The 60,948-nt window shown below is 45.1% G+C and overlaps 2 protein-coding genes across 14 annotated transcripts; both read right to left on the reverse strand.

Moving 5' to 3' along the window:
* Positions 1 to 8,735: 8,735 nt before the first annotated feature.
* CHAMP1 (chromosome alignment maintaining phosphoprotein 1) lies at positions 8,736 to 22,091 on the reverse strand. Of its 2 annotated transcripts, none has more exons than XM_055244480.2 (3): positions 21,757 to 22,091; positions 14,822 to 14,944; positions 8,736 to 12,274 (listed from the first exon to the last, which is right to left on the reverse strand). In XM_055244480.2, exon 3 carries the CDS (start codon positions 12,219 to 12,221, stop codon positions 9,783 to 9,785), a length of 2,439 nt encoding a protein of 812 aa, XP_055100455.1. In that variant the 5' UTR covers positions 12,222 to 12,274; positions 14,822 to 14,944; positions 21,757 to 22,091; the 3' UTR covers positions 8,736 to 9,782. The 2 variants fall into 2 exon arrangements, with proteins under 2 accessions (XP_055100455.1, XP_055100456.1); XM_055244481.2 differs by having other exon boundaries at positions 8,736 to 12,271; positions 21,757 to 22,086.
* An 8,821-nt stretch (positions 22,092 to 30,912) lies between these two features.
* On the reverse strand, positions 30,913 to 56,077 carry UPF3A (UPF3A regulator of nonsense mediated mRNA decay). Of its 12 annotated transcripts, none has more exons than XM_055245016.2 (10): positions 55,226 to 56,077; positions 54,729 to 54,835; positions 53,919 to 54,025; positions 50,132 to 50,230; positions 49,903 to 50,013; positions 45,022 to 45,077; positions 44,786 to 44,932; positions 37,779 to 37,939; positions 34,700 to 34,994; positions 30,913 to 31,931 (listed from the first exon to the last, which is right to left on the reverse strand). In XM_055245016.2, the coding sequence occupies exons 1-10, from the start codon at positions 55,430 to 55,432 to the stop codon at positions 31,803 to 31,805; spliced, it is 1,419 nt and encodes a 472-aa protein (XP_055100991.2). In that variant the 5' UTR covers positions 55,433 to 56,077; the 3' UTR covers positions 30,913 to 31,802. The 12 variants fall into 12 exon arrangements, with proteins under 12 accessions (XP_055100991.2, XP_055100990.2, XP_055100992.2 ...); XM_055245015.2 differs by having other exon boundaries at positions 44,774 to 44,932; XM_055245017.2 differs by lacking the exon at positions 50,132 to 50,230 and having other exon boundaries at positions 44,774 to 44,932.
* Between the last annotated feature and the right edge of the window lie 4,871 nt (positions 56,078 to 60,948).

Here is a 60,948-nt window from a genome sequence, read left to right on the forward strand (position 1 = left end):
TGAAATCTTTGCCTGTTCTTATGTCCAGGATGGTATTGCCTAGGTTGTCTTCCAGGGTTTTTATATTTTTGGGTTTTACACTTAAGTCTTTAATCCATCCTGAGTTCATTTTTGTGTATGGTGTAAGAAAGGGGCCCAGCTCCCAGCACCATTTATTGAATGGAGTCTTTTCCCCATTGCTTATCAGAAAAGCTGTTTCTAAAGCTTTGCCCAACATACCTTTAACTTTTGACCACATCTTTCCCCCGGTCAAGAGGCTCCAGGAAATGGGACAGGATTCTTGGAAATAAAGAGCTGACCCAGAGACAACACAGGTGAACACAGACTAGCTGCTGCATAATAAGTAAACCAAATGTGTGTCTTTCATTCAACATCAAACAATGATAGACTGAGTATGTAAGCATGTTACCATCACAGGTATGGAAGTGCCTAACTATGACTTAAATTGTAGAGCCTCAGATTTTAGATCTGGAAGAGCCATGGGTTTTAATCCATGCTGGGAGAGGCTCAAGGTTACTCTGGAGAAACGCGTAGTTTGGGGAGGCTGGAGACTGAGGGGTGGGCTCCCATTCCCCAGCTCCTTCAATGAATCTGATCTACTTTATAAATCAGTTATTGGAAAATGATTCAGGCCGGGCGCGGTGGCTCACGCTTGTAATCCTAGCACTTTGGGAGGCCGAGGCGGGCGGATCACGAGGTCAGGAGATCGAGACCACAGTGAAAGCCCGTCTCTACTAAAAAAAAATACAAAAAAAAATTAGCCGGGCGTGGTGGCAGGTGCCTGTAGTCCCAGCTACTCAGGAGGCTGAGGCAGGAGAATGGCATGAACCCGGGAGGTGGGGCTTGCAGTGAGCCGAGATTGCGCCACTGCACTCCAGCCTGGGCAACAGAGCGAGACTCTGTCTCAAAAAAAAAAAAAAATGATTCAAACAACTCAACCCAATTCCCTATTACATCAGCCCTCAGGCTTCTTGCCACTGCAGCTGTGGGCTCCCACTCTCCACCTGCTCTCCTGCTCAGGTTGAGGCAGCCAAAGATTTTCTCTTCCTGGGGAGAGAGGTTAGGAAGGGACCGTTTTTTGATTATTTGAGGGTGTGGTTCAGTTGTAAACAGTATAAGTTTTAGAATTTTGTGTTATTATGATGGCAATGACCAACTGCAAAATATTTCCCATTTGCCTTGTAATAACAACAGCACGTATTTTATGCAATTGAAGTTTTTGGATCCTACCTATTTACTTTACTTTAGGTGAAACCCTGTCTCTACTAAAAATACAAAAAATTAGCCGGGCGTGGTGGAGGGCGCCTGTAGTCCCAGCTACTCAAGAGAGGCTGAGGCAGGAGAATGGCGTGAACCCAGGAGGCAGAGCTTGCAGTGAGCCGAGATTGAGCCACTGCACTCCAGCCTGGGCGACACAGCAAGACTCCGTCTCAAAAAAAAAAAAAAAAAAGAATAGTGACATTTGAGCAGAGTTCTAATTTTGCATCAGAGTCAAAAGTGAAAATGAAAGGAACTGACCCATGAAGGAACAGGTGTGAGCTATTTGCTTCATTCCTGCCCGTTCTGGTTGATGTTGAGCTCTTGCCCTGCATCCCACTTTCAAATGGGGTGGATCCTCACCTAGGGAAGGCCCTCGCCACGCTGGCTTGCTCTGCTCACCCAACTGTACTTACTTCTCTTAATCCCCTATGAACACTGTTTTCTAGGTTGGGTGTGTTTTCTGTAATAAAAAGGTATTGTTGCACCACTTACTGAGCACTTTTTGGATGCCATGCTAAGCATTTCATAGTCACGAGCTCATTGTATAAACTACCTTTTATAACACTCCTATGAATTTATATTCCCATATGAATTGGCCTGAGGAAGTGGCGTGCTGGAGAGATTAAGTAATTGAATGACAGCATACAGTTAATTACTGAGGGGATTTGGGTTTGGACCTGGATCTGTGATTCAAATACTCACGTCTATAATCACAAGTGTTGCCACACCATTTGCATCAGGATTTAGAATCCCTGCTGGCAGGCCTAGGAAGATGCACTGTAACCAGATAAGAGGTAATTACCACATTTACTGAGTTGTGAGAACCATTGTACTGCCTCTCAGAGAATGCCAGGCGCCCCTGTGTTTGTCTCAGTGTCTCCAGCTTGAATTGCTTCACCCCTGGCTATCAGCAATGCTGCTCCTCTCTCCTGCGTGGATCACCTGTTGCTGGAATTCATTCTCCCATTTCTTAGGTTGCCACTTTACTGTAGCTTCCTGATCTAAGGTAAAGCTTTGATGCTGGTCATGTCCCAAAATGCCTGAGCACTATTCTCACACTGGGTTGGCGGTTTAGTTGGGTTTAAAATATGTATATTTCTCTCAGAATGTGAAGGCCAAATTTCATTTTATTTTATCTAAAATTTCAATGAAAAACTTCAGTGCCATTTTGGTTCTTGATTCTTTGCAGGTGATCTTTTTCTTTCACTTCTCTGGAAGCTTTTCAGATCTTTTTCTCTGATGTTATCAAATTTCACAATAATGCTTTACTGTAGAAGAACTTTGAAATTCATTTTGAAGGGAACTCAATAGATCTTTTAAATCTGAAAATTCTTAAACTTTATTTCTGGAAAATGTTCTTGATTTTTAAGTTGAGATATAATTCACATACTACATTTTATTCATTTGAAGTGTATAATTTAGCACTTTCTGGAAGTAGCACAGACTACACCACTATTTAATTCTAACATATTTTCAGCACCCAAGAAAGAAATACTGTATTTTCCATTTTTTCCTCCTCCAACCTCTTGCAACCATTCCTTTTTGTGGCTGAATAATATTCCATTGTGTGGATATACTTCATATTATTTATCTGCTCATCAGTTGGTGGACATTTTGGTTGTTTCTACCTTTTGGCTATTATGGATAATATTGCTATGGACATCTGTGTCCCAGTTTTTGTGTGGACATGTTTTCAATTCTCTTCAGTATGAAGACTTCAGTAGAACTGATGGGTCAAAGAGTAATTCTATGTCTTAATTTTTGAGGAACGGCCAGACTCTTTTCCAAAGCAGCTGTACCATTTAAATCCCATTGATTCTTTTCTGACATTTTATTCCTTCAGTCTTTTATTTTTTTCTTTTTGTGAAATTCTATTTTAAACTCTGAAGATGAATCAGGAAAATCAATGCAGCTTCTTCAACAAATAAATTACAAGAAAATGATATATAGGAGATATGGGGAAACGTATAAATTATATAGACTAAAAAACACATCAGCTAATCACAATGTATGAATTTTATTTGGGAATATAGACAGAACAGAATTGGCCATGTGTTTCTGGTTGTTCTGAAGGGTTATAGACATATAGGGATTTGTTAAATTCATTGTTTATTTACATGTATGTTTAAAATTAGCCATATAAGGGTTTTAAAAATTCCATTGGAAGCCTTATGTTTTAAAACGTACTCAGAATTTTTTTTTTTTTTTTTTTGAGATGGAGTCTTGCTGTGTCGCCCAGGCTGGAGTGCGGTGGCACAATCTCGGCTCTCTGCAAGCTCCGCCTCCTGGGTTCACGCCATTCTCCTGCCTCTACAGGCACCTGCCACCACGCCCAGCAAATTTTTTGTATTTTTCAGTAGAGACAGGATTTCACCATGTTAGCCAGGATGGTCTCGATCTCTCAACCTTGTGATCCGCCCACCTCGGTCTCCCAAAGTGCTGGGATTACAGGCGTGAGCCACCACACCTGGCCGAGCACAGTGCTTTAAAGACGTATGTGATGCTACATGGAGATAATGCAATGAGTGTAAGATCTGCAGGAGCACATTTACCTCACCCACCAGAGGGTACAAATCAGAGGCTACTTATCATGCAGGTTTGGGCAACCCCAAGTCAGAACAGATCTAGGCCTCTGTCTTCACCACTTTTCTTAGATTATCACTGATAATGGGCCTCATGTTATTATTTTTCAGAGGAAAGAGTGCAAAGGTTTACTCATGAGTAAATTTCAGTCAGGCATTCTCCTGTGAAATCATTTTCCAAGTAAAGAATGTGCACCCCATATGTAAGTGAAAAGATTTTGAAGCTAGATTAGAAGACAACATTCAGGAACCTGTGTTGTCTGTAGGGAGCTTCCTGAATTTAGAGTTAGGCCTAAAGACCTGCCGGTGAGACCTTGTATACTATGTTGGTGGGGCCCATGACATAGACCATGGGGAGATATGCCATCCCTTCTGCAGACCCCTGGGAGCAGCCTCTGCAGTTAGAAGGTTCCAGATGCAGGCTCTGGGGCCTCAGGCTCAAAAGGAGCCATGGGCTGCTTCTTGTTGCCTTGCCTTCTACTGGGTCTGGTGCCAGGAAAGGTGAGACTGAAAGGAAGATGCCATCTCAAGAATAACAGCTGGGCCGGGCGCAGTGGCTCACGCCTGTAATCCCAGCACTTTGGGCGGCCGAGGCAGGCAGATCACGAAATCAAGAGATCGAGACCATCCTGGCTAACACGGTGAAACCCCGTCTCTATTAAAAAAATACAAAAAAATTAGCTGGGCGTGGTGGCGGGCACCTGTAGTCCCACCTACTGGGGAGGCTGAGGCAGGAGAAAGGCGTGAACCTGGGAGGCGGAGCTTGCAGTGAGCTGAGATCATGCCACTGCACTTCAGCCTGGGCGACAGAGAAAGACTTCATCTCAAGAAAAAAAAAAAAGAGACAGCTATAGGGATCAAAGGTTGGCACCTGCAAACACAATGATGCTGGGGCACCCTGTGCTTTAAGAATGGCTGTGTTTTTCTGGGTGACCAGCCATCCCAAGTTGCTGGGACAGTCATGGACAAACAGAACAGGTGGTTGCTCTGTTATTTACAACCATCTACCAACAGAAATTTAACCAAATCAGAATGCCCATCGGGTCCATTATACCCAGTACTATACTTGTATTTGTGAATATCAGTGCCTCAGCCCCACGCAAGTCAAATGGAGACCTTATTGCCTGTATCCAACTCGGTAAAGTAGCAAATATAGAAAAAGTGCTGAGGGTCCCTGAAATCCCACTCCCATACAGACCCTGTTTGTATACAGTCGGTTATCTCCATGGAAGTGGGAGGCACTAACCCCACAGTCTTGGCTGGAGAACAGATTAAGGAATAATGAATAATGGGGTCACTTGGAACTCCTTGATGTCTTCAGGCCACTTTATTCCCTGGTTTTCAACCTTCACACGTCCTCCTCCAGGAAGTCATAGTCCTCTGGATGACCACTGCCAATTGTGTTTATTGCTTATTTTACCTGCTTTTATTTATTTTTTGAGGGAGTCTTGCTCTGTCACCCAGGCTGAAATAACGTGGCACGATCTCGGCTCACTGCAACATCCACCTCCTGGGTTGAAGCGATACTTCTGTCTCAGCCTCCTGAGTAGCTGGGACTACACAGGTGTGTGCCACCACACCCGGCTAGTTTTTGTATTTTCAGTACAGATGGGGTTTTGCCATATTGGCCAGGCTGGTCTTGAACTCCAGACCTCGTGATCCACCCGCCTCAGCCTCCCAAAGTGCTGGGATTACAGGCTTGAGCCACCGCGCCCGGCCATCTGCCTCTTATTAATTACTTGTATCTAGTCTAGGCTTGTCACAGGCCTGTTCAAAGTGGGTGATTTGCAACAGCCTAAGCGTGGCTTTCCTGATTAAACAAATAATTTTCTAATGCTAATAGAGCATGCAAAAAGCTAGAGTTATAGAAAATCCCTGGCACTGGGACCAGGAGTGCTAACAGCATGGGAAGAGAACGTTGAGTGGAGAGATAGAGCTTATTTTCCCTAATGCGGTGATTTCACTTAGGGGAGTGGTGGTTTTTACGGCCTTTCACAGAGTGTAATGAAGAGCCATCTCATTTCTGGGTGTTTGTCCACAGAAAAATGAAATCAGGATCCCAAAGAAATAGCTGCATTCCCATTTCGTTGCAGCATTACTCACAATAACCAAGATATGGAATCTACCCGTGTCCATCAATGAATGAACTGATAAAGACAATGTAGTATGTGTGTGTATACATATACGAAGGTAATATATATACAGATAAAGTAAGTGGTTAGGAGTATGGGTTCTGGATTGGTAGTTTAATTGCCTGGCCCTGGAAAAAGCAATCTTTTCCCAGTAAACCCCAGATGCTAGAGCATCAAGAAAACAGAAAATAAGAAAGTATAATTAATGCATTCTGTGTACACTGATGGAGTCTTCCTTTGCTTCCCCAAAGGAAGAGTGCACAGAAGCCTGGCACTCCTGGACCTGAGGAAACCCTGAAACTGTTGGTATCTGCAGATCCTCTCCAAAAAAAGAGAGTTCACCAATCTCCTAAGACTGCAAACCTGACCCCAGCATGCTGGGAGCCAAGAAGGTCTGCGGATCTCCCTGCTTAGTAAATTGTGTGTATATATACACACACACAATGAAATACTATTCAGCCTGAAAAGAAGAAAATCCTGTCACTTATGGCAACATGGATTAATTTGGAGGACATAATGTTAAGTAAAATAAACCAGACACAGAAAGACAAATACTGCATAATCCCACTTGTATGTGGAATCTAGAAAAGTCAGACTCATAAAAACAGAGTAGAATGCTGGTTACCATTCTATACCATACATCCTATTGGTTCTGACTCTCTGGAGAACCCTAAAACATATGGCAACTTGAAAATATAAACCAGTTCACAAATTACTTAAACTAGTGAATGGTATACATTGAATTGGTAGGGGGCTAATAAGGTTAGAATAATAATTACTACCATGGATTGAGTGCCTCCTTTGTGCCCAGTGCTTTTAAATACGTCTCCACCCTCCACTTTGGGAGGCCAAGGTGGGTGGATCACCTGTCAGGAGTTCAAGACCAGCATGGCCAAAGTAGTAAAACCCTGTCTCTACTAAAAATACAAAAAAATTAGCTGGGCGTGGTGGCGGGCACCTGTAATCCCAGCTACTTGGGAGGCCGAGACAGGGGAATTGCTTGAACCCGGGAGGCAGAGTTTGTGGTGAGCTGAGATCACGCCACTGCACTCTAGCCTGGGAGACAAGAGAAAACTCAGTCTCAAAAAAAAGAAAAAAAAGAGAGTGGAAGCCAGTGAGGTAAACCAACAACACAGGGGTTTAGCCAAATAGAGTTAAGGCCTTAAAGCCAAAACTACACATGCATCACTACCACTTACCCAGGCAATTAACACTTATCCTATGGCACTATTATAAAAAACCCCACATCAGATGGCAAGTCATGTGACTTAGTTGGCGCACCTAGAGCAAAGGTCTAGGATGAACTGCCAGGTTTGCACCAGACAGGGTGAAGTCTTAGAAAAGAATCTGTGTAACAGGGTTGGTCTGAGACTGCAGGGGCCAGGAGAGTTTCTAGGTAATGCAGACCCTTTCCGTTTCTCAAAAACAATTTCAGTCAGTCAGTATGGACAAGAAAAGGACAACTAGTATATCCGAGATATCTTACCTGTCCTACTTGTTGGCATCACTGCCTAGAAGGGAACTCCTGATCTGGAAGCTTGTTCTCAAGGTGCCATGTAAATTGATAGCAGCAGCTACTCAGTGCTGTGTTCACCAAAGTTAACAGATGTGAGGCTTCTAAGACCTTACTTGGTATTATCTAAATGTATTACTCTGTTCTCACACTGCTGCAAAGACCTGAAACCGGGTAATTCATAAAGAAAAGAGGTTTAATTAGTTAAAGGTTCCACACACTGCAGAGGAAACACAGCTGGGGCAGGAGGCAGGGAGGCTCTGGAAACTTACAATCACGGCAGAAGGCAAAAGGGAAGCTGGCACATCCAACATGGCTGGAGCAGGAGGAAGAGAGCGAAGGGGAAGGGCTTAACACTTTTAAATAACACACTATCACGAGAACAGCAAGGGGAGGTCCACCCCCATGATCCAATCACTTCTCACAAGGCTGGCCCCTCCTCCAACACTGGGGATTACAATTCAATATGACATTTGGGTGGGGGTCGGGTGTGGTGGCCCACAGCTGTAATCCCAGCACTTTGGGAAGCTGAGGCAAGTGGATCACTTGAGCACAGGAGTTCGAAACCAGCCTGGCCAACATGGCAAAACCCCATCTCTATCATAAACTACAAAAAATAGCTAGACGTGGTGGCACACACATGTAGTCCCAGTTACTCAGGAGGCTGAGGCACGAGACTCCCTTGAACCCGAAATGCAGAGATTGCAGTGAGCCAAGATCACACCACTGCACAGCAACCTGGGTGACAGAGCAAGGATCGGTCTCAAAATAAAAAATAAAAATAAAAAGACAGAATTTGAGTGTGGACACAGAGCCAAACCATATCACTAAATATTGTTAAGCTATCCCAACGGGCATATTAATAGGGAAGCCAGCGGGTGGGGAACTAGGACAAAACTGTTCCTTGTTAAAAAATGTCGGGGAATAGCTAAATTAAACCCAGTACAGCATCTCAATCCTGGCTACATCAGAATCCTTTGAGATTAAATGCCTCACACTGTTTAGAGGCAGGCAGGACAGGCAACCACACTGGAATTAACCTTTCATATGAAAGGATGAGATTTTTCACATGGAGCCCTCCCTATACAAGCATTCCCCTAACTTATTTGACCACAGAACTTGGAGAAAACACAGCTAAGAAAATGCTCCTCCAGATAAGAAAACTCCTATGTTGAAAACATGGAAATAATGGATTTGTATATCATACAATGAAAATTACACAAAAGAAAACACACATGAAGATGTTGCTGACATGAAAGCCTTTCTTTTTAATTTGGTTGATACACATTTGACAAAATATTTTAGAATAAAATAATCCATGAACAGGTACAAGGTATTTACAGTAACAGAACTGAAAAACATAAAATCGATATTTTTCTTTAACAGAAATGTCTATAAAATTTTCTACTATGAATCTGGAAGACTTTCAGTTCCTACTTATCAACCTGGTCTTAAGCCCCAACAGGCAACATGTAAGGCCCAGGAGTAGGATATACAAACTCTAACACATTTGGCAATTAAGAATCATCTATTAGTGTGAGCTGGCAGGCGGTGGGTGGTGGGTGGGGGGGTGGGGATCGGGAGGGAAGAACCAGATCTTAGGGTAAGATACAGAATGGAAGACTCCACTGAAAACAACTATGGACAAGAAAGACCTAAAATCACACTTATCTTTCACTTGTCTCCTGTGGGAGAAGGCTGCAAACTATTTTAAAGACTTACTCAATTTTTCCCATTAGCAGAAAATCAGCAACCCTGAGACTCCAACATTTCATGACATAAAAGCTAATAAACATCTAGAAGCTGATTAAGATTTATAAACTAATTTTACATCAGATAGAAAATAACCCTTATGATTTAAAAATACATGTAAAGAAACAAAATTTCTCAAATTTATTTTTCATGCCTAATTCTTAAACATTTCAACTAATATTTTCTATTGTCTGAAATTAGTTCCACACACAGATACACTTTAACTGAATGCTTTGAATACAACTTGCTCTTGATTATTAAATGGAATGCCTACTTGCTTGTATTATTATTCATACATATTTAAAAGAAATGAGGAGTTTAATCCATCTGGACTATATAGAAATTTACTGATTTACAAGATAGTCACATGGACAGAGACCAGAAAAAAATAATCAAAAGCTCATTATTAGTAACACAACTGAGACAGTGAAACACGGTACACCATACATGTCATCTACTGATCCAACCAGGCTATTTGATAAGCTATACTTACAACGAATGGTTTCAACAAACACCTTTGTAGAACAAATATTCACACTGTTATCAAATTTGCTGCTCCTCCAGTGGCGGTTCAAGAGCTTCCATTAGCTTTTTATTTGCCTCTTCATTATGCCGGCTTTGACAATGAGTTAAATGTTTCTTAAAACCTCTTGGGAAATTTGATTCAAAATTACAACGTGGACATTTAAGTAAACTTTGCCCATGGGCTGCTACATGATTTTTAAGGAGAGATTCCAGAAGAAAAGCCTTTCCACAAATTGTGCATTTGTAAGGGCTATGAACATTATGCTTATTAACCAAATGATGCAAAACAGCACCTTTTTTCATAGCACGACAGCAACAAATTTTGCAATAATACTTTCCTTTTCCACGCTTCATATATTTTGCAATCTCCTCTTCGGAGATAAAAGCTTCTTTTTCTTCAGTAAACTGTAGCACATTTCTAGACTGCTCTGGACTAGTGATGTCCATTTTGTTCTCTTTGCTAAAATCAATGGATTCCACATCAACCTGCTCTTGATCACTGCTTGATTCCTGGCCCTTAATATCCATCGCATCCAAATCTGTTTTTATGTACTCACTACTACTAAGCTCAGCGTCTGAGCTCTCTTGGTTGTCTTTCTTGAGCTTCTTTGAGGAAGGAAATAAAGTATCTTCTAAGAGTTTCTTAGGTGAAGCTAGAAGTTCTTCCTGAACCAAAATATCACATTTTTGATCATCTATGGCATCTATTTGTAGTTCATCACCAAGCTCAACAGCCTTCTGTGGTTCTGAGAATAGAGCAGATTTGGGGAGTTCAGGGAAAAGGGCATGCTTCCGGGGCTCTGGAAAAAGGGCACGTTTGCGTGGTTCTGGAGAAGCAGGCGGGGCTGTTTTGGCAGGCTCGGGAAACAGGGCAGGTTTTCTAGGCTCAGTATCGATAGAAAGAACAGGCTTCCAGATATCTGAGGCTGCTTTGGGGGACTCAGATGGCCCAGAAGGACCTGGTTTTCTGGTCTCAGGGAAGACAGGTTTCTGAGGCTCAATAAAAAAGGAAGACTTCCAGAGATCAGGAGAACCACCACGGGAACTTTTCTGGGACTCAGGGAAATCAAGTGAAGCAGGAGAAGTTTTCCGCTGATCAGGAGAAAGCTTCCAAAGATCTGGTGACCCTGAGGGTTTTCTGAGCTCTGGAGATCCTGCTGGACTACGGATCTCTGGGGATAGTGGTGGGCCGGGTTTGCGAAGCTCTGGAGACACTGGGGGAACTGCCTTCCAATGTTCAGGAGACAACGTAGGAGCTGTCTTTCGGAGTTCTGGTGGGCCAGACTTCCATGACTCAGGAGATGCAGGGGGAGACTTCCAGGAGCTGGGTGAGACTGATGAAGATTTCCAGGATGCAGAAGACACAGATGGAGTTGGTTTCCAAGGTCCAGGAGATATAGAAGGAATTGGTTTCCAAGGTCCAGGAGACACACATGGAGCAGGTTTAGCTGGCTTCCAAGGTCCTGATGATGCTGAAGGACTGGATTTCCAAGGCCTAGGAGACCCAGGTGGCCCTGGCTTCCAAGAGCCTGGTGACACAGCGGGGGCTGGTCTCCTAGGCTCTGGGGAGACAGCAGGGAATGGCTTCCAAGGTTCAGGAGATTCTGAAGGGGATGGCTTCCTTGGCTCAGGGGAGGTAGTCTGGGCTGACTTCCGAGATTCTGGAGATGCAGCTGGGGATGGTCCCCAAGGTTCTGGGGAAGCAGCTAGAACTGGTGACTCTGGAGATGAGGCTGAAGGTGGCCCCAATGTTTCTGGGAAATGAGAGTGCTTCTGGGGTTTGGGATTACTAAGAGTAGCCTTTACTGGCTCAGGAGATACAGGGGCAAGTTTCTGTGGTTCTGGAGAAGGAACAGGGGCAGGTTTCTGAGATTCACAAACAGGGACTGGTTTTGGAGGTTCAGGAGAAGAAACAGAGGCAGGTTTTGAAGGCTCAGGAGAAGGAAGAGGTGTCTGTAGCTCAGGAGAAACAACAGAGCCAGGTTTCTGAGGCTCCAGGGGAGTAAGAGGAGTAGGTTTTGGCGATTCTGGAGACAAAACTGAACCAAGTTTCTGCATTTCCAATGAAAGGGCAGGTATGGGTTTTGGTTCTGCTGAATTGCAGGGTATTTTCTGGTGTTCAGGAAGAGGAGGGCTTTTCACAGGATCTGTTTCTTTGTTCAACTGATTTTTTGGTTTATCATTCCATTTGTCTTGGGATGCATGTTTGGATGTGATGTGATAGTATACATTAGAGTACATCTTGCTGGTGAAGAAGCATTTATGGCAGTGAAATAACTTTGCACTTTTCTGGTAAAATATCATTTTGCCTAGCCCACCAGCATCCATTTCATCACAAAATTCTGGATGGATGGTACCCATATGGATTTGTACATTTTCATAGTCTGTACCTCTGAAACTGCAATGGTCACACTCCAAACGTGCTGATGGTTTACGAAGTTCCTGGAATACTTCCATTCTTCTCTGTTACCAACACACACGGTTATATTCTTTAAAAACTTTCAATACTGCTGCAATAAAGTAGGAATAAATTATTTTCATGAACTGTAATTCTGAATAAAATGCTGTCAGTCCATTCTATAACTGCATAATTTTAAGTCTAGAACAGTGCGTGCTTTATTTGACAGTATCTCTAGGGAGAATTTGAAGAAAAAGGAGATATAGAACAGTCCCAGGCACTCTGCTAGGAGTTTCACACACATCATCTCATTTAATCCTAATGATATGACTCAATTATTATTTTCACTTATAGATGAAGAAACAGGTTCAGAGAAGTTACATGACTTTCTCTGGTCCAGGCTATAGGACTATCAGTGATCTGAGCCTGACTCTAGAATTACCTATTGCATGTCCTTTATACTTTGACTCTCAAACTCCGAGTACACAAGTGCTCAGCACACAAAGATCAGTGAATATCAAAATTAAATCTTGGCTATTTAAGGATGAACAAGAGACTAAACATTTTGCAGAAAGCACTTAATAAATTAAATCTAGCTATAAAAAGACAACTTTAAAACATGATGCTGGCTTGATTTCATGTCAACATATTTTGTAATGTTTAATCTATCCCAATATCGTATTTTATTAATTCATTTAATAAATAAATTACTTTGTGTCTTACAATGTTCTAGGCACTTAGGCTTAAAGCAGTGCTTTGCAATATGGCATTCATGAGTTGGGAAGATAAGGTGGAGAGTGATGTGGAGAGGCCGTTGAAAAAGACCTCTATGCATGGGACATTCCAGCAGAGATCCTGAATGATGTGAAGGCGCATACCAAGCAAAAGGCAAATCAGAGGACACCCCGGCAGCTGGAACACAGGGGCCGGAAAACATGAATTTAAAAAAATTGTAAACCAGTCTTCTTACATAGTAAAAGGAATAGAAGCTCACAGTTTAAAACACATTCACACAGTACGAGATACAGAGTGTCAGTCCCCGGGGGTAGCCAGTGTACTCATGTGTCCTGGAAGAAATGTCCTAAGCATATATTGATCAACACACATGCTTTACACAAATGGGATATTAAACATATTATCTGGCAATTTACCCTCATTTAGAATTTATCTCTAAGACATTTTTACATATGGAGTAAGCACTGACTTTCCTTGTACTTATCTCTGCATGTGAGGGTATTTCTGAAGGGAAAATTCCTAGAAATGGATTACTTGGCCATTTGTGTATAAAATTGATACATTTTACCAAACTCTCAAAAACTTCTATTACTGCATAACAACAGTGTATATATGAGAGACAATTTCCTATAAATTCCTAATCTTTGCTACAACCTAGGTGAAAGCTAGTATTTCACTATTGTGTTAATGTGCTTCTCTTTAATGAGAAAGACTGAACACTTTCCCTTATTGATGGTAATGATATTTACAGCTCCTCAAAGAACAGTATGGATTAGAAATGCAGGCTCTCCCTTTATTAATTACAAAACCATTAATTGAAAAAAAAAGTATAGACCAGGCGCAGTGGCTCATGCCTGTAATCTCAGCACTTCAGGAGACCGGGCAGGCGGATCACGAGGTCGGGAGATCAAGACCATCGCGGCCAACATAGTGAAACCCCATCTCTACTAAAAATACAAAAATTAGCCAGGCCTGGTGGCGTGTGCCTGTAGTCCCAGCTACTTGGGAGGCTGAGGCAGGCCAATCGCTTGAACCAGGGAGTCGGAGGTTGCAGTGAGCTGAGATCATGCCACTGCACTCCAGCCTGGTGACAGAGCAAGACTCTGTCTCAAAAAAAAAAAAAAAAAAAAGAGTATTAACATTTCTAACTTTGATAACTTGTTTTTAAAGATGTTCTCACTGACAATACTGTTTCCTAACACTTTTATCCAAGGTATATCATTTGCCTTTTTTATTTTTTGGTCTAAAGCTAAAAAGGTGACAGATACTTGAGGAAACAAATACTTTTCTTTGGAAACTATTTACTCTTTCTGAGTTGCCCAGCAGTTATCCTGTATTTTAGAAAATTGTTTTGGGGCTAGGACTATAAGAAAAGAAAAATAATTCAGTACTGAAGAAAAATCTCTAAAAATGATCTTTAACTTACAAACACAATTTAATACATGGAAAAATAATGGGTTAACCATCCATCTCAGAGACCATTGTTAAATAAAACTAGAAGACTTTAGGGGAAGACGTAGGATATGTCTCAATAATCCCATGCAGCTATAACTGGCAATAATGAACAGCCAAGCTAATATTAAAGAGCACTATATTACATATTGTAATTACAACAGAGACTAAGAGCTCAGGTGTGCTGGGTTTGAGTCTGACTCACCTACCATTCCCCATTCCTCCCAGCCATCCCTCCTCTTCCCGCTGCCTACCACCAGCTCTTCAGGCCAATCTCATACTTAAATCTAAAAAGAATGCTACAGAATTCACTTCTCATATCCCAAATTATGTATATCTAGCACACAACACACATTATATCCATAAGGGCGTGTACACTTTTAGAGATTTTCCTCAAGAACTCCAAGTATTTTTTTTTTAATTTTCTCCTCATAAAATATTCTCCTAAGCATGCTTTCCCTACTAGACTTACCTGCTGTCTTACTAGACACCTTAAAAGTGGTCTTCAAAAGGCAGGCATTCTACATGGCTTTTTGACTAAACCACAGCAAATAGCGTATAGTATGTGAAGAAGAACAAAGACAAGAAGTTGAACCTGGAAAAAAAAAACAAAGAAAAGTAATCAAAACTATATCTGTGATCGTGTGTGTCCCCTCTAATGGAATTCTGTGTATTTCTCTCACCATCCTGCCCTAACAGTGAGAGGAGTCCAGTCCACTAAGCCTGCTTACTTTTTTTTTTTTTTTTTTGAGACGGAGTCTCGCTCTGTCGCCCAGGCTGGAGTGCAGTGGCACAATCTCGGCTCACTGCAAGCTCCACCTCCAGGGTTCACGCCATTCTCCTGCCTCAGCCTCCTGAGTAGCTGGGACTACAGGAGCCTGCCACCACGCCCGGCTAATTTTTTGTATTTTTAGTAGAGACAGGGTTTCACTGTGTTAGCCAGGATGGTCTCGATCTCCTGACCTCGTTATCTGCCCGCCTCAGCCTCCCTAAGTGCTGGAATTACAGGCGTGAGCCACTGCGCCCAGCCCGAACACTTACTTTTATGAAATGACACCAAAGACTACAGCAGATACCACTCCTGACACCATCCTTGTCTACTTTCTCTTTAATGATCCACTATGGAATTATGCCCGCGTGTGTAATCAAATCCTTCTCAAACCTACCACCTAACGTCACTTCTCTGATAAGCACTCAGAAGCCTGCTGGTGTGACTACCGACTGTAACAATGGCTGACTTTTGTCAATTATTGCTATTACACAGCAGAGTGCCAAATTAACAGGCAGTGGAGGAAGGGACACCACAACAAACAGGACCAAGAGGCACAAAAAGAAAGGACTCTGGGAGGAGCAGGATGGCAGTGTCCTGACCCCAGGGAAGAACACATGGACCTGCTTCAGTGATTGCTCTGCCCTCTTCTCTTCCTGCATGCATTTCAAAGATAAAGCATTATGGTGTGGGTGAGTCTGCTGACAAGAACAGAATGTGATAAACTGGCCATGCACAATCTACACAATGGCTCATATTATGCTTCTAATTAGCTCCAGCACATTCATCTACCCCTTCTCTATCCCCCACCCCATCACTGCTTTAATTCTGACATCTGAGCTCCCTGCCACTAGTCTCCCTTTCTTCCAACCCACTCATCGTACAGCTACCAAACCTGTCTTCCAAACAGAAGCCTAATGTGATCTGCCTGTTCACATTTCCACCAAGTCAACTAAGACACCTACAGTATACAATTTGAATATGGCATATAAAGCTCTTCACAGTCTGGCCCATGACCAGACTGCATTCTCAAAATACTGGCCCACATGTAATTCCCTGACTATTCCAGCGTCTGGGCCTTTGTATAAACTATTTCCTCTCCTTTACACTCCCTGTCTTGCCACCTGGCCATCAGGCAAATTCCTTCATCCTTCAGGCAGGACGGCTTTTTAAGTCAGCTGTCTCTCTGTAAACACAGGGACCTGGTTCCAGGACTTCCCCCATATGCCAAAATCCACACATACTCAGGTCCTACAGTCAGCCTTGTGGAATTCCCATATATGAAAAATCTGCCCTCCATATAAATGTCTCACATTCTGTAAATGCTCTTTTTTATTGGCATTTGGTTGAAGTTCAAACCTCTGTTATTCATGGGTCAACTGTACTGGCCAATTCTCCACTTCCTCCCAATCTTCCTAGAAGCCCCAGCTGTATATGTCACCCTCTGGCACTACAGCCTGATACCACCAACAGGATGCCAGCTCCTGGAGAGGAGGGACTATCCATTCATTCACCTCTGGAACCGTTGCATATCCCTGGCACACAGTATGTGCTCTGTTCAATCCTAACATTCTCTCAATCTTAGACTCACAGGATTTTAAAACTAGAGGAAACCTAAGCTACCATCTAGTCTCAAAGTCATAGGATTTGGGGGTAGGAAAAGACCTCAGGGATCATCTACTTTAAAACTTCAATTTATATTTAAGGAAACTCAAGCTTGACATTAAACAGCTTGCCCAAATCAGACAAATGATCAGTATCTGATGAGGAATAAAGTTCTGCTATCTGTCCAGGTTCTTTCTAGATATAGACAAACTAATGCAGTGGAATTTAGTAAGATCTTTTAAAGCCTGTACAATAGGCCAAAATAAACAAGATGAAACAAACACTTAGAATCCACATATGAAGTGCATAAACACAGGACTATAGAGAACTATATCCCATATTCTGCACTGGGCAGAGTACACCACAGCAGTGGATCACTGTCCCCAGCTCCGGGCAGGAAGAACACTTTAAGAGAGTCTCTAACAAACTAGGGAACATGGAAAAAAAAAAAAGGCAACCAGGATGGCAGATGGCCCTTTAAAAAAAAAAAAAGTCACTTACAAATACAGACATTTAACTTCAAAAGGGGAAGAATTATAGATAATATATGAGCTATCCTAGAAGAGACAATCAGAAGCAAGCAGGAAAAGAATTGTGGCTTAACACAGTTTACAGTCTACTCTATCATGAACTAGAACGAGTTCCTTTGTCAGGTAGGAGTACTCCATAATTAGAATCTGATGACCAGGCTGGGTGTGGTGGCTCAGGCCTGTAATCCCAGCACTCTGGAAGGCTGAGGCAGGTGGATCTCTCGAGCTCAGGGTTCAAGAACACCCTGGGCAACATGGCGAAACCCCGTCTCTACAAAACATACAAAAATTAGCCGGCTGCAGCAGAATGCACCTGTAGTCCCAGCTACTCGGGAGGCTGAGGCAAGAGAAATCGCCTGAGCCTGCGAGGCAGGGGTTGTGGTGAACCAAGACTGCACCATTACACTCCAGCCTAGATGACAGAGTGAGACCCTGTCTCAAAAAAGAAAACCAAAAAAAAACAAAAAAAAACCTGATGATCAGCATAGGACTAGAAGGATCTTCAGAGGTCTTGAGTTCAACCTCTTCATTTTATAACTGAAAAGACTGATGCTGAGGGAAAGAAGTGACCTGTCAAAGATCACAACACTGAGGTCAGAGGAAACAGTTTTTTTATTCTGGTTTTCTCAATTCTGGTCTCTGCTGTAACAAAATTCTGTCTTTCCCACAGTAGCAGAACGATCCACGAAGATGTTACAGAATTCAGTCCCAGAATTCAACTTTTAGGCAAAGCCTAGAGAGCTGGGCGTCCTTCCGGCTTCAAGGTTCTAGCAAAATTTCTTCCTAAATTTAAGAACTCCTAACCCTAACTAAAAATTAACTCAGAATTGTCCAGATTAACAAAAATTTATTTTTGTCTTTGAGACAGATTACATCTCGTCTCTAAAAAACCTAAATTCTAATCAATGGTGCTCTGCCAGTCTGTCACCCAGTATTCTTCAATGCAATGTTATGCCATATGGTGTATCATACCCATTTCCCACCTCCCATTCAATTTCTTCTTTGAAGTCTAACACCACTGATCATCTTTTAAAACACATCTGATGCATAGTTTTTTAAATTAAAATTCAATATGTAGAACATGTTTAAAGCTAAATGGGTTCTATTAGTCTATACACACTAGCACTGTTCTTTATCTTAGCGGACTTTTTTTCTTTTTTAGAGTCAGGGTCTCACTCTGTTGCCCAAGGTTTTGGTGCAGTGACGCCATCACAACTCACTACAGCCTCACACTCCTGGGCTCCAGAGATCCTCCCACCTCAGCCTCCTAAGTAGCTGGGACTATGGGTACATGCCACCACATCTGGCTAATTTTTTTTTTTCTGTAGCGATGAGGTCTCACTATGTTGTCCAGGCTGGTCTTGAACTCCTGGCCTCAAGAGATCTTCTTGCCTTGGCCTCTCAAAGTGCTGGGATTACAGGTATGAGCCACCAGGACTGGCCTTTAAGAAATTAATAAACTGGGCGGGCGCAGTGGCTCACACCTGTAATCCCAACACTTTGGGAGGCCAAGGCAGGCGGATCATTTGAGGACAGGAGTTCTTGAGCAGCCTGGCCAACATGGTGAAACTCTGTCTCTACTAAAAATACAAAAATTAGCCGGGCGTGGTGGTGCACACCTGTAATCCCAGCTACTTGGGAGGGTGAGGCAGGAGAATCGCATGAACCCGGGAGATGGAGGTTGCAGTGAGCCAAGACTGAGCCACTGCACTCCAGCTGGGCAACAGAGTAAGACTCCATACTCGCCTCCAACCCAAAAAAGAAAGAAATTAATAAACTAACTTTTCAAGTAGTTTTATGTTTGAAGAAAAACTGAAGGGAATGTACAAGAATTCCCACCTGTCTTCTTGTCCCCAGTTTCTCCTACTACAGGCTGAGCAACGCTAATCTGAAAATCTGAAATCCGATTATGCTCCAGCATCCAAAACTTTTTGAGTGCCAAAAGGAGCATTTTAGATTTCAGATTAGGGATGTTTAACCAGTAAGTACAATGCGACTATTCCAAAATCCACAAAAAAAAAAAAAATACAAAGCACTTCTGGTTCCAAGCATTTCTAATGAAGGATACTCAACCTGTATTAACATTTTGCATTAGTGTGAGATATCTGCTACAATGATGAGCTAATATTGATATATTAAGTAGTCTATAGTATACACAAGGAGTCATTATTATTATTTTTTTTTTTGGAGAGGGAGTCTAGCTCTGTCACCCAGGCTGGAGTGTAATGGCTTGATCTCGGCTCACTGCAATCTCCACCTCCCAGGTTCAAGCGATTCTCCGGCCTCAGCCTCCCCAGTAGCTGGGACTACAGGCGTGCACCACCACGCCTGGCTAATTTTTGTATTTTTAGTAGAGACGGGGTTTCACCATATTAGCCACGATGGTCTCAATCTCCTGACCTTGTGATCTGCCCACCTAGGCCTCCCAAAGTATTGGGATTACAGGCGTGACCCACCGCACCCCACCAAGGAGTCACTTTTCATGATGTGCAGTTCTATGGGTTTTGACAAATGCATAGCATCACGTATCCACCACAAATAATTTCACTGCTGAACATCTTCCTGTGCTCCTGACAACCACTCATCTTTTTATTGTCTCCATAGTTTTGCTTTTTCATGTGTATTTTTTAAAGAGTGGTAAAATAGAACACAAAACTTGCCATTTAGGGCTGGGCACGGTGGCTCACGCCTATAATCCCGGCACTTTAGGAGGCCAAGGTGGGCGATCACCTAAGGTTGAAAGTTAGAGACCAGCCTGACCAACATGGAGGTAGAGAGCAGTGTGAGCTAATTTCCAGCCTGACCAACAGGGAGAAACCTCGTCTCTACTAAAAATACAAAATTAGCCAGATGTGGTGGCAGGCACCTGTAATCCCAGCTACTTGGGAGGCTGAGGCAGGAGAATCGCTTAAATCCGAGAGACGGAGGGTGCAGTGGGCCAAGATCGCACAACTGCACTCCAGCCCAGGCAACAAGAGCGAAACTGTGACTCATTAAAAAATAAAAACAAAAAACTTGCCATTTAGGCCGGACGTGGTGGTTCATGCCTGTAATTTCAGCACTTTGGGAGGCCGAGGCAGGTGGATCACCTGAGGTCAGGAGTTTGAGACCAGCCTGACCAACATGGAGAAACCCCATCTCTACTAAAAATACAAAATAAGCCAGGTGTGGCGGTAAGCGCCTGTAATGCCAGCTACTTGGGAGGATGAGGCAGAAGAATCCCTTGAACCCGGGGGCGGAGGTTGCAGTGAGCCAAGGTCGGGCCATTGCACTCCAGCCTGGGCAACAAGAGCGAAACTCCGTCTCAAAAAAAAAAAAAAAAACAAAAAAAAAACCTTGCCATTTAATCATTTTTAAAAGCACAATTTAGTTAGTTTAGTACTAAAACGTTGTGCAAACATCACCACTATCCACTTCCAGAACTTCTTCACCACAAACAGAAACTCTGTACCCATGAAACAGTAACTCCCACTCTCCACTTTCAGTGCTAGTAATCTCAATTCTGTGCCTGAGGGGGAATCATACAGTATGTATTTTTTGTGTCTTATTTCACTCAACATAATGTGTTCAATGTGCTCGTTTATACTGTATAATGTGTTCGTTTATATCGCAGCATGTATCAGAATCTCACTCCTTTCTAAAGATGAACAATGGTCCATTATAGGTATATACCACAGCTTGCCTTTCATCCACATGTTGACAGATATCTGGATTTTGAATAATGCTGCGATGAACATTTGTGAACAAGTATCTGAGTCCCTGCTATCAATTTCTGGGGGTATCTACCAATTTCCATAGCTGCTGCACCACCCTACTTTCCCACCAGCAACGCACTCGAGCTTCAATTTCTCCACATCCCCAACACTCATAATTTCTTTTTTTTTAATAGCCACCCTAACAGGTGTGAGGTGGTATCTCATTGCGGTTTTCATTTGCATTTTCTTAATGGTTAGTGATGTTGAGCCCCACTGCACGTGCTTATTGGCCATTTGTCTCTCTTCTCTGGAGAAATATCTATTCAAATTCCTTGCCCATTCTTGTACTGGGTTGCTTTTTGTTGTTCAGCTGCATCTCTTCTTGTATTCTAGACACTAACTCTTTATCAGGTTTATGATTTACAAATGTCCTCTCCCACTCTGGAGGCTGTATAGCGGATTTTTAAACAGTAATAATGAGAGAAGAGGAGGCAGTCTAGAACTAAAACAGAAAGAATGGCTTTCGTCTTGTGCTGCCCCCAACTTCCCAATGGTTTCAAACGCAGCGTTTCCAGCCTCGGCAGAGACTGACACCGGGCCTCCCCGCTCCCTGCACAAAGACGCACTCCCGCCCTGGCCTGTGGGGGCGGGCCCTTCCCGCGGGCCGTGTGGGAAGCGAGGCAGCGCAGGCCCCCTTCACTCGGACCCGCGGCTTCCCGGGACCGGCCCCGCCAGGTCGGCGGCCGACACGGGGCTCGAGGATGCAGGCCCCAACCACGCCCCTCCCCCGCTCGCTCTCGCTCCTCACCGGTCCGGCCGCGGGCGGCGTCCAGTGGGCGAAGGACCGCGCGGAGGGCCCGGCTCGCGGTCGCGGGCGGCTCCGCGAGGCCCTGCAGCGCAGCGGCCTCCCGAATGGCGACTGGACGCAGGAGCCGGGATCCGGGTGCGCGAGCGTGCGCGCTCCCGCGGGACGGGCGGGGGCTGACGGGAAGCAAGTTTGGCGCCGCGCGCCCTCCCGCGCGGGCCAATCACATCGCGGATCGTGTGGCGCGGCTGTGCCAACAGTGCGTGGGCAAAACTAGCGGCTCGCGCGGCCCTTAGGAAGGGCTGCGCGCCCGCCCCGCCCCGCCCCGGAAGTGCCGCACGTGCCCACTCCGGCTCGCTTCCCGCGCGCGCCCGGGCGCTGGCTCCGGGAGGGTTCCGCCGCTTCTGGCCTGTGGCCTCGCGCCAGGCCCGTGGAACGGCCCCGGCCTGCCTCCGCCGTGCGGATATCTCTTCCTTTTCTTGCTTTTTTGATTGTTGTGTGAATGAATTTATTGGGAAAAAAAGAGCTGGACTTGCCCCATACATTCTCAGGGATATTACTGGCATAATACCTATGACAAAAGTACAAGACAAAGTTGTTGGATGACAGTAAATATTCCTTTTCTCATCACCCCGCCTCCACTGAAAGTCCCCATTCCCAGAAGTTACCGTCTTCGTTTTTTGTTTTGTTTTATGAATGTTACCACCGCAATTCTAATTAAAATGCATGCACGTCTAATGCTGATGCCATCAGTCTGTATGCTTTGAAAGACTGTGAAATTAGCTCACACTGCTCTCTACCTTTGTACCGTTCTGAAGTTTCGCTTGTTGCGAATTTCTTTTTTGTGTGTGTGGTGAAAATAAACTATAGAATGGCCGGGCGCGGTGACTCACGCTTGTAATCCCAGCACTTTGAGAGACGTAGGCGGGTGAATCATCTGAGGTCAGGAGTTCGAGACCAGCCTGTCCAACCTGGTGAAACCTTGTCTCTACTAAAAATACAATATTAACCAGGCGTGGTGGCGGGCGCGTGTAACCCCAGCTACTAGGGAGGCTGAGGCAGGAGAATCCCATAGAACCTGGGAGGCGGAGGTTACAGCGAGATCGCGCCACTGCACTCCAATCTGGGCGACAGAGTGAGACTGTCTCAAAAAAATAAACAAATAAAAATAAAATCCATAGAATTTACCGTCTTAACTATCTTTACGTGTACAGTTCAGTGGTGGTAAGTATATTCATAACACCACCATCCATCTCTGTACCTCTTTCAGCTTGAAGAACAAACTGTATGCATTATATGTTAACTCCCGGTTCCCCTCTACCTTCTACTTCCTGGCAGTCACCATCCTACTTCCTGTGTCTCTGAGTCTGACTACTCATAAGAGTGGAATCATACAGTATTTGTCTTGTGACTGACTTATTTTACTTAGCAGAACATTCTCAAGGTTTATCCATGTTGTAGCACATTGTGGAATTTCCTTCCTTTTTAACACTGAATACTATCCCATTGTATGGATATGCCACATTTTGCTTATCCACTCACCTGTTGATGGACACTTGGCTTGCTTCCCTATTCAAGATACTGTGAATAATGCTTTGACATTTTCAAAGAACTAATTTTTGGTTTCACTGATTTTCTCTATCGTTTTCTATTTTCTATTTCATTTATCTTGGCTTTAATCTTTATTGTTTCCTTCTTTTTGCCAGCTTTAGATTTAGTTTTTCTTTTTATAGTTCATTAAGTTGTAAAGTTAGGTTGTTAATTTGAGATTTTCTTGGTTTTTATGTATTTATAGCTATAAACTCCCCCTTTAGCATTGCTTTTGCTGTATCACAAAAGTTGCTATATTGTGTTTACATTTTCTTTCTTTTTCTTTTCTTTTTTTTTTTTTTTGAGACAGTCTCTCGCTCTGTCGCCCAGGCTAGAGTGCAGTGGCACGATCTCGGCTCACTGCAAGCTCCGCCTCCCGGGTTCACACTATTCTCCTGCCTCAGTCTCCCCAGTAGCTGGGACTACAGGCTCCCGCCACCATGCCCGGCTAATTTTTTTGTATTTTTTTAGTAGAGACGGGGTTTCACCGTGTTAGCCAGGATGGTCTTGATCTCCTGACCTCGTGATCCGCCGGTCTCAGCCTCCCAAAGTGCTGGGATTACAGGCGTGAGCCACAGCGCCTGGCTCTACCTCCCTTTCATGCAAAATTTAGGATTCTGTGTTAATTTCCGGAATGATTCTCATTTCTAGGATTCAAATATCAATATTAAATATTTTAGGATTTTTCTAAGTTTTGTTTTTCAGCACAATTGATTCATTAAATTGAATAGATTTCTTTAAAAAGTATCCACCTAGTTACAAGCTTCAAATGCCAATGAAAACACTTTGTAAACTGTAAATGTTAAATGCAGAAATGAGAGGATCTTTTATTTTCTCTGAATAGCAAAGATTTACTGATTGAGAACTTTTTGAGATCCTGACTCTTAATATGAAACAGGTTCGTTGTGGCTGCAGGACCTAATTTGAATGGCTGCTTCAGTTGTTTTTTCCTGAAGTGTCAGAATGAGTTGATGATCCCAATAGACCTATCCCAATTGAACGCTGAACAAAACTTTAGCATAAGGCAACTCTTGGAAGCCAAAATCTAGACTATGATGGGGCAATAACTGGGTCTTTTTCATTGATGTTTCTTCCGTAAATAACGACGAAATAACAAAAACCAAAACACCCTTTGCTATTATTCTGAATTGAAATCGTAAAAAAAAAGCTATTGTATTTATAGAATATCAAATAGTTCAAGATGAATAATGCAAATAAACTCCCAATTTGGCCTTTTGAAAGATTCCCAGTATATTGCACTAAACTTGAAAGTAACCAAAGAAAGCAGAAATAACTCTCATAAAGTCCTGTACTAAAACCAGACCCTTATGGACTTTCAAAATTTCACTTAAGGATCTATTGAACATATACTTCTCAACAGTTTATTTAGATGTTTTCTCAATCTATACTATGTTCCAAGGGCCAGACTTGAATCAGGGAATGGGTAGAGGCAGGTGAACTACAATTGCAGTAGAAAGTGGCAGCTTGACAGCCTTTGAGGAGGAACCGCAAACTCATTAGCTGAGATGGCACTGGACTTTGTCATTTGTCATCTGTGTATAAAGAATAACAGTGCTGAGTGTCTGCACATATTCAAAACCTACATAGAATCATGTTGTCAAATGAAGCAGCCAAAATCAGACTGGCTTTCTGTCAGAAAGTCAGACTTAATTTTTCCGTTCAAATTGCTGCATTAATATGTATTACAAGGAACATAATAAAAATTAGAAATAATTATTAAATGCTTCCTGTAAGAAAAATAATAAAAGCAGTCCAGCTTATAATTTAGATCTAATATAATCAACTTAGCTACTTTATAATAAAAAGGACAAATTATTCTGCTATTTCTACTTAATTTATAATAATGCAAAATAATGGGAACTAAAATAAGTTACTTAATGGGAAGTATGACCACATGGAATTGCTCCTGAGTATCTAGCTCTGTTGTTGGGCTTTGGGGAATGTCAAAGTAGAGTTCTCAAAAGTTAAACACATGACTCACACAAATATAAAGTGAACACATATCAGAGGATTTATTTTATTTTGTATTTTTTTTTGAGATGGAGTCTTGCTCTGTCGCCAGGCTGGAGTGCAGTGGCGCGATCTCTACTCACTGCAACCTCCACCTCCCGGGTTCAAGCGATTCTCCTGCCTCAGCCTCATGAGTAGCTGGGACTACAGGCACTTGCCACCACGCCCGGCTAATTTTTGTATTTTTGGTAGAGACAGGGTTTCACCGTGTTGGTCAGGATGGTCTCCGTCTCAGAGGATTTATTTAACTCATTCATAAGGGAATCCAGAGGAGGATGAAGCTAGTTGAGAAGGTTCATAGAGCTGAGTACATGCAGCCACTAGAAAAAGTGGAGTCAAATGGCCAGTTAGAAACAAAAGTGGTTAGGATCCCACAGGGAAGCACAACTGCCACCTTTGAGGCCATCATACAGAAGTCACTCACATCTCCACTGGGCCAAAGGAAACATGTAATGTCACAGTGTGGGCACAAATGTGGGTCAACCGTTAAATAATCCTAGCTTGTCAGACATGACACAGCCATGCAATCACTCTGTTGCCATATTTCCAAGTTTTAGACATTTTTTTAAATAGGACTGAGAAATAAAAATCAAATATAAAAATTAGAATCAAGTCCATTAATATTTTATTAAAAATTTTTTTTTTTTTTAACCATTCACTAGCCCCAGTTTTGGAGGGAGGAGAGGATACCCAGGCCCCAGAAGCCTTTGCTGGTGGGCGTGGGGCTCTTCCTGTCCTCTCAGGCAGAGCAGCAGGCTTTGCTGAAGGGCAGTCTAGGTCCACACAGCTGCCAAGGGTGGCAGATGGGCACTGACTGCTGCATTGCAGGCACTCAATCAATGCTAGCTGAGCACCAGTGAGAAAGTGAAAGGCAACTGGGAGCCTGGTGCCGGCCGGCAGTGCAGCTAAGTTCTCACATGGCCAGTTTACCGTGTAAGTGCAAAGCCAGCCTCAATCAATCCTGCTAGACTCTCATGAAAGGAGCAGCAGAGGGCACTTTGTTTCAAGCAGGCTGCCCAAGAACTATGGTCACCTGCTCTGCTGGTTGAAGAAAAAAAAAGCAAGAGTGGTGAGCATAGAAACCAGCCTGGCCCTGGATACTGCTTGTGGTTGCAGAACTGCAGAGAGAGCCCATGGAGTCTCTCCTGCCCAACATTGTGTACCAAGTGTGCAGCCAGGCTCCCTCTCCGAGCAAGGACTTCCACCACCTGCCATCACTAAAGCTGAGGTAAGGCACTGGCAAAGCTAGAGACCTACAGCTTTAATGCTGGTTGAAAACATACTTCCTCCTGTTCTGGGAATGGCAAGCACAGTCGCTGAGAGCTTTGGCTGTGAAGTCAGACCAACCTACGTTAGAATTTGCCTCTATAACTTACTGTGTGTGTACATGCTTGAATGTGAACTTGCGCAAGCTACTTTCTCATATGTTTGCATGCAGTAGAACGATAGTACCCACCTTATAAGCTTGTTTTGGCATAAGACAGCATGAAGTGTTCAGAGCACTTAGTGCTAGCACAGTGAACAGAATCAATGTTAGATGCCATTATTTTACACTGATTTAATTACAGTAACAAGAACTCTGACCATTAATAGAGAATACTTACTTCATAGGATGAGTATCAGGACACAATAAGAATAAAAGATTTGACAAACAGTTGGGGGAAACAGGTAAGGGGATAGGCTTAAAGTATGATTTTCAGAAAGGCACAAACATCCACTTGAGAGGCTGAGGTGGGAGGACTGCTTGAGGCCAGGAGTTTGAGGCTGCAGTGCACTATGATCACACCTGTAAATTGCCACTGGCCTCCAGCCTGGGCAACATAGCGAGACCCCAGCTCCATAAACATGACTCTCACAGACAGCGTGAACAAGGAACCTATATCAAAGTTTAAGCAACTTGCTAATGGGGCTGTTTCCAAAATACATCCTATAAAACCTAAGCGTAAGTTTTTATGTGGTTTCATCCTGATAGTGTGCAGTAATCATTAAGATAGTTAAAACTTGTTTCTACCAAATGTTTCCCAGTTGCAGTCATTCTTTATCCAATTAAATATTTTATTTCTGGCCGGGCACAGTGGCTCACGCCTATTAATCCCAGCACTTTGGGAGGCCGAGGTGGGTGTTATCACCTAAGGTCAGGAGTTCAAGACCAGCCTGGCCAACATGGGGAAACCCCGTCTCTACTAAAAATACAAAAAATTTAGCCAGGCGTGGTGGTGCACGCCTGTAGTCCCAGCTGCTCAGGAGGCTGAGGCGGGAGGATCATTTGAACCGGGGAGGTGGAGGTTGCAGTGAGCCGAGACTGCGCCACTGCACTCCAGCCTGGGCAACAGAGTAAGACCCTGTCTCAAAAAAAAAAATTTCACTGTGGGAGGCCGAGGCAGGCGGATCACGAGGTCAGGAGATCAAGACCACGGTGAAACCCCGTCTCTACTAAAAATACAAAAAAAATTAGCCGGGCGTGGTGGCGGGCGCCTGTAGTCCCAGCTACTTGGAGAGGCTGAGGCAGGAGAATGGCGTGAACCTGGGAGGCGGAGCTTGCAGTGAGCCGAGATTGCGCCACTGCACTCTAGCCTGGGCGACAGAGCGAGACTCCGTCTCAAAAAAAAAAAAAAAAAAAAAAAAATTTATTTCCACCTTCCATTAGTTAGAAAAGTTATACACTAAATGCTAAATGCAATGTTTTCAGCAGTATATACTTTAATGTTTTATTAAATACATGTAAAACACTTGGTCATGTTGTAAAACAAAATTATAATTTTAAAAATCAATCTTTTCATTATTCCCAAAAGCCCCATGCTAGAGTTTTACATATTCATACACATATTTACTGAAGAAATAGAACTCCCATTATCACACTACTGGCCTCACCAGCAACTCACACATGTAGCTAAATATTATATTGTATTATTTAAATTAGGTAATGAGAAAGACTATTTGCTCTATAATTTTAATCTTGACTTTACTGCATTTTCCAGAAATTGGATGAATTAAATCTGCAATCCAAGGCTTTGGCAAATAGGCACTGAACACTTTATAAAAATATTGCACTGACAAAGATGTGCTGAAATCACTGCTAATCCCTCAAACCTTTCTGAATATGTCAGATTGAGCTGTTTCTCTCCAAGAGTGGAAAAGCAACAGGTGTAATTAATAGTTAGCTGATAAGTCCTGGGAAATCTTTTATATTTACTTCTCAGAAACAGAGAAACTGGATGATTTTAGTGATTGAATAACAAATCCTTTTAAAAGTTAAGTGGTTCCCAATCATTAGCTTTCAATAAAATTGAAAGAATTATGAGATGGTAGACCATTAGAAGTAATATTGATTGTAGATAACTGAACATTTTGCAATATAACTTGAAAGAAAAAAATTTTTTTTGAGATGGAGTCTCACTGTGTCACCCAGGCGGGAGTGCAGTGGCACAATCTCAGCACATTGCAACCTCTGTCTCCCCGGTTTAAGCGATTCTCCTGCCTCAGCCTTCCCAGTAGCTGGGATTACAGGCGTGTGCCAACATGCCCAGATAGTCTTTTTGTATTTTTAGTAGAGACAGGGTTTCACCATGTTGGCCAGGCTGGTGTTGAACTCCTGACCTCAAGTGATTAGCCTGCCTCAGCCTCCCAAAGTGCTGGGATTACAGGCATGAGCCACCGCGCCCGGCCAGAAATTAAAGAATTAAGTGGTGTTAACATAACAAAACTCCTCTGCTCCTTTTTACTATGTGAGCAAGATTTCTCAGTAGTTATATTAATAAAATTAAAAAATGGAATAGAATTCTCCAACACTATCTTATTCTATTAGTAAAAGGTATTCAACTCATCCATTGATAGATAAACCAATTGGGAAAATAAATCCCCATCCGAGATGAGTTTTCTTTTTAATGCATTATTACTAGAAATTTTAAACATTCAAGGAAGAGAGGGTAATATAATGGACTCTCATCAGTTTTATCAGCTATCAATATTCTGCCTGAGAAACATAAAGAACTTTATAAATGCAAGGTACTGTTATTTAAGCAATTTAGAAATTCTTAATGATCACCAACTTTCCAGTGGGAATATGGCTTTATTTTACAGATAAGATATTCCCTTTGTGAAGAAGCATGGGCGTATGTGTTTTTAAAATCCAGTGTTTTTTTTTGTTTGTTTAAGTTTGGCGACGTTTTAATGAGCAAGAGTAAGGGTTGAAGTGAGGAGGAATTATGCTGTTAGCTGGCTCTGGGAATCCCATGGTTACACAGAAATAGATTCCTTGTCAACAGGAAGTCTGGTTATTACCCTCAATTGCAGGCACTCATTTTGGTCAGGGAGACATCTCTCCACACTTGCACCATCTTCACATACTCAGGCGGGATTCCATGGTCAAAGCTCTAAAAGCATTGGCCATCGACCATTAACTGGTACTTATTGTCCAGCACCAAGATGCTCAGGTCAAATTCTTTGCCATCCTGAAAGGGTGTATTTTTGGATTTCACCTCAGGCTTCCAGGCCCCATTCTCACACTGTTCATGACCACACAACAGCCAAAGAACACTTGGAAATGGAAGGTGATGTCTGAGTCTTCATTCATCCTGGTGTGGAAATCCACCTGCAGCTGTGGGTCATTGATGAAACAAACAAGTAGTCTCCCTTTGACTGCCAAGTAGAACCAACAGACAAGAGCACAGCCTGTGTGTGTGGCACAAGTAGTTGTGACATTTTTGTCTCCCTCTGAGTGGCTCTTCTGAATTGTGTTTAGTATTCTTTTTTTTTTTGAGATGGAGTCTTGCACTTTTGCCCAGGCTGGAGTGCAGTGACGCAATCTTGGCTCACTGTAAGCTCCGCCTCCCAGGTTCATTCTCTTGCCTCAGCCTCCTGAGTAGCCGGGACTACAGGTGTCCACCACCATACCCGGCTAATTTTATTTTTTTTAATTTTTAGTAGAGATGGGGATTCACCGTGTTAGCCAGGAGTCTTGATCTCCTGACCTCATGATCCGCCCACCTCAACCTCCCAAAGTGCTGGTATTACAGGCGTGAGCCACCATGTCCAGCCCTGATTTTTTTTTTTTTTTTAAAGTGTGGGTGGGTGAATTTGCTTGTCATAACTTAGTGTTTTGTCTTTCTCTCTCGCTCTGATAGTTATGGCAGATGCAGACAGCGTTTAAGAAAAATTAGCCAGGTGTGGTGGTGCACACCTGTAATCCCAGCTACTCTGGAAGCTGAGGTAGGAGAATTGCTTGAACCCAGGAGGCGTGAGTTTCGGTGAGCTGAGATCACGCCACTGCACTCCAGCGTGGGTGACAGAGTGAGACTCCATCTCTGAGAAAAAATAAAAAAGATTTTCTAAGTCATTCTCTGTCCTTTTGAAAGTCTGTGTAATATTTACCAGTAAAATATTTTAAGGCCTTTACCTTTTGGAATTTTTGCACGTTTTTGACAGCTGCTCAGTGTCATCCAAACCAAGAAAAGAGAACATCTGTATGATTATGCTCTCAGGCATTTGAACTAACAAATCAGAATTTCCCTGACACAGATTCAAAGAATATTTCAGTACTTCTTTAACAAAATTTTTATTTAATAAATGGTTAAAATCGCAGTGCCAAAAATACATTAACATTTAACAATTTCACTGAAAGGAAGAAACTACAGAATGCAGGTTTCAGAAAGCGATTTCAAGTTATTTACAAACAAAGTATCTAAAATTCAAAGACAGGCTCTATATGGTACCTAGTTTATCCCTTCCCGGACAAAACTTCTGTTATTTGGGCCAATTCTTAAACCATGGTTTAAACCGTAACTGTTACAAACCACAAACACATCCATCCAAAGACTGAAACCGTTTTTATCCGGTCAGTGGCAAAAATGTTGAAAGGGCAGTAGTTGAAGCTGTTGGGTTTTATACAGTGTGAACTCTGATAAATATTCCTACCAGGACTAAAACACAGCACACTTTGCAGGCATAGCTGACTCACAAAGGTTGTAACAAACAAGAACTGCCCTTTACTCGATGCCATGGCTCAGAGGCCACCGAGAAGCACGAGTGACTGACAGCTCCTCTGCTTACAAACGAATGAAACCCAAAGTGGATGTCATTCTCACAGCACTGAAAGTGCTTCAGGACTCACACTGATCCAATACTAACTTTCTTCCCTATTTTACACATACTTTTCTACTGTCCAGTGGAAGTCATTTTCTGTTTTGGCTAAACAACAAATACTAGTTTATAACAGGAATGGTAAAATCTGTGAGAATTCTGCTCAATTTAATACAAGATCACTACTTTCTTTAGAATGGTTTCTGCGTGTTTCTCTGTCACCCTCTGTATTTTTAGCTTCCAGTTTCCTGGTAAGGAGTTAAGTTCTCCTTCCCAGTCACACTCGGGGGTCATTTACACATTTCTGGGATGCCCTCGCTCGTCCATGGAGGCCAGGTGCATGCAGTGACTCACTCTGCCTCTTCCCTCTTCTCAGGGCCAGTCCCCGAACCTTCTGCCTTGCAGATCCTCCTGCTTCCGCCACACTCTCGCGCTCGGAAGCGAGCTCCTGGATCATACAGCTGCAAGGCTGGCCGGTCCTGCCAGGATAAGAGGGCATGTTACTCTTAAAAGAGGTGGCAACACAGAAGGGTCAATAGCTCCCTGTATTTCTAGAACTCGATGATATGAATTGTCCAAAGAAAATCAACCAGGCAGCTAAAAATCAGCCCTTTTTTCACAGCACTATCTCAGAAACCCGGCATTCTAAGGCAATTAAAAAAGCCATGTAAACGCTGGTTATCTCGGCAAATGTTATTGCTCAAACAAGAACATGTGATCTGTGGGAACGGTACAATCATGGCGTCCCCCTCTGAGTTGGGAAGTGAACAAAATGAGACGTGGACCCTCAGAGGTGGTTTCAGATCTGCCAACTAAAACTTACTAACGTTGAGTAGTAAGCAATTTCCACGGGGCTTATCCCTGCCTAGCATCTACCAGCAAGGAAACTGAACTGGTCTCTTTTTAGAAAACATCACCCCATCATTTTACTAAACTCCTGGAGGCGAAGCAATAAAAATGACCCATAAAGTCCATGAAGGGCAGCTGTTCAGGGCCTGAAGCAGGCAACAGCCCGGGAAGCATAGAGTGGCCCTGAAGGCCAGTGTCAGCAACGACAGCAGCACAATTCCTCTCTGATGGGGCCACGAGCCCTGCCCCAGCACTGAAGGGGTGGCAGAGGAAGGCGGCTTCCAGCTTCCGTGAGCCTCCTGCTCCCTGCCTATTCTCCCTGCAGAGCTGCAGCCTTAGCCTCCAACAGCCACCAGGAGCCCAAGTGTGGGCTGCAAGGACGACCATGTGGGCACATCTCATGCATTCCTTCTCCAGGATTCACCAGCTCACCTTTACCTCCTCCTGGACTGTGTGTGGAAGCCCACATCTGGTTACCACCAGGGGGTTTAACTTAATTTTCTTTTCCTTGGTATGAACCTGACCAATGGGAGGGGTGGGAACAGGCTCAGCAGGCCCCTGGACCTGAATACTCCTGTGGCGCAGAGACAGGCTGCCTGGAGCCAGTATGCACAGCTGTTTGTTTTTTTTTTCTGAGACAAAGTTACACTCTTGTTGCCTAGGCTGGAGTGCAATGGCTCAATCTGGGCTCACTGCAACCTCTGCCTCCTGGGTTCAAGTGATGCTTCTGCCTCAGCCTCCTGAGTAGCTGGGATTACACGCATGTGTCAACGTGCCCGGTTAATTTTTGTATTTTCAGTAGAGATGGGGTTTCACCATGTTGGCCAGGCTGGTGTCGAACTCCTGACCTCAGGTGTTCCACCCGCCCTGGCCTCCCAAAGTGCTGGCATTATAGGCATGAGCCACTGCACAGAGCCGACAATTCTGCTTCTTGCCAGGGCAATACCTGTATACACAGATGGAGCATGGAACCTGACCTCAGAAGTACATGACAAATGCCAGGCTCCCGGGAAAGTAGCTCCTGCACAGAGCGCCTCATTCCCACCACAGCACTGTGAGGCTAAAAAGAGGAGCAAATGCTCCCCCACCTCAGGTCGGGGGGAACACCGGGCCATTCACCACCTGCTAAAATAAGGTAACTGAAGACTGAGGACTCCTATGAGCAACTCCCTATCAAAAGGACCCATGGCTGTACTTTGTGCATCCCGAGGTCCAGGCAACCCCAGAAAACTGTGGAGTATTCTAGAGGTGTTCATTCAAGGGTGAAGACAAGAAGGCTCTCCTCTGGATTTCAGCCTCGACTTCACTGAACTTTTTTTTTTTTGAGATGTAATTTTGCTTTTGTTGCCTAGGCTGGAGTACAATGGCATCATCTTGGCTCACTGCTACCTCCGCCTCCCAGGTTCAAGCAATTCTCCTGCCTCAGCCTCCTGAGTAGCTGGGATTACAGGCGCGCCACCACGCCCAGCTATTTTTTGTATTTTTAGTAGAGACGGGGTTTCGCCATGTTGGCCAGGCTGGTCTTGAACTCCTGACCTCACATGATCCACCCGCCTCGGCCTCCCAAAGTGCTGGAATTATAGGCGTGAGCCACCACGCCCAGCTACACTGAAACATTTTCAAAGTGAACATCGTTCATACACACAACAACCTGGAAGGATCTGAAAGGAATTAGGCTGAGTGACGAAAGCCACTCTCAAAGCTCACATACTGTGTGTTTCCATTTATCAAGCATTCTTGAAATGACAAAATCAGAGGCAGAGAACAGACAATGGCTGCCAGGGGTTAGACATGGGGAGGGAGGTGAGTGGGAACCGGAACCCTAGGCAGCCCTCAGTTTGCTGGGAGGCCGGGCTGGGGCCTGGTGCTGTCAGAAAGGTGATGCCATCTGTAGTGCTGCGCTGGGAAAACGCAATCTGAACAAAAATTAGCTTCTGAAAAAAAAAAAAAAGCTGTTTGCTTGGCTAAGGGGGTAACCACAGTCCTGTGCTCACCGTCTGTGCAGAACTAACTTACAGGTGTTTGTGAGCCATGGAAATATTCACTAATAATCAGAATGTTGTTAATAATGTGGAAGAAACCTCCAAGAAATATCATTAAAACTTTCCTTCCTGTCTCAAGGGTAAATTTAATAATCTTATTCTCAAGTGAATCATATAAACGTGCTAGTTTTATACTAAATAAAATCTTTCTTTTTCCTGGTGAAAAATAATTTGATTCTCTGAGAAAAGATGACTAGTCTCACTCTAGGATCTGACTTTCAGGAGTAACTGCTCTTGAAAATGCTCAAAGCACTGCGTTCCCCAAGACACAAGGCCAAGTGGGGCTGACATGGTCAGCGTGCAGCCTGAACCTTAAGACAGCCAGACACATTTTTCTTTTTGGGTTTAATAAGAACCTTGTTTGCCAGTCGCTCTTTTCTGGGTGCCGGACTGTCGTCACACCTCTGCGCTCTTCCCAGTCTCTCCATGGCCTCCCCCGGAGCCCCGCTGTCCTGGCTCCCCTTCTTCCCTCTGTCTTGGCCAGGTCCTTTCCCCCATCTCTGCTCATCCTCACTCCTTCTGGAAAGCCAGTCAGGCTCGTGGTGAGCTCTGTGCCTCCTGCCGTCATCCACATGGTGTCTTTGTGCTTTAGATTCTTGTTCTTGAGATCTCTCCACATCCCTGTGCTCTTTATCACTGCCGCTGTGTGACCTATGATTCAACACAAATGATCAGCAACTGCAGTAAACCTCCAGTTGGCTGCCCACCCTCCTTTCTACACTGCAGGTTCCCAGACAACAGGGACCTGTGCGAAGTGCTCAGCACTGCACTGCTGAGGCTGCACTGTGACGGGCACACAGCAGACATTGATAAAAACCACTACAAAGAGGAATAAATCATAGTAATAATATTTGTCATTTCAGTTGAGTGACAGGCAATACGCCCTAAGCTAAGGTACTTTTTTTTTTTTTTTTTTTCTGAGACGGAGTCTCGCTCTGTCGCCCAGGCTGGAGTGCAATGGCGCGATCTCGGCTCACTGAAAGCTCCGCCTCCCGGGTTCACGCCATTTTCCTGCCTCAGCCTCCTGAGTACCTGGGACTACAGGCGTCCGCCACCACGCCCGGCTAATTTTTTTTGTATTTTTAGTAGAGACGGGGTTTCACTGTGTTAGCCAGGATGGTCTCGATCTCCTGACCTCATGATCCGCCCATCCTGGCCTCCCAAAGTGCTGGGATTACAGGTGTGAGCCACCACGCCTGGCCATGCTCAGGTACTTTTTATACGTATTTTCTAATTTCCAATAACCCTCCAAAGTAAATACCTTCTTTTGACCAGGTGTGGTGTCTCACGCCTGTAATCCCAGCACTTTGGGAGGCCAAGGTGGGTGGGATCACCTGAGGTCAGGAGTTGGAGATCAGCCTGGTCTAAACGGTGAAACCCCCTCTCTACTGAAATGCAAAAATTAGCCAGGTGGTAGCATGTGCCTGTAATCCCAGCACTCTGGGAGGCTAGGGGCAGGCAGATCATTTGAGGTCAGGAGGTTGAGCGCAGCCTGGCCAACATGATGAAATCCTGTCTCTACTAAAAATACAAAAATTATGCCAGGCACAGTGGCTCACGCCTGTAATCCCAGGACTTTGGGAGACCAAGGCAGGCGGATCTCCTAAAATCAGGAGTTCAAGACCAGCCTGACCAACATGGAGAAACCCTGTCTCAAAACACAAAATTAGCCAGGCATGGAGGGGCATGCCTGTAATCCCAGCTACTCAGAAGGCTGAGGCAGGAGAATTGCATAAACCCAGGAGGCAGAGGTTGTGGTAAGCTGAGATCGCACCATTGCACTCCAACCTGGGCAACAAGAGGAAAACTCCGTTTCAAAAAAACAAAAAAAAACAAAAATTAGCCGGGCATGGTGGCGGGTGCCTGTAATCCTAGCTACTCGGGAGGCTGAAGCAGGAGAATTGCTTAAACCTGGGAGGCGGAGGTTGCAGTGAGCCAAGATCGTGCCACTGCACTCCAGCCTGGGCGACAGGGCGAGACTTTGTCTCAAAAATAAAATAAAAATAAAAATAAAAATAAAATAAAATAAAAATAAAATAAATATATAAAATAAAATAAAATAAAAAAAAAACCTTTTCTACAGATAAAGTGACTGAGACTAAAGTGGTCCAGTGGCTGTCCTGGGAGCCCAGGTGCACATCCATCATGATGTGCAGAGTAAAATTAACTGACATTTAATAATGGCAGATTAATTATCTTTATGCATGTATCAGAATATTAAATGAATAGTAAATAAATGGCTGCTTCGCTCATTGGCAGGGCTGGTGGGGACCACAAGGATCTGTAACCAGGTATGAATTCACACCAGACACGTGGCAGTAGGCACTGCTGTGTCATGAACAGTCACAGTAACAACACCTGTAACATAATCACAGTGCTTCACAATCATGGATTTGATAATCATATATAAATTTTATAAACAAAGCAATAAGCCAAAACTCCCAAGTAGAAAAAATACTTCATCAACTGTGAACAAAAGGCAGTGAGAAATCACACCTATGACTGTGACTCTGGGAAGCTGGCAGCCTAATCCCATTAGTCTTCCCACCTAAAATCCACGTCCACCATCCCCTGTGAGCCAAGTGGTCCTGGGCACCAGGAGACTGTGGGTGGTGAGATGCGGTGAGTGGGCACAGTCCCGGAGGGGAAGGTAAGCCCAGGTGCCTGGGGCCCTGAGGATGGTGGGTGCCAGGAGCAACAGGGACAGGATCCCTCCTGACTGGCATCTGGCTGGTCTCTCTCTGGCCCACCGGGCAGATACTGCTGTGTCTGTCCCTTTCGCACATGAGCTCCCTCCACAAAGCTGTTCCCTCCACAGAGCTGCACTGTCATATGCAGCAAAGGAAAATAAAAAGGGAGGACCCACAGTGCACAGCCAAAGCTGCTGGTCAAGATCCACAGCCAGAGGAGCCAGGGACAGCTTCAACCAAAGGAGCGCAGCACTTAAAATTCTGTTTCTCTATCACAAGAGATCTGCCAGCCCTAAAAGAGGGGGCTCCCAAATATGCAATTCTGTAGATAAATTGCAAGGGGGATAAAAGAGCAAAGGGCAAGATATCACAAACACAGATAAAAATTAAAAAACAAAACAAAACAAAACAAAAAACAAAAAGACTGGGAAGACAGATCCTGAGGACCTGACATGCAACAGCAGGAATCCAGGAGGCGGCTCAAGAGTAAAAGGAAGACATGGAGGCAAAAGCAAAACAAACAACAGGAAGAAATTCCCCGACCTGAAGACAGACTTGAGACTGCAGACGAGACGAGTTCACTAAGTTCCTGCCATGCTGATGGGAAATGAAGGCTAAGTGTACCCGCACACCCTGGGAAGTCCTGGATTCCAAGAACAGTGTGAAACAGGCATACTCGTATTGACAAAGCCTACGTCACCATGACTGGGAGCTGACGTGGTCATAACAATGAAAGCACGCTCACGTCTCCTGGGGCTCCTCCAGCGAGCCTTCCACAGGCCTGGCTTTTATGACTGCACCGGGGGCACAGGATTCCTGCTTGCCACCTCCAGTATCAATCTCCTCTCCTCTTTCTTTTGGTTTCTCTGTGGTTGGTTCCTCTCCCTTTTCTGGTTTCTTAAGAAGCTGAGAAATTACAATGTTAGTAAAATATCACCTCAAGAGCACACTTTAAAAGAAGCTGTTAAATAAATAATTACAAATATACCCCAATATTGAAGCCAACTGTTTGCACAGCAAAGAATTAAAGCTAAAGGTCCAAAAATGAGGTTTTTGGTTTAATACGTGGTGGAACATTCAGTGAATGAAATATTTTTTAGTCATGAAAAGTAAGGTAGGTTAATGTGATGCAAAGATGTTCATGTAATGAATAAAGGGCTAAAAAACAGAACATGCACCAAAATCTCACTTATACTTTTTTTTTTTTGAGACAGAGTCTCGCTCTGTCGCCCAGGCTGGAGTGCCGTGGCGCACTCCCGGCTCACTGCAGCCTCCGCCTCCAGGGTTCAAGTGATTCTCCTGCCTCTACCTCCTGAGTAGCTGGGACGACAGGCATGCGCCACCATGCCCGTCTAATTTTTTTTTTGAGACAGAGTTTCACTCTTGTTGCCCAGGCTGGAGTGCAATGGCATGATCTTGGCTCACTGCAACCTCCTCCTCCCGGGTTCAAGTGATTCTCCTGTCTCAGCCTCCCAAGTAGCTGGGATTACAGGCGCCCACCACCACGCTCAGCTAATTTTTTGTATTTTTAGTAGAGACGGGGTTTCAGTATGTTGGCCAGGCTGATCTCAAACTCCTGACCTCAGGCAATCCACCCACCCTGGCCTCCCAAAGTGCTGGGATTATGGGCGTGAGCCACTGTGCCCAGCCCCCACTTCTGTTTATGTTCACACACACACCACCATCTAAAGGGCTCTGCAGCACTGTGTTAATAGTGATTCTTTCCTTTTTTGAGATGGAGTCTCGCTCTGTCGTCCAGGTTAGAGTGCAGTGGCGCAATCTTGGCTCACTGCAACCTCCGTCTCCTGGGTTCAAGCGATTCTACTGCCTCAGCCTCCCAAGTAGGCAGGACTACAGGGGCGTGCCACCACACCTGGCTAATTTTTGTAGTTTTTGTTTGTTGTTTTTTTTGAGATGACATCTCACTCTGTCACCCAGGCTGGGGTACAGTGGCTTGATCTCAGCTAACTGCAACCTCTGCCGCCTTGGTTCAAGCAATTCTCCTGCCTCAGCCTCCCAAGTAGCTGGGATTACAGGCTCCTGCCACCGTGCCTGGCTAATTTTTGTATTTTTAGTACAGATGGGATTTCACCATGTTGGCCAGGCTGGTCTTGAACTCCTGACCTTGTGATCCCCCAGCACTGGCCTCCCAAAGTGCTGGGATTACAGGCATGAGCCACCGTGCCTGGCCAATAGTGATTACTTCTAGATGGCAGAATTGAAATGACTTTATTTCCTTTCATCCATAGGGTCTAGTTTTCCTGAAATAGACAAGTATTAGTTTTGTAATAAGGAAAAAAAATTTTTAAAAGGCTGCTTCCTATTGATGATTTTTAGAATAGTTTATAGTTTTCAAAACACTGATTATTCTCTTTCCTGAAACAGAACTAATGAACAAGTCGCCACGACATATTTCATCTGCCCTGTATGCCTCTGGGCCTTTCTCCCTGCTCTCCGTATAGTTTTTGAAACTAAAGAACCTCAGCTAACTTGAGAAAAGGGAGAAAAAAAAAAAAAAAAGAAATGGAAGCACCACAGACAGATCATTTGTAGAACAGAAATGGAAGGTGTACATCTGAGAATCCTGTTCTCAGTCATAATTGCAGCATAGCAAGACCATACACGGATGCATTCAATCACACGCGTTCACTTTGGAACACAACGCATCATGCAAGGTGGAGCACTGGAAGCCGCTTCTCATCAAGCGTGGGCCCCGTGTCAGCTGTGAACATCCTCTTATTCTGCCTATGTGGAATCTGGGAACTTAAATATTTCCTTTCCAGTAACTGTCCATCTTTTATAAAAATTGCAACAGTAATATGTCTGTAATAAATGTGAGCCATAGGGAAGTGCAAATCTCCATCCACCCATTCAACAAATATTCTGTGTGCCTAGGAACTGTCTTACAACATTTCTGACAGCACATCTTTTTCAAAACCACCTCTCCGACACCAGCTGCGTGCTCCACATTCAACTCAACTCTGAGACCATCGGAGTTAGTACCAGAACCCACAAGTCAAGGGCTCGGTCCCACAAGACTGCCCCCCTTTCAGATGACAGTTCCAAGTCCGAGTGTGTCACCGGTACTTCTGACCAATCAGCAATAAATTCAGGGGTTCCCGATGGCCTCTCCTCAGATAAGTTGCTGAAATGGCTCACAGAACTCAGAAAGGCACTGTCTTCTCGATTACTGGCTTATCATAAAGGATACGACCCAGGAACAGCCAAACGGAAAAAACGCACAAGGTGGGTATGGGGTATGGTGCAGTGGCGCTTGGAGCTTCCATGCAGTAACCCCCCCAGCACCTTGATGTGCTCACCAACCTGGAAGCCCCGTCTTTTTTTTTTTTTTTTTTTTGAGATGGAGTCTTGCTCTGTCACCCAAGCTAGACTGCAGTGACGCAATCTCGGCTCACTGCACCTTCGCCTCCTGGGTTCAAGCGATTCTTCTGCCTCAGCCTCCTGAGTAACTGGGACTACAGGCATGCGCCACCACACCTGGCTAATTTTTGTATTTTTAGTAGAGACGGGGTTTCACCATATTAGCCAGGCTGGTCTCCAACTCCTGACCTCGGGATCCACCCGCCTCGCCCTCCCGAAGTGCTGGGATTCCAGGTGTGAGCCACAGTGCCCGGCCCCCAGAAGCCCTGTCTTTAGCCATTATTAAGGTTTCACGATGTAGGTGTGACTGATGAAGTCACTGGCCACCGGTGACCCCTCTCTAGGCCCTCTGCCCTCTCGGAGGCTAGGGTGGGACTGAAAGTCCCAACCCTCTAGTCCTGCCTTGGTCTTTCTGGCAACTAGTCCCCATCCTGAAGCTGCCTGGGGACCCCAGCCCCTAGTCCTCTCATTGGCATATAAGACACTCATATTACTGCAGATTCCCGAGGTCTGAGGAGCTGCGTGAAGGAACCAGGGACTAAGAACCCAGTGCTAGGCACTAGGGAACGGCTGTGAATGAGACAAGGGGTGCCCCTGCCTTGAAGGAACTCGCGCCCGATGCGCCACCTGAGGCAACGGTGGTCAAGGGGGAATGCTGTGAACAGTGGCAAAAATATGAAAAAGGAAACAAAGGAATAAGATAACCTCAGGTAGCATCAAAGGCTACGAACACACACGAAGGCAGAGTAAAGCATCAGAGACGCAGGAAGAGGAGGGTCCAGGAGGGCTCTCTGCAGAGCCAAGACGGGAACTAAGACCAGATGCCAAGAAGGAGCCATGGGCACGTCTGGGGAAGTCCCTGTGGAGGGAAACGTGCGGACACCTTAGGTGGATTCCGCTGGTGCATTCAGGAGAAGCCAGCAGGCCAGAGCCGCTGCAGACGAGCTGGGGAGCAGGCCAGCTCTGCCACGCCCTGCAAGGCTTCCAGAGGCCAAGCGGAGCGCATGGGCAGCTGTGCTCCCTCCCAGCCCTCGCCTGTGTGTGTTCACCCATGTGGCCACACATAAGCTCACTGCTTAGCATCCTCAGAGAACCATTAAACAGCTGAGCTGTTGTGTGCCATATTTCTTTTTTCTTTTCTTTTTTTTTTTTTTTGAGATGGAGTCTTGCTCTGTCGCCCAGGCTGGAGTGCAGTGGCACAATCTTGGCTCACTGCAAGCTCCGCCTCCCAGGTTCACGCCATTCTCCTGCCTCAGCCTTCCAAGTAGCTGGGACTACAGGCTCCTGCCACCACGCCCGGATAATTTTTTGTATTTTTAGTAGAGATAGGGTTTCACCGTGTTAGCCAGGATGGTCTCGATCTCCTGACCTCATGATCCGTCCGCCTCAGCCTCCCAAAGTGCTAGGATTACAGGTGTGAGCCACCGTGTCCAGCCTTTTTGAGATGGAGTCTCGCTCTGTCACCCAGGCTGGAGTGCAGTGGCATGATCTCAGCTCACTGCAACCTCTGCCTCCCCGGTTCAGGCGATTCTCCTGCCTCAGCTTCCCGAATAGCTGGGACTACAGGCATGTGCCACCACGCCCAGCTATTTTTTTGTATTTTTAGTAGACGTGGGGTTTCACCATGTTAGCCAGGATGGTCTCGATCTCCTGACCTCGTGATACGCCCACCTCGGCCTCCCAAACCATATTTCTCTTTATTAAGAATAGCCATGAGTGCTACGCATGGTGGCTCATGCCCCTAATCCCAGCAGTGGGAGGATCGCTTGAGCCCAGGAGTTCAAGACCAGCCTGGACAACACAGTGAGACCCCCACTTCTACAGATTTTTTTTCAATTAGCTATTCAGGTATGATGGTGCACCCCTGTAATGGGAGGCTGAGGTGGGAGGATCACTTGAGCCTGGGAGGTAGAGGCTGCAGTGAGCTGTGATTGTGCCACTGCACTCCAGCCTGGGTGACAGAGTGAGACTCTGTCTCAAACTCCCCCACCAAAACCAAACAAAAAATAGCAAAATAGCCATGAGCCATCTGTCTTTCTTTAAGCTGTTGATACACCTTCTTTTGCATTTCTCCACAGATTCCATTTTTCAGGCATTAAAAGAATTTCAATTTTCTACATGATTTAGAAGTGAAAGACCCCCATACTGGGCACAGATGCTTGTTAAAAGCTAAACCAGGCCAGGTACGGTGGCTCACGCCTGTAATCCCCAAACTTTGGGAGGGTGAGGCAGGAAGATCACTTGAGTCCAAGAGTACAAGACCAGCCTGGGTAATATAGTGGGACCCCCATCTCTACAAAAAACAGAAACAGGGTCTCTCTCTGTTGCCCAGGATGGTCTTGACCTCTTGGGCTAGAGCAATCCACCCGCCCTGGTCTCCCAAAGTCCTGAGATTACAGGAATGAGCCATCATACCCAGCCAACTTTTTTATTTTTGACTGCTGACCGTATCAGAAACAAATCTATGGTTCAATGATCTCTTCCCCACCGTTTCCAAACCTATCTTCTTTCCCCAAGTCCTGACATTTCATTTTTTTCCTCATATTATACAATTTTATTGAATATAAGGTATTCAATAAATAATAAGTAATGAGTGATACCTTAGGTTCAAATCTAGGTTTAGTATTGAGGAGGTAATGGCTGGTCCCAATTCTGGCCAACACATTTCACGCAGAGAAAAATTCCCTCTATGTATTAAACCACCCTCATAAATGAATGTATCAGTCACAGAAAAAACTCAGCAAGAAATACAGAAACTCATTAGTGCTACCACAAAAGAAATGATAAAACCCGGTTCTGAGTCAGGCTTCACACAGAAAAGCAAAACCAGTGGTTTTCAAATGTGTATTTTTTAATCAGGAAAACTTTTCTTTTTTGAGACAGAGTCTCGCTCTGTCGCCCAGGCTGGAGTGCAGTGGCGCAATCCCGGCTCGCTGCAACCTCCGCCTCCTGGGTTCAAGCGATTCTCCTGCCTCAGCCTCCTGAGTAGCTGGGATTCCAGGCACGTGCCACCACGTCCGGCTCATTTTTGTGTTTTAAGTAGAGATGGGGTTTCCCCATATTGGCCAGGCTGGTCTCAAACTCCTGACCTCAAGTAATCCGCCTGCCTCGGTCTCCCAAAGTGCTGAGATTATAGGTGTAAGCCACCCCACCCGGCCAGGAAATATATATATATATATTTTTTGAGATGGAGTCTCGCTCTGTCGCCCAGGCTGGAGTGCAATGGCGCAATCTCGGCTCACTGCAACCTCTGTTTCCCGGGTTCAAGCGATTCTCCTGCCTCAGCCTCCTAAGTAGCTGGGATTAAGGCGTCCGCCACCACGTCTGGCTAATTTTTTTATTTTTAGTAGAGACAGGGTTTCACCATGTTGGTCAGGGTGATCTTGAACTCCTGACCTCGTGATCTGCCCGCCTCAGCCTCCCAAAGTGCTGGGAGGAAAACTTTTTTTTAAAGGAAAATGTAGAGGGTGGAGAATGGGAAGAAGGTGGAGACTGAAAAACATCAGGTACTAACTATGCTGATTATCTGGGCAACAAAATTATCTGCACACCAAACCCCAGTGACACTTGATTTACCCATGTGACACACCTGCACATGTACGCCTTGAGCCGAAAATGAACGTGACACACCTGCATGCCTTGAGCCGAAAATGAACACGTGACACACCTGCATGCCTTGAGCCGACAATGAACACGTGACATACCTGCACGTGTACGCCTTGAGCCGACAATGAACACGTGACACCTGCACGTGTACGCCTTGAGCCGACAATGAACACGTGACACACCTGCACGCCTACGCCTTGAGCCGACAATGAACACGTGACACACCTGCACGTGTACACCTTGAGCCGACAATGAACACGTGACACCTGCACGTGTACACCTTGAGCCGACAATGAACACGTGACACCTGCACGTGTACACCTTGAGCCGACAATGAACACGTGACACCTGCACGTGTACACCTTGAGCCGACAATGAACACGTGACACCTGCACGTGTATGCCTTGAGCCAACAATGAAAGCTGGAAAGTTAAAAAAAAAAAAAAAAAAAAAAAAGAGTGTCAGCAGCAGCCCAACGTGTGCCAGTGTGGGGCTCCTGTGGGGTGTGCTCCCCACTGCACACCCAGGAGGACAGATGCCCAACAGCAGCCTGAGGACTCCCAGGGCTCAGGACGCACTGTGAAAACCACTGCTGTAGGATGGAAAGAAAGATGGAAAAGATGGAAAAAAATAACAACACAATATTAGATTAATTCAGAATGTTTTCCAAATTCTAAGAACTAAGATATGTAAAAAGTATAATTACTACAGCAGAACTGTTTTTGGAAAAAGGAAATGTTTCCTCAGAATTACCTTGATCCGTACTTCTTTCTCTGCAATTTTCTTCTGTTTATCTGTCTCTTTTTTTTTGCATCTTTCTTCTTCTCTTCTTCTTCTTTTTTCCTCTTCCCGCAAACGTTTCTTTTCTAACTCTCTCCTCCTCCGTTCTTCTCGCTTCTCTTCTCGAATTCTCTAAAGACATGGAAGAGCGTGTGTATAAACTGCCTGGATGAGAATGGCAGAAGAAGGGAGGGTGTTCATCAGGTAAAGGCCAGACCTACCTGCTTTTCTAATTTTCTATTTTTAATATATTCCAAAAGAGGTGTGGTTCTTCTAGCTAAAACACAAAAGTTGTAATATGGTATTTAACTCCTAAAGAAAGATTTATTTTAAATACCTGTTTTCAATGTAATCTTTAAAATAAATAGGGGAACGATGTCATTACTTTTTAAATTTACACACTGCCTCCAGGGGAGTTTTATTCCATTACTGTCAGGTCAAGTAATTTGAAAGCATCAACAATTTTATACATAGTAGACATCTAATTCCTGATTCTTAAGGGAGACTTAAAATATTACAAGATGATATTTTTGTAGGTACCTTAAATCATTAAATAACATATATTTACTTTGATACATCGCATATTCTGAGAACTTTTTCGTTTTCCGTTCTCCAAGCAACGGTTTTAAATAACATGGATTCTTGTAATGTCTTACAATATATACTCCATAAAATCCCAATGATAAGACATACAACTCTGGATTGCAGTTTAGAAAATGACTCCACATGGGCCAGGTGTGGTGGCTCACACATGTGATCCCAGCACTTTGGGAGGCCAAGGCGGGCAGATCACCTTAGGTTGGGAGTTCGAGACCAGCCTGACCAACATGAGGAAACCCCATCTCTACTGAAAAAATACAAAATTAGCCAGGCATGATGGCGCACGCCTATAATCCCAGCTACTCGGGAGGCTGAGGCAGGAAAACTGCTTGAACATGGGAGGTGGAGGTTGCAGTGAGCCGAGATTGTGCCGCTGCACTCCAGCCTGGGCAACAACAGCGAAACTCTGTCTCAAAAAAAAAGAAAAAGAAAAAGAAAATGACTCCATATGGCACTGCTGATTTCAGAAAAGGCACCAACTACTAGGGAATGAACATTTCTACAGACTCTATCTTGGTCCTTCGCTTTCATGCCCGACCTCTCAGATCTGACCTGGATGTGGGTGCCCAGGCAAGCTGGAGGCCCACAGGCCCCGCCTCAGAGGGACTCGCGCTGAGGTGGACGGGCCCCACACCCCACCAACACAAGGACACAAACGGGAAAGGGGAAGATGGTCTGGGTCTATTCTGTGGGTCTATAAGATCTCAGACTAAACAGGGCTGGGAAGAATCCCTGGACGTACCTGAAAACTGACACAACATCTCTGGAATTCTGAGGACCAGGAATGAATCAGGAATCATAGGAGAAGCCCTGGCCAGGGATCCATCACTTGGAACTGAGGACCCCCTGACACCCTGACATCATAGATGAAATGGCACCTGTCCCAGGAGCCCTTCCCCAGGGACAGTGGTTGTAGGGAAGAGCCGATTGTCCCAGGAGCCCTGCCCCAGGCACAGTGGTTGTAGGGAAGAGCTGATGCGGGTACAAATGCCACATTTCGTGGCAGACACAGTTGCCACAGAGAACACTCCCCCCAGGGGTCCCTGGGCTGACCATGAGCTCTGTCTCAGAGTGAGTACAGCACACTGGCTCAGGTAAATGGTCAGCTCTTTGTAATGCGCAAATTATCTCAAATCAGCCAGGGTTCTGCTCTGCTCTGTGGAAGGCCTGGACTTGTCAGCCAGGAGCAGGGCGAGACCACCTGGATGTGCGAGGAGGCTGACCCCAGACTCCGCTTGCCCACCTTTCTCTTCCTATAAAACGTTTGCCCTATCACCCACAGGGCTCACGGGAAAAGTAGGTTAAGACCTGAATAAGAAAGTGTTCTACACATCATAGAAGTATGTTATTTATCAGACAGAATACGCACAACCATGCAACAGAACACGAGTAAACAGAAGTCTCAGAGCTGAACCCAGGCCTGTCTGCTCTAAAGGCCTATGCACCAGACTAACTCAACAACTTGGGTCCTTGCCAGTAAGAGCTTATTAATATTTCCATTTAACACTTGCTTCTCAGACCTGTGCAGCAGAATCCACTGGAGGCCAAAAGCTTAGAAAAGAAAAAGGTAATCTGCCATGAATTGCCTAAAATTTTTTTTTTTTTTTTTGGAGACGGAGTCTCACTTTGTCGCCAGGCTGGAGTGCAGTGGCGTGGTCTCGGCTCACTGTAACCTCTGCCTGCCGAGTTCAAGCAATTCTTCTGCCTCAGCCTCCCAAGTAGCTGGGACTACAGGCGCTTGCTACCACGCCCAGCTAATTTTTGTATTTTTAGTAAAGATAGGGTTTCACCATGTTGGCCAGAATGGTGAAACCTCCACCTCACATGTTCAATCTCGATCTCTTAACCTCGTGATCTGCCCGCCTCAGCCTCCTAAAGTGCTGGGATTACAGGTGTGAGCCACTGCACCCGGCCAAGTTTCAATTTTTAATACGTAGAAACAGCAATCACAAAAACAAGGAAGACTCTACAGCCAAGTCCTGGAATGAATTAATCGCTCCCATCAGGGATGGTGGATTCTAAGCCACATTCATTCACTCATTCAGTCAACTTTTGTGAAGCACTGGCTGTGCAGCAGACTCTCGGGCAGATGCCAGGACATGCCCCCCTCTCCCCACCCCAGCAGGAGCGACGTGTCTGCCCCAAAAAGGTACGTCTCAAAACAGCCCTGAAATGACCGATCCTATGCAAGGGGACATTTAAAACAAAGTGAGATGGAAATGGGAGGGGCAGGGAGGTGAGGCCTGTAATTAACGTCTAATTTGCTTCTTCTAGCTCTTCTTCAATTTATCAAGTTCTTAAGTGAAATCTCGACTTTGCCCCCAGTACTGTCCTACCTTCATGTTCCCTTGTGTGTAATGGTGCCACAATCCACCCATCTGTTCAAGCCAAGCACTGGAGTCTTAATTCTTCCTGTCCCCTTACCTCCCACACCCTGTCTGTCGGTCCTGTCCAGTCCACCCCCAAAACACACGCTCATCTCCTGGCACCCACAGTCTATCCCATGTGACACCACCAGAGTGATGGGGACAAATAATCAGACCATGCCACTCCCCCAGTGGCTTCCAGTTGCCCTGGAATGAATCTAAACGTCTTGCAGTGCCCCGAACCTCCAACCACGCTGCCCTCACCCGTGTGCCAGCCCCACAAGCCTGCACTCTGCGCCTGCAGTGAAAAGCGACAGCAGCCGGCCCTGCCCCTGGCGCTTCCTTCCTCCACTGCTCAGCACCGCCAGTCTCGGCTCATCTCCTGACCTCTTTCCCTCCCGCAACCAGTCTCAGCTCCAGCTCCACCACTATCTTGGAGGGAGTCTCCCAACCTCTTTCCCTCCCATATTCCACTTTGTCACATCAGTGGCACTGATTACAAACTGAGGTGCCCTGGCTGGACTATTCCTGCTCCTACTTCCTACCTGTCATCCCCGATGGCAGGCAGAGGCCTTGTGTGACCTGTTTACCACTTGGCCCCATGCTGAGGCCCAGCGTCAGTGCCCAGGCAGCATGCAGCCTCAGCATATTTGGTTTACTTTAGTGATCAAAAGCTTTATTATGGCTAGGCGTGGTGGCTCACGCCTGTAATCCCAGTACTTTGGGAGGCTGAGGCAGGCAGATCATCTGAGGTCAGGAGTTCAAGACCAGCCTGGCCAACACGGTGAAACTCATCTCCACAAAAATATAAAAATTAGCTGGGCATGATGGCAGGTGCCTGTAATACCAGCTACTCAGGAGGCTGAGGCAGAAGAATGGCCTGAACTGGGAAGGCGGAGGTTGCAGTGAGCCGAGATTATGCCACTGCACTCCAGCCTGGGCAACAGAGTGGGGGAAAAAAAAAAAGCTTTATTACTAGACAAATGAAGAAAGTGAATGGGCTATTTCAGTAACACTGATCTTTTTTTATTAATTCAATCAAATTTACTAAATTCCTGAACTTTTCTGTGCTGCAACCACGAAGACGAAAATCTAGTTCCACTGGGGAGACAAAACAAGAAGGGAGTTTATGTGATGGGAGACAGGCAGGAAGATAAATGATCAACAATGTGGCTGTCACGTCACATCAATTTTGTTTTTTTGAGATGGAGTCTCGCTCTGTCACCAGGCTGGAGTGCAGTGGTGCGATCTCGGCTCACTGCAACCTCCGCCTTCTGAGTTCAAGCGATTCTCCTGCCTCAGCCTCCTCAGTAGCTGGAACGGTGCGCACCACCATGCCCTGCTAATTTTTTGTATCTTTAGTAGAGATGGGGTTTCACCATGTCGGCCAGGCTGATCTCGAACTCCTGACCTTATGATCCGCCCATCCTGGCCTCCCAAAGTACATCCATCTTGATGGGTGGGCAGGGCACAGCCTGGGCGGGAGAGATGAGAGGTGAAGAACGAGGGCTTTGAGGAAAGGAGATCCACAGAGAGGAGAAACACAACCAGGTGTGTCTGGGACTAAACGATAAAGTTTGCCTGATTTTCACGTCAGTGCTACTGGGAAGTAACTATTTCTAAAGGACACCACTTGTGGGCATGGGGTGGAAGGCTGGATTTAAACTCGATTCTGTGCTCTGGCTGGGCTTATCCACACGTTGGCTTGGCTCAGGGAGCCTGGCATTTGTGTTGAATCAGCAAGATGACCTCACCACGAGCAAAACATCTCATCCCTATGGGCTCCTGAGGCATCCGTCTGTGACCACTGACTTCAACTTTGTGACACAACGTGCCTTCCCTGACACTCAGGAACAGACCATTCCTGTGTCTTCTCCACTGCTCATTCGGAAGCATCATAACTTAAAATGATCGTAACTAAAAAAATCACGTGCTCTCCATCAACCAACGCTCAGAAATATTTTCCCATGCTGCCATCTTGCCATTCTTTTGTCAAAACTGGAAATTACTCTACATTTCTGCCAAGCCTGTAACAAGTTTCAACTTGTTACCACAATCAAGAAAAACAGAAAAAACGTATATCCTCTACGAGTAAATCTCTCAATAAAGAAAAGAGAAGAAATGAGCAAAATAGACCAATGAGCTCTCTTGTCTTCGCCTCCATCTCCCCCAGCAGAGTCTCAGGGTTGGCACTGGTCTTCTCTTCCTCCACACAGTAGGTTTCTAAAAACTTCTTATATTCTGGATCTAGACATTAAAAAGCAGAAAGAAAATAAATATAATCTTTCCCAACTACGAGAGAATTACATTTGCTCAGTGTTCTTAATTTGGCAGCTTCATAACGTAGCACTTGGAAAGGGCTCACCATCTTCGATGCTTCCAGTCTTGGCATCTTTTTTTCTCAGCTTCTTTTTGGCTATCTTCTGGAACGGAGCAAACTCTACCACTGCAGGATATTCTAGGCCTTTTAACAGGAAACATGTTCCAGAAGCCATTCTGAAATTCTACTACATTCATTTTGGAAAATAATGACCTAGCTTACTTAAAGAGTAAGTGTAACAACGACAATGTATTATTACTATTTAAACTATGATTCATCCTTCCAGTAAGAGATTAAAAAAAGATTAAAAAACCTACAATTTTATTACACTTTCAAGCACCTGCAACCTTAACATGGCAAACTCCAGACTTAAACAAGGATGAACTCATGGTAAGAACAATTACTTACTAAAACAATCTATCATGTTGTGGTGGTTGCATAACTGAAGTTGTTCAAAATTCATCAAATTGTTCACTTTAAAAGGGTGACTTTTACCATATGTAAGTTACACCTCAATAAACCTGACCTCCCCAGCCCCATCCCAAATAATTTATTGTTGGAATACCTTTAAATAATCAGATTTCTTAGCTACACTTTACATTTTATTTTAAAAGGTTAATTCAACTATCAATTTGTTATTTAAGTTCAAGAAAATTACTTTGCTTAGAAGACACCATGGCTAAAATAGAGGGCTTCAAAGGGTTTATAGAATATTCCAGGTGAAATCTGCTTCTGATAAAAGTAGAGAATGGAAGTCATTAGAAACTAACTTCCTTGCTATGTGGGGGAAAAACAAATACACAAAGAGAAATGTTCACTAACAGAACCTGCTATATGCTGAATCATCAAATGGAACACTGCTACCTTGGTACTAAACCCACTGAGTCATATTTTTTAGACTTGTCAGTAATGGTCTGTCATAATGGTCTTGTCATAATGGAGTTATAATGACTGAATTATAACTCCTTTAACTGGGAAACATTTTTGTGCCAACCTCCACCATCCAGAATAAAGTCAAGACTCAGGGGGACGGCAGGGCACTGGACCAGCAGGGACGACGTCCAAGTCAGCGCTCGACCCACAAGGCCTAGCACACAGTGGATACTCATTCAATGGCAGATGACACACTCCCTGATTCCAAAGCTGAAAGTCATCAGTGTGGTACTGCCATGCAGACAGACACATCCATCAAGGGAATAAAACAGAGAGCCCAGAAATAAACCTTTGTAATATTTGGTCAACTGATTTTTGAAAAGGGTGCCCAGACCATTCAATGGGGAAAAGAAAGTCTTTTCAACAACTGGTGCTGGGAAAACTGGATATCCACAGCTAGAAGAATGAAGCTGGACCCTTACCTAACACCATATACAAAAAGTAACTCGAAATGGATCAAACCTAAATATAAGACCTGAAACCATAAAACACTTGGAAAAAAACACAGGGGAAAAGCTCCATGGCAATGGATTTGGCAATGGGTTGCATATGACATCAAAAGCACAGGCTTAGGCCAGAGACTATAAAAACAACGGCAGGGCGGCGGCTCACACCTGTAGCCCAGCGCTTTGGGAGGCCAATGTGGGGGGAATTGCTTGAGCTCAGGAGTTTGACACCACCCTGGACAACATAGTGAGACCCCATCTCTAAAACACAAAACAACAACAACAACAAAGATAACCGGAAACGAGGACGACTGGCCCCTTGCTCACTACAGGTGGGAACCTAAAATGGCACAGTCAATGTGGAAAACAGTATGGTATAAATTTTGTGACTTTTTTTTTTTTAAACAGAGTCTCACTCTGTCACCAAGGCTAGAGTGTAGTGACACGATCTTGGCTCACTGCAACCTCTGCCTCCCGGGTTCAAGTGATTCTCATGCCTCAGTCTCCCAAGTAGATTACAAGCACGCACCATGATGCCTGGCTAATTTTTTTTTTTTTTTTTTAGTAGAGACAGGGTTTCACCATCTTGGCCAGGCTGGTCTCGAATCCCTGACCTCAAGTGATCTGCCCGCCTTGGCCTCCCAAAGTGCTGGGATTACAGGAGTGAGCCATCACACCTGGCTGTGTTACATATATTTTACATATATATATACACACACACACACACGTATATACACATACATATTTTTTCGCTCCGTCGCCCAGGCTGGGATGCAGTGGCATGATCTCAGCTCACTGCAACCTCCACCTCCCAGGTTCAAGCAATTCTCCTGTCTCAGTCTTCCGAGTAGCTGGGACTACAGGCACCTGCCACCATGCCTGGCTAATTTTTGTTATTTTTAGTAGAGACGGGGTTTCACGTTGTGGCTCAGGCTGGTCTAGAACTCCTGACCTCGTGATCCACCCGCCTTGGCTTCCTAAAGTGCTGGGATTATAGGCGTGAGCCACTGTGCCTGGCCCACCAATATTTTTTAAGTGAAAAAGGGAAACTGAGTAAGTTACTGAATAAATGAGCAATGAACACAAAGGTCAGTTCAAGCATCACATTTGCTTCCAGTCACAGGAACTAGCTTGGCTAATGCTTATTTTTTTTAACAATCTTTCTAGTCCTTACCCCTCACTGGAGAAAAAGAAAACACTCATCAGTGTCAAAACACGTGGAGTCGGAAGAGGGTGGCTGGGAAGGGGAGGGCAGAAAACTTGCTGTGAAAGGTACACAAACTTGACAGCAGACACAGCCTGACAGGAGAAGAGAAGGAAAAAGACGAAAGCAAAACCCTAGAAGTACTGGTAAGGGAACTACTGAGAGTAGAGTTGAAGACTGCTGTCTCCGCAGGCAAAGCTGTTTAACAGCAGTCAGTGACTTCCTGGTGACATTATCATAAATGGTACAGTCATGAAGGGTGCTGTTTAAGAAGACAGAAGTCAGTGTACATTTTGGAAAATTCCTATCAAACAGGTAAAATAATTTAGCTTTAGAATCTAAAAAGATCAAAGGGCCGGGCGCGGTGGCTCACGCTTGTAATCCCAGCACTTTGGGAGGCCGAGGCGGGTGGATCACGAGGTCAGGAGATCGAGACCACGGTGAAACCCCGTCTCTACTAAAAAATACAAAAAACTAGCCGGGCGTGGTGGCGGGCGCCTGTAGTCCCAGCTACTCGGAGGCTGAGGCAGGAGAATGGCGTGAACCCGGGAGGCGGAGCTTGCAGTGAGCCGAGATTGCGCCACTGCACTCCAGCCCGGGCGACAGAGCGAGACTCTGTCTCAAAAAAAAAAAAAAAAAAAAGAATCTAAAAAGATCAAGTTCTCTCATGCAAAAAACTCGCTCATGAAAACCTTCATTCTCTGATGATAATATATAAATAGGCCGTCACCATTACACAGAATTTCTGGAATTTTTTTGGTTTAAATAATTAAATAATTTCAATTTTTAATATCTGCACATAATTACAGTAACATAATCAAAATTTATCATCTTATTTTAGCCTGAGAACTTTTTAATTAAAATGCACAAATAGACCAGATGCTGTGGCTCACGCCTGTAATCCCAGCACTTTGGGAGGCTGAGGTGGGAGGATCACTTGAAGCCAGGAGTTCAAGACCAGCCTGGGCAACACAGTGAGACCCCCGTCTCTACAAAATTTTTTTTTTTAAATCAGCCGATCATGGTGGCACACGCCTGTGGTCCCTGCTACCTGGGAGGCTGGAGGATCCCTTGAGCCAGAGTGTGAGGATGCAGTGAGCCGTGATTGTGGCTGCTGCACTCCAGCCTGGGCAACAGAGCAAGACCCTGTCTAAAAAAATAATAATAAAAAAAAAGCACGAATATTCTAGCAATACTTCATTAGTATACCTACAGATTATAATAGATTTTTAAAAACCAATAATCCAACCTTTGCTGTCAAGGAAGATATATCCATCAAAACGATCTCTAAAAAGAAGAATGTCATCAGGATTCCTAAAATTAATGTATGCTCTTGAGTAGAGATGAGGATAAAGACTGAAATAAGAGATAACAGTGAAAATGGTTAGTGAAAAATACAACAGTCCATTAATTTAGCCTCTTTTTCCTTTTCTGGGCACAACAAACTACTTTAGGTAAAACTTTTGTGCCAAATCATCTCAGTTAATTGTAACAACTTGGATATTCTTTAGCAAAAACAAACGCAAAACGTTAACTTTACGAGGCAGAACTCAGGTCCCTTCTCTACTGCCCAGAACCGGTCCTAGGAGGCTGAAACCCTAAAGCAAGGCCAGGGCGCACTCCCAGAGGAACCCGTGGCGCCGAGACTCTCCTGACTTGGGGACCCTCTCTGGTATTTAAAGCCGCACTGGCTGCGGCACCGGCGTGGAAGCCACAAGAAGAGCCGGCGCCCTCCCGGCCCCGCAGCGCCCCGTCCGCGGCCGAGCAGGGAAGCCCGGGAGGCGCCGGGCGGGCAACGCTGGTCCTTTCAAAGGCACCCGTTTTCCAAAGCGTTAGCCGTCTGAAAATCATCCGCATTTTTAGTGTAAACCACATCTGTGCTTCTTTGTTGGTGGTATTTTTCTTTGACGGGACTGACACGTTTTACTGAAATGTATTTATTCAAAAAGCTCACACGACTCCCATAAAGGAGAAATCAGGGTAAGGAACGTAAGGCAACGGCCAGCGGCGCCGAGCTCTGGGTTCCGCCCTCTCTACCTCCCCTCGGGGCGGGCCTCACCTCAGGTCGGCGGCGAAGAACTCGAAGTAGTCGTGTGCTGGCAGCGGGCGCAGCTGCTCCTCCAGCTGCTCCTTGGTGAGGCCCGGGGGCAGGCGGCGGATGACCACCTGCGGGGAGCGCGCAGCCGTTCCCACCGCGGCGGAGCGTGGACATGGAGCTCAAAAGGCACCGCTTACCGCGCTGGGAGGCCCGGCCCCCGCCCGCCTCCCCCGCCCGCCTCCCGCCTCCCGCCTCCCCCGCCCGCCTCCCGCCTCCCGCCTCCCGCCTCCCCCGCCCGCCTCCCGCCTCCCGCCTCCCCCGCCCGCCTCCCGCCTCCCGCCTCCCCCGCCCGCCTCCCGCCTCCCGCCTCCCCCGCCCGCCTCCCGCCTCCCGCCTCCCCCGCCCGCCTCCCGCCTCCCGCCTCCCCCGCCCGCCTCCCGCCTCCCGCCTCCCGCCTCCCCCGCCAGTCAGGGCCGTCCCCTCCTCGCGAGGTTTGCGCGCCCCGCCCCCGTCCCCACCTTGCTCAGGGCCGTCCTCTTCTCCTCGCGAGGTTTGCCCGCACCGCCAGCGCAACCGGAGGACGAGGTTGGCGGCGTCTCAGCCTCCTGCTGCTGCGAGTCGCGGTGGAACTGCACCTCTAGGGCTGACAGCTTTTCCCTCCCGCTCGGGCCCCGCGCGGCAACGGCCGCCCTAGGGCCTCCGGCCCCCTCCTTTTCCGAGCGCATCCCGCACTCTCTGCCTAGCCGCAGCCGCTAGCCCCCGACCAAACCTCGCGAGAGCTCGTCCGCCCCAGCCCCGCCCCTCCTCGGGCCGCGACGCTCGGGGCCGCCCACGAAGGGGTCAGGGCGCTGCGGGACGAGTCGGAGTCGGGGTCGAGGTCGGGGTGGTGACCTCCGGCCACACAGCCTGGCTTTCTGCGGGGCCAGGCGGCCCCTCAGGGAGCGGCGGCCGCGGTTTAGGGCGGCCCCGGAAGCGGGGCGCCGGCGGCTTTGGTCCGGGCGTGGTGGGAGGAGTTCGCGGACAAGCCGCTCTCCCATCCCAGCACCGTTTTTATCCGACTCCCCCAGGCTCTCCGTGGCCGGGGCGCTATGAGAGCTGGGTTCGCATTTGAATTTTCTATTTTATTTTTTGGAGACAGTCTCGCTCTGTCGCCCAGACTGGAGTGCAGTGGCACGATCTCGGCTCACTGCAGCCTCTGCCTCCCGGGTTCAAGCGAGTCTCCCGCCTCAGCCTCCTGAGTAGCTGAGACCTACAGGCATGCGCCACCACGCCTGGCTAATTTTTTTGTATTTTTAAAGTAGAGACGGGGTTTCACCTTGTTGGCCAGGCTGGTCTCTGACTCCTGACTCAAATGATCCGCCCACCCCGGCCTCCCAAAGTGCTGGGATTACAGGCATGAGCCACCGCTCCGGGCCCTTGCAGATATTTTTTTATGAACACACAGGCAGCAGCACTTAGATTACAGTAACTTATGTGGAAGTTATTTTAAAATGGCTTTCCCCTTCTCTTTTTCATGTAGGTTGTATTTTTCATCTGCAGCACGCTTTCTCCCAAGAATCTCAAGCACGCACAAGAAACCAGAGAGTATAATCACTGAGGCTTGAACACATCCAGAGACCAAGGGCGTCACTGGCAGAAAAGCTTTTAGGCGGATCCACGGCCCGAGACCCACCCCGCCCAGAGACGTGGTTTCCTAGGAGCAGTTCACACGCGGCTCTGCAGCACCCACAAGCGGGGCCAGGGGCTGGTTTTCATAGTTCACAGTCTGCAGGGATCTTAGCAAAAACATGGCCGTGGTAAAAGTGCCTAGACCAGGCTTTCGTCACAACTCAGTGAGCAGGAAGACTAGTTGGGCTGATCAAAAGCTCTGATGATGTGTGTGATTAAAAGTAGGAAAATGTGGTTGCCAGATAAAATATTTTACCATATAGTGAGGGGGAGAGATGGGGATAAAAAAATGTGGAAACCATTTATTTTAAATTTTTGACTGTTCCTGCAGTGTTTAAAATACAGGAGATATATTCTGATTATCTTTAGAAAGAAACTGCTCTCAATCTATTTGTATGTCTTCCCTCTAGTTTTAAAATAGTAAACAATCATCTAACTCAATATTTAATTTTACCTCTAGTCATGTTACTAGGTTAGGATAATAGTAAGGACTGTGAACTTCACATCTGCCATCTATAGCAGATTCTTATTGTAGCAATCTTGCACCAAGGGGATTTCTTTATTAACTCTGCCAAATTTTCCAAAATTACCAAAAGGAGAAAAGAGCTGGTCCCATCTGTCACCAGGCACAACCAGGTACAGTAACTTAGGGTATTTCTTGTGTTCATGTTTTGTCCTCACCACTGCAAAGCCCTGTTCTCGGCCTGGTGCCTCTGCACACCTCTGAAGCCAGGTTGGACTCAGCCAATGTGAGGGACCCTTCATTTGACCTTCCCCAGAACCTTGAGTATTTCCACTTCTCCCTTCACTGTACTGTACCCTAAAGGGACTCACATGTTTGCTGGATGTGTATATTTCGTAAACCTAGCCAGCAAAATGTCCGAATGTTTTTCCCCCCAAGTCAATTTTTTAACACCCTTCTGATTCTTTACTTCCTGTTATTGCAAAGTCCTGAAAAATCATTTTGAAAAGAATCGTACGATTTTAGAATTCAGCTGTTTGATGAAATTATCTTTAAATAAAATCTTATATGAATTTTAAGATACAGTGAATGAAATACACTTGTAAAATATCTTATGATTTTACATGACAAATTATATCACAGAAAATCTAGCTTCCTACACATTAGCCAGCCTGTTGAACTGTTGTGTTTGATACATGTACAGAACTTTATAGCCAAAGCAAAGCAGGAAGAAATAATCTCCAAATCCCCATCCTGGTTAACACGGTGAAACCCCGTCTCTACTAAAAATACAAAAAATTAGCCGGGCGCAGTGGCGGGCGCCTGTAGTCCCAGCTACTCGGGGGGCTGAGGCAGGAGAATGGCGTGAACCCGGGAGGCGGAGCTTGCAGTGAACCGAGATTGCGCCACTGCACTCCGGGCTGGGCGAAAGAGCGAGACCCCGTCTCAAAAAAAAAACAAACAAACAAAAAAAGAAATAATCTCCAAATCCTTCTTCATGTGGGCTGTACAGTATGTAACTTTACTTTTGCTTAACTGAACACTTCATCTGTGAATGTGGCCCTGGGCTAGATTTTACTTGGTAACCCCTATCTCATTGGTAGATGACAGTGACTTGAAGCTGGTGACCATAACACTTCCAAGTATTTCCTTTAAGGATAACACGGCCACTGTAGTTAGCAAACAGGACACCTTTTTAGGATAAACTGTGTCCTGAGATACTGAAGAATTGGGTAGTAACAGGAATAATACTTGGCAGTACAATGACACATTGTTTTTACTCTCAGAGGCCTAAACACTGGTGTTAACACTGCTGCTGATCTGAATTACAGCTTAGTCAAGTGTCCGAACCTTTTGACATTCACTTACAGAAACCGAAAAAATTCTAACAGTGATCAATGAGAAAACTAAATGTTTTTTTTTTGTTTTTTTTGCTCTGGCAGGAAAAATAAATATAAAGAACTCGGCACTTCATTAATATAATACTTTCATTTTAGTTGTTTTAAAAATAATTATCTTAAGTTCAGTCACTTGATTTTCTAGCCCCAACTCAAGACAGAGGAGGCATACATGATGCCTGACAGACAGAAAAGCCATTTAAAAATGAAAACACGAAAACGCATTAGTTTGAGTCTAATTTAGCGTGGGGTAACTCATGGTCTCTAAGTGTATTACTGCATTAACTTCCAGCGCGATACCTGACTTTCACTACGATGAGTGGAGACAGGATGGGGTCTGAATGCTGGTCTTCAACGCACCATACAACAGTGCTAGACCCTCATCTGTATGAAGGGGAACAAAGCCCTCCTTAAAAGATTTACTAGAGTTAACACCTGGGGACCCTCAAGAAATGAATGCTATCATTGTTCTGCTTCAGAGGGTAGAAATACAGGGAATACACTTTAGATAGTTTAAGATAAAAAGTTTTGTGTTTAAGGCAGCACTTCAGTTGCCTGGAAAATTCACTTCTGTATAATGCCTAATTTGTTAATGATGCCGTGAATAGATGCTTTCTAATAACTACACGTTTTTCTTTTATGAAAAAGTAGAGTAACGTGTCCTCTGACGTTAGGAGAGTTTGAATAAAGGACTTTAAACAAATGAAGCATATAATCCTATCTCTATTAGAATGATGAAAAGAGTGAGGGTGTTGTCTGTTTATACAGTTATCACCTAGGAGTCATATGAAGATTCTTTTGCTAATCTCAGTGAAGAGGTTAAAAAAAAGTTTAAAGATGAGAGATTTAGTAAAATTGTCTTGTATTACCTTTTTAAAATAAAAATTTTAAACATATCTTTTCAGACCGGGCACTGTGGCTCAAGCCTGTAATCCCAGCACTTTCAGAAGCTGAGGCAGGTGCATCACTTGACGTCAAGAGTTTGAGATAAGCCTGGCCAAGATGGTGAAACCCCGTCTCTACTAAAAATACAAAAATTAGCTGGGTGTGGGGCAGGAGCCTGTAATCCCAGCTACTCAGTAGGCTGAGACAGGAGGATTGCTTGAGTCCAAGAGGCGGAGGTTGCAGTGAGCTGATATCACACCACTGCACTCCAGCCAGGGCAACACAGTGAGACTCCGTCTCAAAAAAACCAATTTTAACATATCTTTTCACAAAATCAATCACCAGCCAAATGTGTAAAACTATGTAAGAACTTTTCCTTCTTGACCCCAACAAATGGGGCATTTCCATCTGTTCCGCTATGGCTTTCAGATGCTCCTACAAAATGGAATCCAGCTGCAACATATTTTAAGTATCATTACTGGTAGACACCTGCTTATTTCACATAGATTAAGTTTTCAATCTTATGTGAGAAAACTGCAAAAGATGTTAAAACAATGGAATAAAAAACAGGCCAAGAGAGCCTATAACATTTACCAACAGTTAAAAGGATACGTCACCAAATTAGTGAGAAAATAGGTAAAATTCAAATTCTTTATCTTATACATACCAGGAGGTAGCAATTATAAAGAACAGTGAATCACATTTATTTTAAAGAACACAATTATAACTCAGCACCAATAGCTGTTCAATTCTTTGAGCTTTTTAAAGCATCATAAAATGTAATAGTCAGCTTAGTTTGTTATCTTAAATACTATGACTTTCAAAAGTTAAACTGAAATTTGATAAGTACTGCAAACAATTTATTTTATGTGACTATTATTTAGCTATAGTTGTGTGTTTCTCTTTTTTTGTGAGACGGTCTGGCTCTGTTGCCCAGGCTGTAGTGCAGTGGCACAATCTCAGCTTACTGCAGGCTCCGCCTCCCGGGTTCACACCATTCTCCTGTCTCAGCCTCCTGAGTAGCTGGGACTACAGGCACCCGCCACTACACACAGCTAATTTTTTGTATTTTTAGAAGAGACGGGGTTTCACCGTGTTAGCCAGGAGGGTCTCAATCTCCTGACCTCGTGATCCGCCCGCCTCAGCCTCCCATAGTGCTAGGATTACAGGCGTGAGCCACTGCACCCAGCCTATAGTTTTTTTTTTAATATGACTAATATTTCGTTATAGTTTTAAGACAGCAGTGACGTCACAGAAAACGGCAGGGCAGGAAGCTTCAGGGATTGATTCTTCCACCAAAACCACCATTAAGCTGGACAAAAAATTAGCAGAATCAACTGTTTTCTAACTCTGTCACCTCATCAGATGCTTACTGCAACCCGGGGAAGGCTTGATGATGCAGAGGCTGCAGCTTTTTGGTTAAGAGGGTGGCGTGGATGGACAGCCTACCTGCCTGCTGCAGCCTGTCCTTAGCGAGGACCCTGTGCATTTTGGTCACATGATGGTGCCCTGGGGGACCAGCGTAGATGCGTGCCTTTGTCTCGACCCCCTCAGGCTGCAGCAATTTCCCCAATACCATCTATCAGAAAATGTAGAGACATACACTTCTTTTTAAAAAAAAGATCTAGATATTGGGCCAGGCGCAGTTATTCACGCCTGTAATCCCAGCACTTTGGGAGGCTGAGGCGAGGATCATTAGGGCCCAAGTTCAAGACCACCCTGGGTACCACAGCAAGACTGCAAGACTGCGTGTCTACAAAAATAAAATACATAAATTAGCCGGGCATGGTGGTGCATTCCTGTAGTCCTAGCTACTCGGAGGCTGAGG

Source organism: Symphalangus syndactylus, chromosome 15 (genome assembly GCF_028878055.3).
Source record: "Symphalangus syndactylus isolate Jambi chromosome 15, NHGRI_mSymSyn1-v2.1_pri, whole genome shotgun sequence".
Lineage (NCBI taxonomy): Eukaryota > Metazoa > Chordata > Mammalia > Primates > Hylobatidae > Symphalangus > Symphalangus syndactylus.

Coding starts and splice junctions, on each gene's coding strand:
- CHAMP1 (XM_055244480.2), bottom strand. CDS start 12,221: ATGGAAGTATTCCAGGAACTTCGTAAACCATCAGCACGTTTGGAGTGT.
- UPF3A (XM_055245015.2), bottom strand. CDS start 55,432: ATGCGCTCGGAAAAGGAGGGGGCCGGAGGCCCTAGGGCGGCCGTTGCC. Junction 50,231..53,918: donor TATCTTCCTTGACAGCAAAG/GTTGGATTATTG, acceptor TCCTGTTAAAAG/GCCTAGAATATCCTGCAGTG. Junction 34,995..37,778: donor CTGGAGGAGCCCCAGGAGAC/GTGAGCGTGCTT, acceptor GTTGAATCATAG/GTCACACAGCGGCAGTGATA.